This window comes from Hyaena hyaena, unplaced genomic scaffold (genome assembly GCF_003009895.1).
Source record: "Hyaena hyaena isolate Hyena2069 unplaced genomic scaffold, ASM300989v1 scaffold_21, whole genome shotgun sequence".
NCBI classification, from domain to species: Eukaryota; Metazoa; Chordata; class Mammalia; order Carnivora; family Hyaenidae; genus Hyaena; species Hyaena hyaena.
In genome coordinates this window covers 5,024,991-5,090,101 of record NW_024080653.1, presented here as the reverse complement: position 1 = coordinate 5,090,101, position 65,111 = coordinate 5,024,991, and the positions used below count along the sequence as shown (strand labels likewise).

Below are 65,111 nucleotides of genomic sequence, written 5' to 3'. Positions count from 1 at the left end.
CGTGGCCTCAGGCTGGGCACTGGGCGGGTGTGCTTTTGGTAGCCTTCACTCCGGGGGGCTCTGCTCTGACGACGGTGGCGTGTGTTTGCACTAAGAGTACAGTGTTCAGCTCTGACTCTCCTCCCCCTGCAAAGAGACCCCCACTTGGATTGAGATTTGCCAGACGGCCTGCCCGGCATGCCCCTCGGGAGCAGGCCCCTCTTGGGGAGGCTGTTTGCTCGTGAGTTTCAGGTGTCTGTTGGTGGTCACAGCTAAGGGGCGCGTGCCCTAGTGAGAGGCCCAGTCTGCCCACCTGCTGTGATTGACCGAAGAAAAGGCCCCGAAGGGCTGGCAAGAGAATTGAACGTGCCTGGTCTTGCCGGGGCTTGGTCTGCCAGCGGTGAGAGGCACACGGCCCTTGGATTTGTTGCCGTGTCTGTCTCTGGGCTCCGACTTGGAGAGCCCTGGCTGCAGCCGGGCATCCCACAAACTCCGCTGTGGGGGACAGTCCGTCGTGGGGCTCGGAGCAGCGGTCTATGCTCTCTTCTATCTTCATGGGATGGTGAAGGCCGGCAAAGATTCCCCTTCTGGGTCCCCACAGAGAGGACCCCGGCGAATGGCGGCATTTACCGAAGAAACAAGTCCGGGTGGTCGGGTGCTGCCTGCGGGTCCCACATTGCCTTGTACAGCTGGGGCAGTTTGGATGGAGAAAGTCCACTGGAAGAGGGAGGTGGGTGGCCTGCACCTGCTGGGTCCCTCACCGCCAGGCACCGTGTGTGCTTTGGGGATGACTGTGGCACCAGTGTCCCCATCTCAGCTGGCTGTGGGTTTTCCGGCATCAGTCAGCACCTGGCCGCCTGTCCCCGTGGCCGGCGCAGTCCACAGCCTGTGTCGGCAGCCGCATCCCGTCTTGGAGGCGGGCTGTGGGCTGCCGGCTCACCTGGCGCCCGCCGAGGCCACATCTGGTTTCCATTTCTTCCACGAGGCCGTAACCAAACACATGGCCCCCCTTGGAACCACATGCCGTTTGTTTTTAGCGCGTTCTCCGTTTTTCTCGCCCCTGGCCTCCCCCGTAATTGATGGGCTGCCTCGTTGCGGCAGAGCGGGGACCGCGGGGGCCTGCCCCATGCGCACGCCCTGCCGGACTTCTGCCCGTCAGCCGGAGGGGGGTTTTATTGGTTTCTTTGATGTTGCAGAGGCCAGAACGGTGCTGGCTTTCCTTGGAGCCCCGAGTGGGCCCCGGGACAGATGATGGCGGTCCTGCCCTGCTGCGGACACGTGTAACCAGCACCCAGGCCCGGGCACCCCTGGGGAGCAGAGCCCCCGCACGCACAGGTGTGGCGAACAGCAGGAGTGTGGAGCAATGAGGTTGCTGAGGCCCGTGAGGCAATTATCCATTAAAAAGGCTAATTAGGCCATTTATCTCCTATCTGATAGCACCCGAGAGGGTCTGGCTGGGCAGGTCAGATTCTGTAACTTGTTTGGCTCCCTCCTCTGAGTGCGCCATGTCCCCTCTTCTCCTCCCGCCCCCCAGCATCCTCAGCGTGTGTGTCAGAGCCCCCTGGGCACACACTGCCCCCCAGCACCCTGCGGGGCACACTGGCTTCTGCTCTGGGGGGAGGAGCAAGGAGGGCCAGGACTGGGTTTCCGGGCGCAGGCCGCGCAGCGGCCATGCCTGTGGGCACAGGCGGCAGAGGGTGACCGCAGGCTCTGTACCCTCTCCCTTGAGGACTCGCCCCTGCACGCAGGCAAAAAATCGTGCACACTCTGCGACAGATCCCGGCGTACGTGAGGAGGACGTGGCCCCACGCCTGTCCACCTCTCGGTGCGGGCAGCGGGGTCCCGCCTCTGCTCTCCCGGGTCCCGGGGGCTCTCTGCCCGCCTGGTGGGACACGGCATTGGGCGGTGAGGTACCTCTGCCGGCCGAGGTTTCGGGGTGCCCCTTGGGGAGGGAGGGCACTGCCCCCCAGCGTGCGGCCCTGAGCCACCCGGACCTGCCCTCGGAGGCCCCCCTCCAGCTGCTCCCCGTGGGGAGACGGGCCTGCTCCTGGGAGAACCATAACGAGTGAGGCTGGGCCCATCGCGCTCCCTGCACACTAGGAAAGGCGGGGGTGTGGCAGTCACGACGCCCCTGCCGGTCAGGTCCAGGACCGTGCGGTTCGGACACGAGCACTTGCCATGCCGCTCACGGCCATGTCCAGGCAGGTGCTCCGAGGAGCTCTGGGAACCAGTCACCAGAAAGCTCCCTAAAAGCGGGCCTGGCTTTTTCAAGCGCTGTCGGGCAGCCGTTCTGGGGTCCTGGGGTCCTGTGCGAGTCCTGAATTGGGTTCCCCTCCAGTTGACAGGGACTCTGTGTCTGTGATTGGAAAGGTCCCTTTACTTTGGTGCTTGATAGTCTGAAGTGATTACCTTCCACCCTGACCACTGGGTCCCCAGAGAGGGGCTGGTCCTTGCCGGCAATCAGTGTGTACCCCAACTCAGGACGGGGTTCTGGAGGGGAGAGCCAACAAGGGGGCACCCCCAGTCCCCGGTCCTCCAGTGCAGACCTCCTTGGGGCAGTGAGCAGGGCAGCTCTGGAGGCTGTGCCCCCCCCCCCCCCCCGGCCCCCCCCCCCCCCCGCATCCCCGGTTCCAAACATGGAGCCCCGAGCACAGTTCCAGGAGCTCCTGACCGTTCAGCTCACTGAGCCAGAGTTACGGACTCGATGCCTCTGCTGGACGCTGGAAAGGAGAGTCTGACAAGTAGCCATCTGCCGGCCTGTCTCTCTTGGGGCACTCCCAGCCTGCAGTGCCATCGGGAGGGTGTGGGGTCCCTGCCCCCAGGCGGCGCAGTCCTGAGTGTGGCAGGAGGCCGCCCGGGGCAGCTGGTCTCCACCTCCGCCCTGCAGAATGAGGCACCGACACGGGATTTTCCCGGGTCGTTAGTGGTCACTGGTAACCGGGAGCCACGACACTGAGGCTGAGTGACGTGCCCGCTGGTGAAGCCGAGGTGCCTGTCTGCTCACTGGGCCATTTCCTGTGTGTGTGGTCCCAGCAGACCAGAGGCTGCTTTCCAGTCACTGATTCTGAGGGTTCTGTCAGGAGGCATGGCTGGCACACTGTCCCCTACGTAGGGCCCAGTTCTAGGAGAGGAATCGCTGGTTGTTGCTGTGGATGGTGATGGTCAGGCCGGCAGCTGCAGGGGCGGGGTGCCTGCACAGGGCCCCCTGCGGCCCAGACTGCGCCAGGCCGTCCCTGCTCTCGCGGCGGACTCGCCCTTTTCCTGCTGACACAGGACCATCCATGCATGGGCCACTGGGGGCCGGGCTAGCACGGCGGCTTTCTTTGCTCTCCCGTGTTTTTCCTTCCCTCTTGGCTTTTTTTCCTTAGCTCTGTAATCCACTGGACAGACACCTTGATTTATGGCAGTTCCTGTTTGAGCGCGGGCCCCGGGAAGGGGTTAATTGTGTGATGGAGACCAGAACATTTTCACCTGCCCAGGCGACTTCACGAGCTTACTGTTATCGGCTGGTTGGTTCAACTGTAGAGTTTGGAGTCTGCTTCCTGCTGGCTGTTACCCGCGCCCCCACCACCTGGGAGGGCCGGGCCCTGTGCCAGTTTGGTAAGGGCGCTACCCCACGTTGCCGGCCAGCACCCAGGCGTGTGAGTGCACCTCCCTGGGCGGGCACATTGAGTCGGCCTGGGTCATTTCCTCTCCTTCAGGAGAGGCAGGGTCCCATCTGAGCCGGATTGCTGTGACCCCCCCACCCCCCGCCTCACCATCTCGTGCCCCCAAGCCCTGCACAGGCCAGTAGTACAGCTGTGCACGGAAGATGTTAGTCTCCCCTTTTCTGGGCAGCTCGTGTCTGGAGACGGGGAACAGAGGGTGAAATGGCGGGTTTTTTTTAAAGTTTCTTTTCCCAGGGTGTTTAGTTTCTGCCACATTTGCCTGACTTCTTAATGGAGGCAGTTTCCTTACAGGCTGTTTAGACCCCGGTCTGTGGGCCCCACGGTTGCTGCGTGGGTGAGCTGTGGCCCAGGACGGCTGCGGGGGGGACAGGGGGCGCGGTGCTCAGGCAGGGGTGGGGTGCCGCTTCCCAGGCTCTGCATCCTGCTCTCGTCTTCCTTGGATGCTAATTGTCACTGTCCACAGTAAGATATTGACGGAATCGCACATCAGTCTCCCCCGGCATCTGCCGTTTCTGTGCCGGCTGGTAGCAAGGGGTTGAGTTGGGGCAGGGTGGTTGTCCTGAGGAAAGGGGGACCCCCTGGGCGGATGCTGGCGAAGCGTGGGCTCATGCTGCCACCTGGTGGTGACAGCCAACATTACATGGAGTGTTGCTTTTCTGTACCCAGTTAGGTGTAAATTGCATTTTGACATTTTTGTCATGAATACACATGAAAATGACCGTTTTCTGTGCTACTTAGTTGCTAATGATGGAGCAGGGAAAAGATAACCACCTAGGCTCTGCCATTCGGCCAGGAAATGTGATTACAATCTAGGGAAAACGGCCCGGTCCCTGTGCTGATTGGCGGCGTGGCCACGTGGAGACACTGCTGTTAGCTGTGCGGTGCTTACAGGCCAGCACCCGATCGTGGACGAGGCTGAGGACGGCCGAGATAAGCCGAAGCTGCCAAATGAGAAAGATGAGATGGAGCAGGCCCAGATCAAGGGCCCTGTGAACGTGCCCCCGAGGGAAGACGCCAAGGAGAAACAGGAGGAGGTGCAGCTGCACCGCCCTGGCCAAGGTGGGCTGCGTGCGCCGGGACGGTAGGGGAGGGGCCTGCCTAATTCCGGTCCTCTCAGCCTCCCTCCTTCTTTGATTCAGCTGGCTGTTCTTCCCCTGGCCACAGCAGCAGGCCCCTTTTGTAATTTCCTAGGAGTATCCGTGCTCGGGTAGAAGTCCGATCGGTCAGAGGCGGCACTTGCCAGCCGGTGTGCCGCCCTCGGGCACCAGAACTCACTTCACAGCCCCTGGGATGGAGGGCCGGGGACCCCTCCGCTGCCTGCTCCCGACACGTCTGTGTCCTTCTAGGTGTTGCGGTGCCGATGGGCGAGGCCCACCGCCACGAACCCCCTGTCCCTCATGACAAGGTGGTGGTGGACGAAGGTGAAGACCAGGAAGAACGGGAGGAGAATGAGCGTCCGTCCAAGCACGTGGATGAGAAGGCTCTGGGCGGCAAGGCTCAGATGGCACCGCCTCTGCCAGATTCGGGAAGAGAGAGACCCAGAGACGACCAGGGCTTGGAGGCAGCAGGGGGTCTCCCTGAAGACCCCCAGAAGGTTCCAGAAGAAAATGTGCAGCCAGCCATCGAGCCTGTGAAGGAGGACCAGGGGCCAGGCGACAGGGGTCTGCATCCAGGGCCCCAGGCACTGCTCCCTGAGGGGCAGGACGCCCCGGTGGCGGGTGCAGGGGAGAGAGCAGGCGGGATCCCACCCCCAGGCCTGGCTGCAGGGGCTGCGGACGAGCTGCCGGAGAAGAGTCAGCCCGGTGGGTGTCATGGGCTTGTCTTGGCAAAGTCCTCTCCCTCGCGAGGCCCCCGTGCTGTGGGCCCCGGGGGAGGCTGGGGAGGGGCAGCAGGAATGGGTCGCCCTCCCTGTGGTCCCCACGCTCCCGCTCGGCTCCCGGGATCAGCACGCAAATAAGCGAGGGGAGCAGCCCTTCCAGCAGCTGTTGAGGGAAGCGGGCGTCTGCTGGCTCGACAGCTACTGCGGTACCTGTCACACGGCTGTCTGCCGGACCACTAACTGTCAGGTGCCGTGCTGTTCCTGTGTGTCTGGGCGCACACGGGGGACGCGCCGGGAGTGCTTGACAGGTACCACGTTGTTAAGTGCCGTCTGGGCGCTGGTTAGACGGTTCTTGCATGTTAATTGGGGAAGGTAGTTAATGCTGGCTTGCTGCCACGAACCTGCGTGAATGTTAAATATGTTTTTACTACGTCCCTGGTAATCGTCAGGTCGGATATGAACTTGCTGGCAGGGGGAGGGGCCAAGTGGAGGGGGGTTTTAGGAGGCAGCTCCCCCTCCTCGTCCCTTCTCTGCCCCCTCTGCTGCCACTCCCCTCCCCACCCCCCTGCCACTTTCTTCTGAATTCTTTGCAAACCTCCAGAATCTTCATGTGTGCAGGTGGCAAGGCTCCCCTCCCGGTGAAGCTGCCCCCTGAGCCTGGGCCGCAGGCAGAGCTGCGGGAACAGAGGAACGCAGAGGGCCAGGGCGCAGGCCACGCGGGCAGCAAGCTGGAGGGTAAGGCCTTCACTTTCTTGCCGCAACCTCCCTGGGGTCCCGTGACAGCAGCGATGACAGGGAAGGAGCGCAGGTGCCTATCATCCTGGGGGGGGCCTTTCGAGGCGCTCCCCCCCAGCCCATCCCCCCGCCTCGGTACTTCCTGGCATCCTCCTGAGGAAAGACTTGAACTACCCCCTCCCCACCAGCAGCTTTCTCTTGGGCCCCTCCCTGGGCACAGTTTTTATGTCTCTTTCTCCCCTTAAAAGAACATCTGTCGCCGTGTCACATGGTCTTCTGTTCCCGTTTGTAGCTCTTTGAAAGCAGCGATGTTACTTTTCCCACCTCGCATGTAGTGCTGAGTGCTGCCGGGTGTGGGCGAGTTTGTGCGCCCGGATGCTGCTCGTTTTCAGGACGTGCCTTCCCCGTGACCCAGTGGGAGGGCAGGGGGCTGTTACTGCCCCAAGGCTAGGGGCAGGATCCGTGCCGCCTGCAGGGAAGAGTGGCACCTGTCCCCAAACGGGAGCCTGTCGTACTTTTCCCCAGCGGTTCGTCTTCCTCAGAGCTTCGTGCTGGTTTGGGGGTGACCCCCTCCTAGCAGCCCCACCCCGTTGGGCACCTGCTTCTGTGGCCTGGGTGGGGGCAGCCTTCCTGGCTCGTGATCTCCTGGTGACCAGGGGGTCTCTGTGCACATGCCCGCCTGGTTAGAACCCAGAACCCAGCCCTGGCACCACCGACTCTGTCTGAGGCGTGGCCCCAGCGTGTCCGGGGTCTGCGTGGGGATCTCTGCGGAGCCGCGCGGGGGCAGCTCCTGGGGATGGACGCCCGCTGCCCCCGCCCCCCAGCTGCCTCCCTGCGGGTCCTGCGGGGTGAGCCAGCCCGAAGCTTGGGCCTGGGAGTGTCCCAGCCAGGGGCCACGGGGGGCCTGGGGTGTGGGGGCGCGTAGCCCGTTCATACTTGCCTCTTCGTCTTTGGTTTCAGTCTCCTTGTGTTTAGATTCTAGTCCTTATGATCTGTTGCCTAAACCTGTCTGATTCTTTCGATTTTTTTTTCTTTCTGAAAAGAGAATTTTCATGGTTTCCTATTCTGCCTTTCTTCTGTACGCCTCTCAATGGGATGAACAGCTGAAATCAAAAAGATAGTAGCAGGTAGGAATCCGGGGGGGCCGTTCCCGCAGAAAGCCTGCTTGTGGAGGGCGTTCAGGTGCGAGAACAAGATGCCACAGGCAGGCTGTCCGTAGTGGCCCCGCCGGGAGCGTGTGCGGCCAGACCCCAGGAGCCACACACACGGCCTGCCCCCTGGGCGTGGGCCTCCCAGCCCCTTAGTTGGGTTCCTCCTGGCACCCCAACTCATGGCTTTGCACAAACAGCCCGGTCCTAGAGGGTGGTGGGTGCGGTCTGGAAGTGCCGGCTGCTCCCAGCGTCCCCCGAGGATGAGCCCACGTGTCACTCTTGCCGTGTGCATGGCCCCGTGTTCATATATCTGCATGTCTGTTACGTCCCATCTGTGAGCCTGGTCCCAGGGGCCGGGCTCTGCCTGTGGGCACTGCCTGCCGCTACTCTGGGTCACATCTGCCCTGTGTGTCGCTTCTGGCTGGACATGACACCGTGCCACCTCCCTCTTCTTCCAGCACCTGGCCAGGGCTACTCCCCCAAGGGGCCGCACAGGCTGGGGCCCGCCCCTTCAGCGCCTGCCCTGTGGACGGGCGGCGTGTGGAGCTGTCCTTGTACTGTTGACCATGACGTGGCCATGAGCCACGGGCACCCAGGGTGACAGCGAGGTCCCTGGCTCGGGTGGCTGGTCTAGAGCACCCCGTAGGGGCAGTGCTGCGCATTTCCTTCATGTAAGAGGAGGCATGGGGCCTCTCCTCGGTCTGCGGAATGTGGTCTTTCTCGGGCAGGCATCTCCGTGACCTTAGGGTGTCCACGTGGGCACCTGGGGAGCAGAGCTGCTGAGGGGCTTCGCCTTCTGTGTGGTCTGGTCTTCCAGTCCTCCCTGAGGTCTGGCCTCTGGGGAGAAGCCACTGCAGTCCCTGGAGGAGGCCAGCCCTGTGCCATGTGGCAGCTCACAGGCCACCGCGGGGGGGACGGGCCAGCGCATCTGTGTGTGCTCAGCATGTGGGCCCTGGCCAGGGCGTCTGCTGTCACTGCTCACGGAATGTTCTTCTTCATTCTGAACTTTCCCCCCGACCGGCCCCACCTGCTCACATCATCACCCCCAGACTCCCGTGTAGAGACACGTGTGTTGCGGAAGTTACCTAAGCCGTGGCTGTTCTCTGCGAGGAGCTGGCCCAGCACCAAAACAGCCGGACGTGGGCTCCCCTGTGCGCCGGCTGGCGGCTGCTGCGGGCACCGGGCGCTCAGACTCGGGGCCTCTTCCCGGGCCCACGTTCTGTGTTGGCGGAACAGAGAGAGCAGGCGGGCGCTCTTACATGCGCCCGCTGCACTGGCCTCCGCCATTTCAGCCTGGCACCCTCCCCCCGCGGCGCCGGTCAGAGGCCGTGCCGGGAGCCCCGTGCACCGGCAGCTGGCCACTGCTTCAGCAGGTTGCCGTTCTGGTCCCTGCTGGAAGGGAAGAGAATCGTTTGCTTTTTGTTTTTTGGGTTGCTTTTTTAAAATAATTTTTTTAGTGTTTATTTTTGAGAAAGAGAGACAGAGCACAAGCAGGGGAGGGGCAGAGAGAGGGGGAGACAGCATCTGAAGCAGCTCCAGGCTCCGAGCTGTCAGCACAGAGCCAGACGCGGGGCTCAAACTCATGAACTGTGAGATCATGACCTGAGCCGAAGTCGGACGCTCAACTGACCTGAGCCACGCCACCCAGGCACCTCAAATTCTGTGTGTTTCTGAAATTCTCAGCTTGGCAGATGCTTTCTTAGAGTCCTTACCCAGCCCAGAACACCACCATCATTGCCATTGTGGCACAGAACCTTCTCTGGGGCTTCTCTCAGTCTTTATTCCCAGGGAGTGACAATCAGAGCAGCTGGGACCCTGCTGGGCATGTCTAAACCACAGGCCCACGCAAGCCAGCGCGGGGCGTGCCAGGGAGGGGAGGGCCGCACGCCATTCCAGCCTTGTCACACCAGCCCCCGGCTGGCACAGCCCCCCCCCCGGCCCCCGTGCGGCGGGGGCAGCCCCTGAGCGAGCGCTCCCCCCGCAGAAGCCGGCCGGGCGGAGATGCTGGACCACGCCGTCCTGCTGCAGGTGATCAAGGAGCAGCAGGTGCAGCAGAAGCGGCTCCTGGACCAGCAGGAGAAGCTGCTCGCGGTCATCGAGGAGCAGCACAAGGAGATGCGCCAGCAGAGGCAGGACGGCGAGGAGGGCAAGTCGGGGCCGGGCCGGGAAGGGGGCTGTCCCTGAGCGCACGGGCGCGGCCGTGTGGCCAGGTCTCTGGCTCCAGGGCCCAGAGGGCAGTTCTGATTTGTGCGTCACACCACTGTGCTGGCAAGTTCTCCTTTCTGTTCCTGCGTCCGTAGCTTGTCATTTCTTTAGCTGAACTGGTGGCCTCCTTCATTTGCAGCCGAAGTGCCGCCTGAGCCCGGGGTGGCGAAGGAGCAGGAGGCTCCTGGCGAGGAGACCGTGGAGCGGCCCCCCCAGCAGCCTTTGGAACCCGCGCCCGGAGGTCCGGGGCATCCCCCTGCTCCTCCTCAGGGGCACGGCCAGCGCTCCGTGGAGGATCCCGTGGGGGCCGCAGGCAGAGCTCCGGCGGGTCCTCCTGGCGCAGCCGACGCGGAGCCCCGGGCAGCCCTGGCTGAGCAGAGGGAGGGCCAGCAGGGCGCCGGCGCGCAGGAGCGCGAGCCCGTGCCTGGCCCGGCCGGGGTGCCCGGGAGCCCAGAGAAGCCCGTCGCCGGCGAATTCCCAGGGCGGCGTCAGGACGTTCCCGGCGGAGGCTCCCACGAAAGGAGGAAATCCAGAAAAGAGGTGGCGGCCGCTGGTGCCGGCGTCCCGGAGGCAGATGAGCCGGAGGCAGGAGAGATGGGTGCCCCGCGTGTGAAGCTGCAGCCGGTCAGCCGCGACCAGGCGCCTGCAGGCGCGGCCAGCAAGTCTGGAGGAGCAGCCGCTGGGGCCCAGGCCGAGAGCCGGCAGCTGGAGCCCCGGGCTGTCTCTGCGCTGGGTCAGGGTGGGCAGCTGGGCGGCCACCCGGAGGCCAGAAGGGAGGCCGCCGGCGGGGACCGTGCGCCTGCTCGGGGGGAGGACGCTGCCGTCCAAGAACTTGAGCAGAGGCCAAACCCAGACCTCCGGCCCCAACCAGCCATCCCCGGGGCCGAGAAGCCAGACTACGCCAAACCCAACCGAGACCTGAAAGTGCAGGCCGGTTCTGACCTTCGGAGGAGACGGCGGGATGTGGCCTCTGGGCCAGGGGGGGCCCCAGCCACGAAGGACAGGGTCATCATCAGCTTCCACCCCCTCCCGGACGTGCAGGTCAATGATCTCCGCAGCGCCCTAGAGACCCAGCTCCACCAGGCCGCGGGGGGCGCTTTGCGGGTGGTCCATGGCCGCCAGATGAAGCAGCTGGCCGAGGGCCTGGAGGACCCATGAGCGCCTGCTCATGGCCACTGTCCTGGGGTGCTGGTGTCACCCAGCCGTGCCAGGACCACGTGGGCGCCGCGTTCCAGAGGACACACCGTGGGTGGGAGTCCGCAGGGCCGCTCACTGCGGCCTCGTCCCCAGACAGCCTGTGCCTTTGCCGTCCCCCATCTTGTCCAAGTGACTGAGCTCACCGTGGCCTCGGGGAGAAAGCCACTTGCCCAGACTCGGACGCTGCCGCGTCCACCTGGGGCCTCAAGAGGCCGGCGGGGAACCGCCGCCCCGACAGGGACTTGGGGTGTGAGCCCCCAGTCCGCCAGACTCCCAGTTGCTTTACATGTTCGTTGTTCACATGATGTTGAGTGTTGTAGAAACTCCCCAATGCACACCGCCTCCACCCGGCTGCTCGGCGGACACCGCTTCGTGTCTGGGGCGCACTGGGCCCGGGGCCACCCCTGGGGTCGGAAAGCTGCCTGGGCGCACAGCCACCCCTGCCCCTTCGAGGTCTGCTCTGCGCTCCCTGCAGTTTCCCAAACCAGAAAGTTGTTTTAAGCATAACCGATAGTGTGGCGTCTGGTTAGCAGAGCTGTGGCATCGAGGAGCCCGTGGCCAGGGTAGGGCTGCGACAGGCGGTCAGGGAAGAGCACCTACTGACCAAACCTCACAGGTGACACGGGAGCCGGAGCCGGAGCCCACGCAGCCCCCGAGAGACCCTGTAAGCAGGCGGGGCGGCGTTTTGTTTTCAGGGAACAGAAAAGCCGGAGGCCGCCCCCAGAGGCTGGTCAGGGCGCGGGTGTAACTGGCACGTGCGGTGGGCCGTCCACCTTCAAGCCCAGGCCAGCTCTGTCCCACGTGTGCGTGTGTGTGTGCCCCAGACCCTGCCGCCAGGGGCCCCGGTGCAGCCACTCACCGACCACGAGCTGCAGGTGCCCGGGCAGGCGGGAGGCCCACCGCTGCGGGCAGGTCCGGCCGCAGCTTCGTGTGACCTCCCTGCACCTTCAAAATTGGGTCATTTCCTGTGTCCAAGGACCAGAAGCAAATAATAAAAAAGGTGGAGTCTGGATGCCGAGCTGGTTCCTCCTGACCCTGGGGTGGGCGCTGGGGGAGGAGGAAAGCCCCTGACGAAGGGGGAGGGGTCTTGGGTGTTTCCTATCCTTTAGTAGGACTCCAAACCGACCCGGCTTGGTGGGAAAACACCTTTTGGATGTTTCCCTAGGACTGGAACTGTGTTAAGTTTTTAAAGTGGAATTTTATTTCCAAACCTGCTAACCCGCGTGTGTTCTTGACCTGAGTTCGTGTGTTCCTGGAGGTCCTGCTATCCTGCAGCTTCCTCACTGGGGGGGTGGGGGGTGTCCTGCTGCCCTTGGACACTCAGGGTCCTCGTCCCGTCCACACTCTCCCTGCCTCCTGGCTCTCACCTCCACCACCCCCCCCTCCAGTCCACAGCCCTCGGGGGAGAACTTGGGACCTCTGGGCAGGGTCACCTTGCCAGAACTCCAGGGAGCTGGGGGAGGGGGGCAGGGCCACAGACCGCTGGCACCACGCCTGGCAGGGCAATGGGCAGTCTGGCCGGAGCAGCAAGCCGTCCGTGGGCACCCCTTCCCCTTGGGTAGCTGCCTGGGCAGGTGGGGTAGGATCCTGCCTTCAGGGCTTCCCGTTCGAGGGCTGACACCGGTGACCAGTACAGACACACATGAGGAACTGGATGTGATGACGCGGCTGCACCAGACGCCAGTTTCGTTGAATTTCCCTCCGTAAACACGGTCTTCAAGCTGGAGCGAATTCAGTGAAGCCAGAGAGCAAGGAGAAGGCTGAGGAACTTGGAAGGGGTTTTGGTGGGTGGCCCAAAGGGGAGGGACACGTGGGAAGCTTGAGAGCAGAGGTGGGAGACATGGGGGCACGAAGGCACCTGGCAGGATGGTTCTGGAAGGGCCGGGAGCCAGTGGCCAGCAGACACCCGCAAGCCCCACACGAGGGAGGCCGTCGGGACCCCGGATGGTGTACGAGGGTCCGGGGCACACCCTCAAGGCTCAGTGAGGGAGGAACCCGGTGGTGGTGGTGGTGGTAAGGATCACTGGGCCCCCAGGGCGTGTGGGGTCAGTGGAGCACAGACGCCTCCCCCCACCCGTGCGTGGGTGCTGGGGACTCGGGCGTGCCAGTGGCTGGAGGAACTCTTGGAGCACAGTCCCCAAGCATCCAGCAGGTGGCACTCAGGACCCGCGGGATCCTCAGGCCACAGGCACTGGGGAACCCCTGGCTGTGTGTGTGCGTCCCCGTAAGCACTGCGGGGTGAGGTCAAGGGGCTTGGGCTCTGACTCCAGAGGCGGCTACAGAAGGGCAGGCGCCCCATGTGCTGTCACTGCCACTGGATTCCTAAGCCAGACCCTCTCTGGGCTGGCTGGCGCCTCGCCCCCCCAGCCTCTAGAAGGGCAGCCCCTCCTTTCTGCCTGTAAGTCCAGAAAAAGCACCCGAGTTGTCCTCCCTACACCCAGGCTTCTCCTCACGGCATTGCTGCACGCTGGTGGCAGCTACATCTGGTGGCTCCGTTAGCCTCAGACAACGTATTCTGGGTGAAAGTTCTTGGAGCAGTGCGCACCCACAGCCCGCGCACACTGCGTACAACAGGAGAGACCCGGCGTGGTCGGCTATGGTCTGCATTGTTGCTTCACTGCTGCTTATTCTAACCAGAAACCTTACATACACGAGGCAGGAAAACCAAACTCCCCCTCTGCCCATGACGTGCCCTGATGCGTGTGCAGTCCTTTTAGCTCTAAAAGCTTTAGATGTCTTAGACGTCTGCCCCTCGGGGCCATGGGCAGCAGACACAAGTGCAGTGCTGGTTTGTCCATCCTAAAGGCCTCCCCTTGGGGTCTTCTTGGCCTGGAAGATAAAGGATTTGGTTTGAACGGGTTAAGTTAGATGTTACCGCAAAAGGCAGAAGCCACCCTCCCAGGTGCCACCTCCCAGCAAATACTTTATGCAGAGCCTGGTTGTGGGTGCGCGGCAGAGGGCCCAGCTGCTAGGAACTGCCACGGGCTGAGGGGCTGGGTCTGCTCCGTGACCGTGCACTCCCGAAGCCACGCCCACCCTGGACCGGGCGCTGTGCAAACCCCTGCCCCCAACACACCACCCTTGGTCCTCGCAGGGCAGTGGGAGCTTGACAGAAAACACTAAGCAGAGCCGCTGAAATGTTGGCCTGGGGGCGGGGCTCCCCGGGACGGAGCTGGTTTGGAGCACAAGTGCTGTGGGCTCAACAGGACGGGCGGGGACGCACTCGATGCGCGGCCTCATGGTGACAGACACTGGAGCGTCCCAGTCCTCAGCTGCAAGTGCCTGGCGCCCGGGGCCTGCAGGGAAGTCACCTTCTGTGATAAATGGCATGTTAAAACAGCGGAGGGCTCCTGAGGGCAGCATGCACACCGTGGGGACATCTCATGTGACCAAGGCAGAGAAACATAAAGAAGTCACAGGTGGGTGATCAGGTGACTGGAACAGACAACTCCTAACCACAAAGGTGGTACAGAAAATCTGTGCGTAACTAACACGGTTGATCATCTTACACATCAATTCTTCCAACCATTAGTACACGGTGAAGCTTCATCTTGTCCCCTGGGGAGGCCTGTCAAACAGGGAAGCTGCCAAGAAGCAGGAAGCAAGGGACAGGTGCAACCTTGGATGAACGGCCCACATCGGATCTGAGGCTGGTGACCAGGGCAGGATGAGGCCAGGGGGTCTGGGCCATAATCATCACAAGGAAAGGTGCAAGATCTGAGCCCTCTGGGAGCTTCTCCTTGGAGAAGCGGCTAACCCACTCTAGCCGCTCTGCTCAAGATGATCCCAGAACATCAGGAAACGGCCTCGGGTCCCGAGTCCTGCCCAGCTCACCCAACCGCCCCGTGTGCAGCCCAGTTCCCTGCACCGGCAGCTCCTGACGGCAGAGCTGAGAGTTGGCATCATGGCCCAACCCCAGACCCACCCAACGGGGGCACCTTGGGTGGTGATGCCTTGGGCACCAGCCCAGGACACCCATCACAGGGAGCCCTCTCCTCATGCTGTCTGGAACTCCCCGTGGAGGTTCTCTGGGCATGTCTGCGTCTCCGCCAGCCCTCCTTGCTCCGTGTTCTTTACAAAATGTGCAAATACAACACTGTAACTCTACATTTTCATAAAGTGCTGGTGATATTCACAGGACCCCTAGTGGCTCAGCATCTGATCAAATGGGGGTCGGAAAAATGGCTCAGAAAGAGAAGGGACTTGCTGTTGAGTGGTTAGAGTCCAGAACCAAAAAAAAACCCCCAAACCCAGCGGACTGTTCCCAGTGGGGCCCCTTTCCCGGCCAGTGAAAACCAGTCAGGGCAGGGGGGCTGGAGGGCTTATCCGCCTCTGACAAACCCAGGACAGTGGCCTATTGATTCTCCTTCCATCCTCTGCAATATGCCGTCGGGGGGCGGGGGGGGGGGGTCCTGGCAGCACAGCAGCCCTCTCGGTGTGTCCCCGTGGCCCTGCGGTTACAACGGCGCGCACAGTGCACACGCGGGGCCCTAAACACCAAAGAAGCGGAGACAGCAGGTGCCGAGCTGCCTTCCGTTGGAGCCCGGGCTGCGCTTCGTTCGGGCTCGAGGCCCCAGCGACAGCACGGGTCACACGGAGCTTTGGCACACCTGCCCCCGCCGCCACCAGCGTCTTCACGACGAGGCTGGCGTTCCCCTCGCTCGACAGACGGCGGCACACAAGCTCCGCGGCTCCCGGCACCGAACGCGCGGCGCGGGCGCGACGAGAGCGCAGGGGTCCCCCTCCCGGTTCCCCTTCCCAAGGCGGGGCGGCGCCCACCTACCGCGGCGAAGCAGCTCCGCAGGGCCTCGAACTCCTGCACACAGAGGTCCTTCGTCAGGCGGCCGCCCGGGGCCGTGGACGCCTGCACACACCTGCCATAGGCCGCGGCCTGGGAGCGGACGGGGAGAGGCGAGGGTCGCGGCGGGGCCCCCGCGCCGGTCACCCAGGACAGACCCCGCCCGCGCCCCTCCCGGCAGCTCCTCACCTCGGCCCCACAGGCCGCGAGGCGCTCGGGGAAGGCGCGGAGGCGGCCCCGCACGCGCCCCCACACCGCAGCGTTCCCGGACATGAGCGGCCCCTCCCGGCACACACGGGCGCCGCCATCTTAGGCCCGCCCTCTTCCGGCGGCTCGCCAGGCGCGCCTTCCGCCCGTCGCCTTTCCTGCGCTTTCCGTCTGGCCCGGCCACGGCTCCGGCCCGGCCTCGCTTCCGGAACGGCGCCGGGCCTCCCGAGCCCCGCAAGTGGCCCGTGGATTTGTCTGTCTCTGACCTGGGACTTCGAATTGGACCAAACTCCGGTTGTTTGCCGGCAGCGGCTCCAGGCCCCGCCCCCCGCGAGCGATTGGCCAGCCTGGCCAGGCCCGCGCGGGGATTGGAGGGGGTCGGCGGCTGCGGGCGGGGCCGGAAGGTGGCCGGCATCATGGCGGCCACGCCGCAGCTGCGGGACCGCCTGAGCTTCCTGCACCGGGTGAGTGCGGGCGGCCGCGGCCCCCACCCCGGACGCGAGCCGTTCCCCTCCCTGGCCCTGCTCGGCGCCCGCCGCGGCCTCCTCCCAGGCCCGGGGGCGCCCCCACCCCCCTCCGGGCCGCTCCGGGCCGGTCCTCCTCGAACCTTCCCGGCCCTCCCTGGGCCCCTGCGGCCCGTCCCTGTGGCCACTCCAGGCTCGGGGCCGGGTCCCCGACGCGGTGTGGGCGGGCCACGCCCTCCCCACTTCCCGTCTCCCCGGACGGAGCCCGAATGGGAAGGGACGGCCGGGGCTTCAGACGGCAGAGCCGGTCGCTCACGTGCCGGGAGCCCTGAGGGAGGCGGGGGTCGGGCAGTGCCCTGCGGCGGCGCCTTGGGGACTGGGGGTCCTGCCCCCGCACAGGGCCTGCGAGACGGGCCCGGGCCTTCCTAATGGGTGCGTTTCAACCCGGGGCCCTCAGGTCCTTGGGAAGGACGCTCCCGAGCTTAGGAGACCCACGTTCACCACGTCAGCCCCTCGGGGCAGATGCTCCGGGAAACGGCGGTCGGGGCCTGTTGCGGGTGTGGCCGGAGCCGAAGCGGAGTCTGCGGGCGGCCTTGAGCGTCGGCAGGGCAGGCAGGGGTTCGGCGGCCGGGCCGCCCGAGACGCAGCCTCCGCCAAGGCCTCCACGGTTGTGCACGTCTGCCCACCTCCCCTTGGGGTCTTGCTGCACAAATAGCGTGACTTCCAGGACCGTGTTCTTGTGACGTTAGGCCGCTGCCTTTCACACTAGTCTGTAGTGAGCACCCGGCAGAGTCCACGCACCTGTTGGCGTGAGTGACCCTGAGGTTCCCTGTCCGGTCTTTGCACTGAGGCTCAGGCTCTCCAGGCGCCCAGGCGCCACACCCAGGGGGAACGGGGGTTTGGGTTTTATCCCCGTGATGCCTGCTCATGGCGGCAGGCGCTCTCGCTCCCTTTCAGCTCCCGATTCTCCTGAAGGGAACGTCAGACGACGATGTCCCGTGTCCGGGCTACTTGTTTGAGGAGATCGCCAGTATCCTTCCTTGTCACTCACGTGCAGGGGCCTGTCCTGAGGAGCTCCCCTGGCTCCTCTACGTAGGGACAAGTGTGGGTGGGCCCAAAGCCACAGGGCGCAGGAGGCCCCAAGAGCCCTGAGCTCCTGACACCAGGGCCTGGGGTGGGTGTTTGCGGGGAAGACGCGGGAGAAGTCCGCTGGCAGGAAGGCCTGGTTCTCTCCCCGGTCAGCGTGGCCTCGAGTGACCTGGGGTCAGCTCGCTCCTTCCCTAACCCAAGCGCCTACCAGAGATCTCGCACGAGTCCCTGGGCAGCAGCCAGTGCCTCCTGGAGTACCTTCTGAACCGTCTGCACAGCGGCTCTGGCCGAGTGAAGCTCAAGGTGAGTCCCTGAGTGGCCCCCGCAGACCCTCCGCTGGGGGACGGGTCAGGGCCCGAGCTCCTGCCAGTGGGCGGCAAAGCACGAGGAGAGGGTCGCCGCGGGATGCGTGCAGGCTGCCCTCTGGGCCTGTGCTGCCCCGTGCAACTGTCCCCCAGGTGCTGAAGATCCTGCTCCACCTGTGTGGTCACGGCTCCTCGTCGTCCCTGCTCATCCTCAAACGCAACCCTGCCTTCATCCAGGAAGCCGCAGGTATGCGCGCAGAGGGGAGGGCGGCCAAGGCAGGTTGTAGCCAGAGTCCCTTAGTGACAGCCACCGCCGGGCAGAGACGCCCCGCCCACCCGCGGGACCCCAGCAACTGCCTTCACTCTGCCACGTGCTTTCCCTTCCTTCGTGGCGCCGCGCCCTCAATATGGTGGCTTACTTCCATCCGTGTGCCCTGCCACGCCTTGGCAGCCCAGGCCTGTCCTGCCTGTTCTAGTACCTGGCACAGCAGAGGGGCTCTGTCTGCTCCCCAGCACTGCTTCCCAGGGCCAGAGCCGGGGGCACTAAGCTTCTGCTTCAGAAAATCTGCGGGAGCCCCAGGAGAGGGGCTCTGGCCTGCTGGCTCTAGGTCTAGCACAGGTGGGTCTGGCACTGTCCGTGTCTTTGTCCCTCACTGGGACCTGGGGGACGTGACCTGAGACCTCTCCCCCAAGTAAGGCAGGAGGCCTGGTCACAGTCAGTCTCAGGGGTGCAGCGTCCACAGCCCCCACCACACACCCTGAGTGACCGGAAGGGCTCGACCTTCAGGCCAGAACCACGCCTGCCAACCTGTCCCCAAGAGGGCAGCGCCGGGGAGGGGGAGCCAGATGCTCTTGGCCACCACGGTGCCCCTAGGGGACCCTGAGCACTTCCATCCTACCTGCCAGGTGCGGACATACCCCACACCCCAAAACCACTGCTGTCGCTTGGCTGAAGGCAGGGCTGAGTGTGGGCAGGGCACTGCGAGCCCTCACCCCCGTCCTCCACCCCGGGAGGCAGCTGAAGCAGCCCCGGGCGCGGCAGACAGTGCGTCTTGTTGGGACGAGAGTTTCTGCTGCCGCAGGGCCCGTCCCAGTCCGTCGTGCTGCGAGCACCTGCCCCGGGGACTATGCCACAGGCTGTCGGGGAGGTGGGGCAGCGAGCAGAGCTGGTTGTGGGGCGGCACAGCCCGCAGACCGGGTCCTCTGGGGCATCCCACCCCCGTGGTTCCCTTTGTGGATCCACTCCTGGGTGCAGGGGCCGATGTGTGCCCACCCTGGGCCACCTGCTGGGGCGGAAAATGAGATGCATTTGTGACAGGACACAGGTAAGGGGGGGTGTCACTTGATTCCTTCTGGGAAAATCCCATTCGTCACAGCTGAAGTGCTTACGTAGAGAGAGGTTGTATCATCGGGGTCCTGGGAGCCTCTGCGGGGCTTTGATTGGATGAGATCTGCTCGCAGGGCACACGGGCGCTGAGTGGAGAGTGGGTTGAGAGGGTGCGAGGAGGCAGCCAGTGCAGGAACCCTGGTGAGAGGCGGCAGTGGGGTCGGGGAGCGGGGCACCCTCGTTCTGCCCCGTGGGCAGGAGCGACGGGGTGGCTGGGGGCTGGGGGGGTCGGTGGTGTATCTCTGAGTGGCAGTGTGGGGCAGTGGGTCCTGGATGAGGGGCATCTGGGGTCTCCCCAGGCTTGGGGGCGCAGAGGGTGGGGGCCACCTTAGGGACTTTGACTTGGAAGGGCTGTTGCACGGGCACTTGATCAGACCTGTGGTTCAGAAAGTTACCCCTGAGCCTCGGGGTGCCGGCGTCATCTGCCAGGGGTCCATGGGGGGCCCGTGACCAGGGCCGGGGGAGCCTCAAAGCTGCCGCTCACCTGTGCGCCTGCCTCCATCCTGCAGTTTTCTCAGGGCCCCCGGACCCTCTCCACGGAAACAGCTTGTACCAGAAGGTGCGGGCGGCCGCCCAGGTGAGTCCAGGACTCGGGTCAGCCTGGGACAGCCATGATGGACACTGCTTTACCCACCCCCTGGGGCCCTGGCTCCGCCCCTGCTGTGGGGACAGGGGGATGGGGTGGGGCGGAACAGAGCCGACCTCAGCGCGCTGATCGCCCTCTGCCTCCTCGTCTAGGACCTGGGGAGTGCCTTGTTCTCGGACAGCCTGTCCCCCCTGCCTCCCTCCCAGCCTCCCAGGGCCCTGCCTCCAGCAGGTAGGCGACCACCCATCCCTGTCGCTGGGTTTTCACTCTGGGCCGGGTTCGGGGCCCCCCCCCCCCCCCCCCCCCGCCATCCCCCGTGCACAGAGCTGAGCGTGAGCGGCTACGGTGGTGCTGATGTGGGTCCTGCCCGCAGGCATGGGCTCCGAGTCCAGGCCCCAGGGTGCCCTCCAGGGCTTCGGCTACAGCAAGGAACGGGGCCCCACAGGTGAGTGCAGCAGGGGCGCGGGGGTGTGGGGGGAAGGGTCTGGCAGATCTGGCCTGGGAGGCATGGAGGGTGGTGTGGCTGGGGCTGGTGTGCCCTGCCCCCACAGTCTTCCCTGCCTGGGCCTGTGAGAGAATGAGGCAGGGCCTGTCTGTGTAATTAACAGGCGAGAAGCCAGGCAGGGCTGGTTCTGTACATGCACCCAGGCCCTGGGTCCTCAGAGGGCCGAGGGCCGAGGGTGGTGGTCGTGAGGGCGGCGCCGGTCGTGAGTGGACACAGCCTGCCTGGGCGCTGCCTGTTCTGGGCACGGTGCTCAGCACCAGGCTCCGTCGGGCCTGCGAATACACTGAAGCAGCATTCACTGGGGAAGCTTCTGGAAGGAGCTAGGTGCCCTGTGTAGGCTCTGCTCTGTAGTACAGCTGATGTGCTGGCCTCTCGAACTCCTCCGGGGGGGCAGGACTGGAGGCAGCTGGCACCCTCTCTCTCTCTCTCTCTGTCTCTGGCACAGGCTCTGCGGGCGAAGCCTTCCTCTCCACCATCCAGAAGGCTGCAGAGGTGGTGGCCAGCGCTGTGCGCCCTGGGCCCGGGAGCCCCGGCACCCGGAGGCCCCTCCCGCGAGGTGACGCCTACCAGCCTGCCGTGACGCCCGCAGCTGCCCGTGGTGGCCCCGTGGCTCTCCTGGGCACCCGAGGAAGTGGTGAGACTCCCCGGGGCGTCTGGGTGAGCAGGCCCTCCCCCCCCCCCCATAATCTGCAGGAGCGAGGAGGGGAAAGGCAGTGTCCTGTCCGGGGAGGGGCCCCGCCCAGCCTTGCCCAGCCTTGCCCAGCCTTGCCCAGCCTTGCCCAGCCTTGCCCAGCCTTGCCCTGACTCCTTGCACGCTTGCCGTGGCCTCTGTGGTGGCTGTCTCGCTGCACGCAGATCACGTGGCATCTAGAGGCTGTTTTGCCAGCTTCCTGCTCCGGGGAGGAACCCTGCCTTCACAGCGCTAAGGGGGCGGGGCTCCCAGGTCCCATCTCCTCAGGTGCAGGCCGGGGACGTGAGCTGGGCCGTAGCTCAGCTTTGGCCGGTCCAGCCAGGGCGGCAGCGGGGCCGGGGCCAGGAGCAGCCTCCACGGCGCACGCGTTCTAGTGGGGGGACAGAGCGGGGGGGACGACGGCCCCACAGGCCGACCCCAGGGCTGGGCGTGTGGGGGACAGGACGGCAGGTGTCCCGGCGAGCTGCACGCCCGCCTCTAAGAGCAGCATGTCCTGGGGGTTTTCCTGGCCTGAAGGAAGACGGTCGGGGTCTGTGTGACGCAGGCTCGGGCCCTGCCCCTTCTGCTGTGGGCTGGCAGTCCCCGTCCTGACCGTTCGCTGTGAGGGGTGTCCTGCTCTGTCCCCTGTCTCCTCGTGCCTGGTGTTTCTTGGTCCAGATACCCTGGGGAGGGGTGTAGGGGGAGGGTCAGAGCCCCCTCCCCTCCCCGATCTCACCCTCGGTCCTGTTTGTCACAGTCACGAGACCCCAGCCCGGGCAGGCGGGAGGGGGCTGGGACGAGCCAGACAGCGGCTCCAGCTCCCAGAATTCGTCCCGGGAGAGCGGTGACCCAGGCAAGGTCTCCAACTCGGGCAGTCGGTCGGGCAGTGACAGCCCCTCAGCGGCCAGCCAGGCACCCAGCGACCTGGCAGAGCGGTGAGTGGGTGCCGTGGGGCACCCTCCCTGGTCCTCTTTGGGGTCCCACCCTGGGTTGGGGCCTGACCTGGAGGAGTCTCTCTCTGCCCTGACCGCCGTGCTCCCAACAGGGTTGAGGCCATGACCCTGAGTGACTGCCAGCAGGAGCAGAGTCTGGTCCAGACGGTGACGCGGGGGCCACGCCCCTTTCTGAGCCGAGAGGAGGCACAGTGCTTCATCAAAGAGTGAGTCTCCCCCCCCCCCCCCGCTCCTCACTCCCAGCCCCCGCCCCCACCCCCGCCCCCCCTCCTGCTCGTCCCTTCCTGCAGGTGCGGGCTGCTCAACTGTGAGGCGGTCCTGGAGCTGCTGATGCGCCGCCTGGACGGGGCCGGCGAGTGCGTGCAGATGGTGAGGCCGGGGCTGGGGGCGCGGCGAGGGGAGTGGACGGGGCTGGCCAGCAACCTCCTCGCCCCGGGCCTGCCCTAGGAAATGGGGGGAGTGGGCCCACCCCTGGGGTCCCTGCCTTGGGGCCGTAGTCGGGCCACGAGGAGGAAGCGAGCTGTGAGATGGGCCTCCCTGGGGCGCGGGACCGCGCTGACCTTCCGTCTGCCCAGCAGAGGGCGCTGGGCGCCATCGCCTCCCTGGGCCACACCGACCTGCTCTCCCAGGAACACATCCTGCTCCTCACCCGGCCACGGCTGCAGGAGCTCAGCGCGGGCAGCCCTGGACCTGTGACCAACAAGGCCACCAAGGTGGGTAGCATGGGGACCCAGAGGAGACTTGCACACCTGTCCCGCTAGCCTTTCCCAGATGCGCCCCCACCCAGGACGGGCTGTGCCCTTAGCACAGCAGCCGAGGTCCTCGGCTTGTGGCTTCTTCCGGCTCCTGGGACCTCTCCGCTCGCCTGCCCTGCTGCTCTCAGCTCTGCCCTGCACGCAGCTCCCCCTCCCACGTGGCTCAGCACCCGTGTGGCCGCCTGTGAGAAGCCCTCCTTGGTTGCTCAGGTCCATTTATTCTTCTGTTTGCCAGCCGGAGTCCCAGTTCACGAGTCCGTGCTGGGCTCTTGGAGAGCAGAAGCGTTTTCCTTCACGCGAGCCCCTTTCCCCGGAAAGCTGGAACTGTGTGAGGGCCGCCTGGCTCCCTTACTGGGGAGCCTCCGGGCAGCCCCCCTCCAGGCCGGCACCCCCTCAACCAGGCCCCAGTACTTCCACCTGCCCACTGGCATCCCCAGCTTCTGCGCTCCTCTGTGACCACTGAGAATCCAGATCCTGGGTGGCTTGTCTTTAAACTCTCCTTTGTCAAAGAATCGGTGACCTCGCCACAGCGAGGCACCGTGGTGTCTCTGAGGGCATGAAGGCCGGGGGAAGGCCATGTGCGCAGACTTGGGAAGGACCGGAGGGTTTAAGGCATGTTTGTTTCCTCTGCATGTGTGTCAGGCGCTGCCGTGGCGCCCAGCAAGGGACCCCTCTCCCTGAGCTGGCCGGTCACACAGCCAGGTTCGCGGCCGGGGAACGCGTAGGAGCGGGTTCGCGTGTTTGGGTGCACGCAGGGTGGCTGGTGGGGGTGACCGGAAGAGGAGGGTGAGCCGCCTGCGCCTGGGGGGCTGTGTCTCCTGTGCTCCCTGGGGTGCACAGGACCCTCACCCGGCCCCCTCTGCTTCCTCGTCCAGATCCTGAGGCACTTTGAAGCCTCCTGCCGACAGCGGCCCCCCCCCGCCTGGAGGCCGCCAACCGAGCCGGGCCCTGCGTCTGCCCGCGGGGGCCCCGCCGACCTGCTAACCGACGCCGTGCCTTTCTCCGGGAGCCATGCTTTCCTACAGCCGCTGAGTTCCGCCCTCTTTCTGGCCCAGGGCCCTGCGCACCCCCTTCCCCCAGACGGCTCCCCCCTCTCAGTCCCTAGGGAGGCCGAGGCTGGACTGGTGGGCTCCAGAGTGGAGGGGGCCGGATCTGAGTGGAGCCCGCGGGGCACGGGCTCCCCAGAGGGGGCGCCAGAACTTTGCCCAGGGCCCAGCGGCGGCTGCAGGTCCCTGTTTGCTGGCATGGAACTGGTGGCCTGTCCCCGCCTGCTGGGGGCCGGTCCCGCCACGGAAGAGGCCCCCCAGGCCCCCTGGACGTCGTCACAGAGGACGGCAGCAGCAGGAGCGCCTCCCGGCTCAGAACCTTCTGCTTTCCCATTCCTAAACTCGTGACCTTGCCAGCCTGGGCCACGTGGGGAGTCACCGTGGCCCCGGCCTATAAATCCCAGGACGCCGGGACTCTGTGCTGTCCCTTTTGCCCACAGCCCCCATGTCCTACTGAAGAGTGTTTCCTCTTGGGTGGCTGTGGCCGGTCCTGCTCTCCCTCCGGCTGCTTCCCCTCACTCGCAGGGGACGCAGCGCCGGCAGCTGACCAGAGCGAACACGACCACCGCCAGTCAAGCCCCGGGGGTGCGCCCGGAGTGCACGAGCCCACAGCGCCGGGAGGCACCATGCAAAGGGTCCACAGGGGTCAGCTCCCAACCCAAAAGTGGGTTCGCCGTTTTCCTGCTGGATGAGGCAGGCCCCCCATCGTGCACGGGCCCCTCCTGTGGGTGTGGTGGCTGGAGGGACAGCCCCGAGGCCTTGAGGGAGAGCGGGACCCGCGCCGAGCTGGGCCCGTTTCTAGGCAGAGTTAGGAACTGAGCTGCTCGTTCGGGGTGGTGGCTGGGGTCCCCAGGTCTCCGGCCTTGCAGCCGTCTGGAGGCCCGACCTGCAGACACTGTCAGGCCCCTCTCCCTACAGCCAGATGGACTTCAAGGGGGACCAGGTGGCCAGAGGGCGAAGCACGGCCTGCGTGGAGGGGACAGGAGCTCCTAATGAGTGGTCGGGGGCTCCCAGGGTCCTCACAGGCACCGTGCAGAAGGGCCCCTGGCCCCTCTGTGGGGGGTGAGTCAGGAGGAGACCATCCAGGCCATGGCCCTTGCCACCCTTAGAGGAGGGCTTGGGCTACCTCAGTTTCCCCCCATGTCTCCCTTACCCGAGGCTACTCTCTGGACTTGACTTCCTGCAGCAGCAGGCCTGGGAAACGCTGACCTCAGGGCCCCGGACACCCGTGCCTGCCTCTCAGAAACAAGGGGTTTTGTGTGGATTTGGAACCATGGCTTGGCTCTTTGTTTTTGGGCTCAGAGCACTCCCTTTGCAGGGAGAAGCAGCTTCGCAGCCTCATGTCCACGGGGGGTGGGGGTGGGTCGGGGTCAGGCTGTTTGTGCTGCCAGGTCCCGGTGTGACCCAGCTCCCTGCGTTGCCTGCTCCCTGCAGACTGTGTGGGGGCGAAGGTTCTGGTGCCCTGGGGGTGCCATGGTGCCACTCCAGGGATGCAGCCCCAAAACTCCCGAATAAACACGGTCGTTCATGCAAGGCCTCACTGTTGATGTTTTTTCTCTTCTTTGTGTGTATGTCTGTGGGTGTGTTGGTGAAAATAGCATTAGTGAGGGGCACTCTTAGAGAACTTGTCTAAAAGTAGGACAGGTGTTATTTCTTCCTTAAATGTTGGAGAGAACTCCCCAGTGGAAGTATGTGGTCCTTTAATTTTCTTAATTGTAAGGTTTTGACTGTAAAGTTTTTCAAGTAGGTACAGGGCTCTTTGGGTTACCTCTTTCTTCAAGTGACTTTCAGGAATTTATCTTTCAAGGTATTGGTCCATTTCATGGAATTGTCAAATACGGCCATGGAGTATCATATGGCATAGTTTTATTATCCCTATTTCTGTAGGATCTGTAATGATATTCCGCCTTTCATTTCTGATGTTGATAACTTTACCCTTTTTTTTGGTTAGTCTGATTAGAAGTTTGTTAATACTGATTTTTTTCAAAGAACTAAATGTTCAGGTTTCCTTTTTTCCTACCGTTTTATGTTTTGCATTTCCTTGCCGTCTGCTTTTTATTATTCCTACTGTTTGGGGATTATTTTTCTTCTTTTTCTAGTTTCTTTAAGGTGGAAGCTTAGATTATCGACTTGAGAGCTTTATTTTTCTAACATAAAAATGTCAATGCTCTAAGCTTTCCTCTGGACACTGCTTTGATTGCATCCCCTGAATTCTGACAGTTTTGTTTTTATTCAGTCCAGAATGTTTTCTTGTTTTGGTCCCAGGAGCAGAGCGTGGTAACGCATGTCAATTTCAGGATGCCAGACCCAGGGCACCTTCCTAAAGGAAAGCACCAGAAGCATTCACAAAGGAAGCAATGTTCACTGAGAAGCCACTGGCAGACCTGGAATTCGTGTCCAGTCAGAACCCACACCCCCTCCCAGGCTGCAGGAAGAAGTGGCCTTGAAGCTGAAAGCACATCCGGCAGCACCGCAGCTTTGGCCCCGGGACCGGAGAGCAGCGCTCAGGAAAGCTGAACCCAAGCAGCAAAGACAAGAACCCAAACAACACAGACAGCGGGTGGGGGTGGGGGGGTCAAGACCAGCTCCTCCCAGAGAACTACAGCCCTACCCTGCTTCCTTGGTTTATAGATCATCCGATACCTTCCTTCCAACCCCACACGTGCCCCCGTTGGAAGGCTCCCCCAGACCATTCTCTTGGCCACAAAACAGTCCACTTTGGCTGCTGCCAAGATCCTACCATCTACTCCCATTGTCCCATCTTGGAATCTCCGGTTCTTTCCACCAGCTTCACTGCCAATCCCTTTGGTTCCACATCGCCACAAAGACCCTAATGACTGAGGCTGGACACAAAAAGTCACATGCCGTCGTGACCTGCAATGATGCCCAAACAAGGGACAGATACAAGGTCCACACAACATGGATGCATTTCAAAAACATTCTGCTCCGTGAAAGAAGAAAGACGCAAAAGTGCCCGCGTGGTGGAACTGAGCAGAAAGAGGCAGTAAAACTTGGGATCGGGATGTTTCATGTCTTAATTAGGATGGTGGTTGCCTGGATGTATAAATCCAAAGACACAGAACTGTAATATTATGTACACCACAAAGAAACAGCCATGTAATGGGATGGAGGTGTCATCGAATGCTACAGTGGTAATCCTGCAATCTACAAATATCAAGTCAGCACCTTCATGTGCACCTTAAACTTGCACCATGTTATATGCCAATTCAGTTTCAGTAAAGCTGGAGAGAAAAAGTGTTTTAATTATATCTCAAAAAAAAAAAAAAATAGCTCATGGATTGGAAGAACAAATACTGTTAAAATGTCAATACTACCCGAAGGAACCTACATATTCAATACAATCTCTATCAGAATAATACCAGCATTCTTCACAGAGCTAGATCAAACAATCCTAAAACTTGTATGGAACCAGAAAAGACCCCAAATAGCCAAAGCAATCCTGAAATGAAAACCAAAGCTGGTGGCATCACAATCCCAGACCTCTAGATGTGTTACCACACTGTAAACACCAAGACAGTATGGTACTGGCACAAAAATAGACACTTAGATCAATGGAATAGAATAGAGAACCCAGATATGAACCCAAAAATGTATGGCCAACTAATCTTTGACAAAGCATAAAAATATCCAGTGGAATAAAGACAGTCTCTTCAGCAAATGGTGCTGGCAAAACTGGACAGCGACATGCAGAAAAATGAACCTGGACCGCTTTCTTACCCCATACACAAAAATAAAGATGGATGAAAGACCTAAATGTAAGACAGGAACCATCAAAATCCTCGAGGAGAAAGCAGGCAAAAATCTCTTTGAATTTGGCCACAGCAACTTCTTACTCAACATGTCTCTGGAGGCAAGGGAAACAAAAGCAAAAATGAACTATTGGGACCTCATGAAGACAAAAAGCCGCTGCACAGTGAAGGAAACAATCAGCAAAACCAAAAGGCAGGTGACAGAATGGGAGAAAATACTTGCAAATGACATATCATAAAAAGGATTAGTATCCAAAATCTATAAAGAACTTATCAAACTCAACACCTGAAAAGCAAATAATCCAGTGAAGAAATGGGAGAAAGACATGAATAGACACTTCGCCCATGAAAGACCCAAGAAAAGATGTCCAACATCACTCATCATCAGGAAAATAAAAAAACTACAATGAGATACCACCTCACACCTGTCAGAATGGCTAACATTAACAACTCCAGCAACAATACATGTTGGCAAGGAGACAGAGAAAGTGGATCTCTTTTGCACTGCTGGTGGGAGTGCAAACTGGTGCAGCCACTCTGGAAAAATGTATGAAGTTCCTCAAAAAGTTAAAAATAGAACTACCCTATGACCCAGCAATTGCACTACTAGGTATTTATCCAAGGGATACAGGTGTGCTGTTTCAGAGGGGCACATGCACCCCGGTGTTTATAGCAGCACTATGGACAACAGCCAAAGTATGGAAAGAGACCAAATGTCCATCAACAGATGAATGGATAAAGAAGATGTGGTTTCTGTATACAACGGAGTATTACTCCGGAATCAAAAAGGATGAAATCTTGCCATTTGCAACTACGTGGACGGAACTAGAGGGTGTTATGCTAACTGAAATTAAAGAAAGACCAATATATGACTTCACTCATACAAGAAATTTACGATACGAAACAGATGAACATGAGGGAAGGGAAGCAAAAATAATATAAAAACAGGGAAGGGGACAAAACATATGAGGCTCTTAAATACAGAGAACAAACAGGGTTGTTGGAGAGGCTGTGGGCTAGCTGGGGAGGGGCATTAGGAGGACACTTGTTGGGATGAGCCCTGGGTGTTCTACTTGGAGGATGAATCACTGGAATCTACTGAGATCATTATTGCACTAGATGCTAACTAACTTGGATGTAAATTTAAAAATTAATTAAAAATTATATATTATACATAATACATATAATAATACATATGCATATGTTTTATATATATATATATATGTATAATGGGAGGGGAAGTATTTTCTTCTTTTTTAAAAATTTATTTTATTTTCAAGTAGGCTCCACACCCAAGACGGGGCTCAAACTCATGACCTGGAGATCGAGTCATGCTGTACTGACTGAGCCAGCCAGGTGCCGCCAGAATATTTTCTAATTTCCCTTGCAACTTCCTTTTTGTCTACTGGGTTATAAAAGGTGTGTGTTTCTGTTTTACTATTCTAATTCTGGTATAATAACTTGTTTTCTATTACTTCAGTTGTATTGTTCAAGATGTCAAACTTTTGTTGAAGTTTGTTTTATGCCCAGAATATAGTCTCTCTTGGGGAATATCCCGTGTGCACTTGGTCTAGAGAACTTCAGACCAGTATCCTTCATGAACATAGAATGGTTTGTTTGTTTTTAAATCCTCAACAAAATATTGGCAAAATGAATCCAACAATATATAAAAAGGTTAATATGTCACCATAAGTGGGGGTTTTCCCCGGGATGTAAAGTTGGTTCAGTATCTGAAAATCAATCATGTAAATCACCAAATTTACATACTTATGAAGAAAAATCATTTTACACAGAAAATGTAAGAGACAAAACTCAACATTTCATTCATGAAAACTCCTCACAAATGAGAAATATAAAAATTTCTTTCACCTGGTAGAGAGTGCTGCAAAATCCCACAGCTAACATCATACCTAATGGTGTAGGACTGAATGCTTTCTACCCCAAGACTGGGAACAAGGCAGTGATATCCATTCTAACCACTTCTGTTCAGCATCATACTGGAAGCCCTGGCCAGTTCAATAAAATAGGAGAAGGAGGCAAATACCTTGGAAAAGAAATTGTTATTATCCACAGACATTATTGTCTATGTAGAAATTCCCATAAATCTACAAAAATTCCCAAGACTAATGAGTGAGTTTAGCAAGGACACAGGCTACAGGGTAAATTATACTACCAGTTGTATTTTTGTATACTAGAAATAATACTTCATGCTGAAAAATACAAAAGACTGATGAAACATATCAATTATTAGGCCAAAATAAATAGAGAGGTATACTATGCTCATGGATTGGAAAGCTTAATATTATTAAGATGTCAGTTCCCCCCCAAATTGATCTATGGATTTAACATATCCTCATCAAAATTCCAGGTGGATTTTACATGGTGATTTTACATGATTATTACGTGGTAATAAGCTGATACTAAATATTATAGAAGAAGCCAAAATAAATTGAATAGTCAAGGCAATTTTGAAAAAGAAGAACAAAGAGGACTCCCACCACGAGATTCAAAGATTTATTGTGGAGCAGTACTCATCAAGACAGTGTGGTATTGGTGAAAGTTCAGACACCGATCAATGGGCCAGTATAGACAGCTCAGAAATAGACACACACATGGGGCGCCTGGGTGGCTCAGTCGGTTAGGTGTCTGACTTCGGCTCAGGTCATGATCTCACAGTTCGTGGGTTTGAGAACCGCATTGGGCTCTGTGCTGACAGCTCAGAGCCTGGAGCCTGTTTCAGATTCTGTGTCTCCCTCTCTCTCTGACCCTCCCCTGCTCACGCTGTCTCTTTCTCTCTCTCTCTCAGAAATAAATAAGAAATATTAAAAAAAAAAAAAAAGAAAGAAAGAGACACACACAAATATAGTCAATTGGTCTTCCACAAAAATGTCGAGGTAATTCAATGAAGAGAAGATAGCTTTTCAACAGATGGTACTGGGATAATTCAACATCCATGTACAAAAAAAAAGAAAAAAATTGTCATCCCACATCTTACACAAAATCTCAGTTGAACCATAGACCTAGACATGAAACCTAATACTGTAAGACTTCTAGAAGAAATAAGAGACAATATTCTGTCCTCAGGTCAGGCCATGGTTTCTACAATATACAAAAAACACAAACCATAAAGTTTAAGAACCTCTCTTTGAATGGCTCAGTTAAGAGAACAGAAAGACAAGCTGCAACCCATTTATTTCATGAAGGACTTATTATCAAGAACATGTAAAGAATGCTCAAAACTCATAAGACAAACAACTCAATTTACAAAGTGGGCAAAAGATTTGAACAGACCTTTCACCAAAGAAAGTACATAAATACACGGCAAATAAGCCTATGAACAGATTCTCGACATCAGTAGGGACATGGGATCCCACTACACACCTAAGTGATCAGTACTTAAGTAATTTTAATCACTTCTTAAAAACGAGAACACCAGGGGCGCCTGACCGGCTCAGTCGGTTGAGCATACGACTTCGGCTCAGGTCATGATCTCGTGTTCCTGGGCCCGTGTTGGGCTGTCGCTCAGAGCCTGGAGCCTGCTTAGGATTCTGTTTCGCCCTGTCTCTTTGCTCTTGCTCTGTCTGTCTCTCTCTCAAAAAATAAAATGTTTAAAAAAACAAAAAAAAAAACAAGAACACTAACCAAATGCTAAGGGTGCTGGGGGGGGGGGGGCGGGCAACCAGAGCTCTCCTAAACTGCTGGTATGAGCACAAAATGGTACAACTTCTGCGAAAAATAGTCTGGCAGTTTCTTATAAAGTTGAACACATGCCTACCATATGTATACCTATATACATGTATAGGTATAAATACATACCTAAGTATTTGCCCAAATGACACGAAAACTTGTGTTCACAGAAAAACTTGAAAGTAGATGTTTACAATAGTTTCGTTCGTAATTACCCCAAGCTGGACGCTCCCCACGTCCCTCAACTGATGACTGAGAAAGCATGCTTCACCGCACGGTGGAATACTAGTCAGCAATGAAGAGGGATGTGGCTGGATCTCACAGTGCCGAGTAGAAGAAGCCAGACCCAAAGGCTACCTTCTGTAGGGTTCCATTTCTGTGGCACTCTGGAAAAGACAAAACAATAGTGACAGAGAACAGATTAGTGGTGGGCTAGTTAGGGGGTGGCTGGCTTCAGAGGCAGCCCCTGGGGGTTTTGTGGATGGATGAATGTTCTGTATCTTGGTGGCGGGGGCGGCCATGGTGTTAACACAGCTACGTGCATCTGTCAAAACTCATAGAACTGCAGCCCCCAAAGCATGAATTTCATTGTATATAAATGTATGTTTTTAAAAATAAAACAGCATTTACTTTTTAAGAAGTGACGTGAAGACCAGCAATGTGCAGTGTTCTGTGTTAAGGGGAAAGATAACTGTTTTTTTTTTTTTTTTAATTTTTTTTTATTTATTTCTAGGAGAGAGAGAGAGAGACAGCGTGAGCAGGGGAGGGTCAGAGAGAGAGGGAGTCACAGACCGAAACAGGCTCCAGGCTCTGAGCTGGCAGTCAGCACAGAGCCCGACGCGGGGCTCGAACCCACGAACCGCGAGATCATGACCCAAGCGAAAGTCGGACGCTCAACCGACTAAGCCACCCAGGCGCCCCAAAAGATAACTGTTTTTAAAAATGTTTTTCGGGGCGCCTGGGTGGCTTAGTCGGTTGAGCGTCCGACTTTCGCTTGGGTCATGATCTCGCGGTCTGTGGGTTCGAGCCCCGCGTCGGGCTCTGTGCTGACTGCCAGCTCAGAGCCTGGAGCCTGTTTCGGTCTGTGACTCCCTCTCTCTCTGACCCTCCCCTGCTCACGCTGTCTCTCTCTCTCTCTCCTAGAAATAAATAAAAATATAAAAAAAAATGTTTTTCATTTATTTCTGAGAGAGAGAGAGAGAGACAGTGTGAGCAGGGGAAGCTCAGACAGAGAGGGAGACACAGAATCTGAAACAGGCTCCAGGCCCCGGGCTGTCAGCACAGAGCCCAACACAGGGCTTGAACCCACGAACTGTGTGATCATGACCTGAACCAAAGTCGGACGCTTAACCGACTGAGTCCCCCAGGTGCCCCAAGATAACTTTTATTGCAGAGGCCAGAGGCCTGGTGGAGAGGGCACCCGCGGGGGAAGTCGGGGGGGGGGGGCAGGACTGGGGCTTTCCTGGTGAAGGACCACAGACAGGTGAAGGGGTGCCAGGTGCCTGGGGATTCCTCCTGCAGGGCAGGGAAGGCAGTGGGTGCCTGGCTTGGGACACAGGGCACCACTGAGGGAAGGACTTAGGGTTACAGGTAGAAACGACTCCCACGCAGAGACCACAGGGGTTAGGGGTGGGGGTGACCAAAACTTGGGAGAAGGAGGCAAAAACAAACACCTGAGTGAAAGAAGGGAGGGGACAGGGGCGCCTGGGTGGCTTAGTCGGTTGAGCGTCCGACTTTCACTTAGGTCATGATCTCACGGTTCGTGGGTTCGAGCCCCGCGTCGGGCTCTGTGCTGACTGCCAGCTCGGAGCCTGGAGCCTGTTTCGGTCTGTGACTCCCTCTCTCTCTGACCCTCCCCTGCTCACGCTGTCTCTCTCTCTCTCTCTTCTAGAAATAAATAAAACATTAAAAAAAAAAAAAGAAAGAAGTGAGGGGACAGTCAAGACAAAACATGCGCCACCGGAAGTCTTGAGAGACGAAGGGAGGTGGGCCTCGGGTGCGGGGCAGTGACCAGGGCGGCCTAGGACAGGGCTGCCTGAGGGAGGGAGCCCCGGGCCTCTGCGAGGTCTGGGCCCTAAGTGGAGTTTTGCCGGGAGGGGGTGCAGAGGGACCCACGTGTCCAAGAGCAGTAGCGGGGAGGGAGCCCGGGCCGGCGTGGGAGCCCGGGGCCGGCGTGGGAACCTGGACCCCGTGGGAGCCCGGGGCTGCTGGGAGGCCAGCGTAGGCCAGGCCGACCGGGTCCCTCCGAAAGAGAGGCCCCGAGCGCCACGCCGCCCGCCCCGCCCTCGGCCCTCTCTTTCCCCGCCCCTTCTCCTTGAGGCTCCGCCCATACCAGCAGAGGTCCCGCCTCCTCTAGCTGCGTCCAATCGGCGGCCCGCTGCCACAAGCGGGGGGCGGGGGGATGAGCCGCCCCTCGAGGCTCCTCCCACGCCTGAACATCCCGAAGGACAGCCAGGCGCCCAATGGGCTCCCGGGATGGACAGAGTGCGCAGCCGGACGGCCAATCCGGAGGCGGCGCGGGCAGGAAAGGCGGGCCTCGGTGACGGACGGGGAGGAGGTGCCAGGCTGGTTGCTGGTTGCTAGCTGCCGCCGCGCAGCCTGCGGCCCGGTCGCTTCATTGTCACCTGGGCCCCGGAGCCAGGGCCAGGGCCAGGGCGCGAGGTCGTCAGCCTGAAGCCTGGGCCCCGGGCGTCCCACGTCGGAGGGCCTCGCACAGCCTCCGCGGGCCGCCCTCACGGGCTCCGGCCCAGGCCCGGCTCGCGCAGGTGAGGGGGTCCCCGCGCAGGTGAGGGGGCTCAGCTCGTGTAGGTGAGGACGGCCGCGCAGATGAGAGGGGTTCGCGCGGATGAGGAAGTTCGGGGCCCGTGCAGGTGAAGTCTTCCCCCCTCCCTGTGCAGGTGTGTCGGGGTGGTGTGCGGGGGCGGGGGCTGCACGGGTGAATGGGGTCCGATCAGCGGCCTCAGGTCCCACCGCCTTGAGCCAGATCTTTGGGAGACTGGGAGCTGCCCGGTGGAGAAGCTGCCAAGGGTCCTGGGTCAGCCCGTCTTGCGGAGTCTGGGCAGAGGCTCTGGGCACCCACCCTGGGCTGCTGGGGAGACATCTCTGTATGCAAGGTGAGGTCTGGCCTGGAGGTTTCCACGGAGAGGCTGCGTTTACCCTCCCAGAACCCCGCGTGTGGCTGCTCCTCCTGTGGCTGGGAAAGCTGGCCAGCCTGGGTCCAGCTGGGCGTGGCCAGTGCCCTGGGGAGAGGAGGGTGTTACATTTCACCCACACAACCGGAAATGCCTAACTGAGGACACCGACCTGGTGAATGGCAGGGACAGCTCTGTGCTCCACTCCAGAGAAGAGAGGCACTGGCACCTGGCCATGGCCCCCCCCCCCCACGTGTGTGAGGGGAGTGGGGGGCGGAAGGAGGCCTCAGCACTGACCATGGGTGGTGGTGCTGTGTGCCTGCCGGCCCACCAGGGTCCTCGGTGGCAGGGCCGGCTGCCTCTTTCCTCTGTGGTACTGGTCCATGCTCATCCACTCCTGATGCTTGAGAGCCTGCCACGCGCCACGTGCCAGGGCTACGTGGTCCCTGTCCTCGTGGAGCTAATGTTCTTGCCAGGGGGTCGGACAGTGCAGACCAGCCCGCGTGGCCAGGTGAAGAAAACTAAAGCAGGATGGGGGAGCAAGGTGATGGACCGGTGGCCCTCTGAGTGAAGGGAGTGCCTCGTGACATCCCAGGGAAGAGGCTCCCGGCAGAGGGACCAGCAGGTGCAGAGGCTTGTGATGCGAACGGGCTGGCCCAGTTTGAGGAGCGGCAGGAAGGCTGGTTTGGCTGAAGCAGAGCGAGGGGTGGCAGTGAGGAGGTCACAGAGAGAGCAGGGTCAGATCTGAGGGGTGTTGGGCATTTAGACTTTATTCTCTGTGCCAGGAGGACCCTCAGAAGGTTTTCGGGAGGGACACAGTGTGATCTGAGACCTGGTGGAGAAAGATCAGTTCTGGCCACTGTGTGGGGAGGGGCTGGGCTTGTCCAGGTTCAAGGAGAGGGGTCTCAGCCTGGGGTTGTGGAGGGAAAGGACGCGTGGGCAGAGGGCTGGGCTGCTGGCGGAGCAGGTGTGGCGCTGAAGGGGAAGATGTCAGGATGAGGTCTAATTCCTTGGCCTGAGTCAGTTACAAAACATGACCCCTGGGGAGGGGCAGCTAGAGGTGGAAGTCAGGGCTCTGTTTTGGTCTCTGGGGCTGGTCTTGAGTCAGGAATTAGGGAACAGAGCGGGCAGGAGCCGGCAGCCTCTGTTTGAAGCCAGGAGGTCAGGCGTGGTCCCCCAGGTGAGAGGGTGGGGAGAGGAGAGGCCGGGGTTGAGCCCTGAGCCCGGGGACCCTCCGACTTCAGGGGTGGGAAGAGGGAGGGGCAGCAAGGGAGGCTGTAAAGTGTGGCTGGTGCCAGGAGCGGTGGGGGGAGGGGATCTGGAAGCAAGAGGGCAGATCCACATCCCAGAAGCTCGCGGGTTCCTGGAATTTCCGAGGAAACGGAGGGGGTTCCGTGGCCAGACAAGCTGTGGACCCTGGGTTGGGCAACATCAATCACACCAAGTCCTGGTTTGAACGTGCCGAGTGTTTACATAGCCGTCAGGACAACCCCAGGGAGAGGCACTTTTTCAGTACCCATTTTCCAGATGAAGGAGGTGAGGCTCAGACTGGTGGAGTAGCCTTCTTGGGCTAGGGGGTGGGGCAGACGCCGCCTCAGGCCACCCTCAGGCAGGGTCCCGACAGAGCGGTGGCACTGAGGCCTGGAGCCCTGCTCTGCCACGTGCCTTCTTTTCCTGACAAAGGAACCCCCACCGCCCAGCGAGGAGGGTGGCCGGGTGGCAGCAGGCTCCCTGAGGCCTGCCTGAGGGTGGTGTCCCAGGAGGCCTGGTTCCTCAGAAGGCGTCCCCCTGCATCTCTTCTTGCCTGCTCAGGGCCTCGCAGCCTCCATGAAGGGCTCCCGGGCCGCCAGCGCCCCCTCCGGCCGCCCCGAGGGCAGCCCAGAAGGCGTGGAGCTGAGCCTGACTGGCCTCCCTCCGCCTGTGTCCTGGCGCCCCAGCAGCGCCTCGGCCTCGGCCGCCAAGCCCATCGCCCGCTCCTTCTCCGCAGTCTCGGGCAGTGAGCCAAGGAGGAAGGCACTGGTGAGTGCTGGGGCCACCGGTGTCCAGGGCCAGCGGGGACTCCAGCTCGCAGATCAGAGCCATCGGCCTGAGAGGTCAAGGCCAGGGTCGGCCACGGGTCTGAGGCAGAACCGAAATCCTGTGGGCACCAGCCTCTCGGCCCCTTCTGCCCCACCAGCATTTGGATTTGAGTCCTCAAGAAGCGGGCTGACCTGGGGGTGGGGGATAAGCTCCCGGAGGCCTGAGGGAAGCCGGGTGGGCAGGCCCGGGGTGAACTGGTGAGTGTCTGAAACCTTCACCACGAGGGTGGTTGTTTCTTCCTTTGCACAGGAGGCCACGGCGCCCGGAGGTTCCCGATCCATCAACAACCTTTGCAGATCTAACAGCACCACGCAAGTCCACCAGCCGCCTGCCAGCGAGGCGTGCGCCGGCCCCCTCAGGTGACCCCTCTGCCTCAGGTGACCCCCAGCACACTCCCCTCCCGCCTCGGTCAGCCCTTCTTCCAGCCTCACAGCTTGGGCGCAGGCTGGGTGGAGGGTGGGGCCTGACGTGACCTGCACTCAGGCCAGCGCTGCGCCGGGCCCGTCATGTCTGCGAGTAGAGACGGGGACCCCCAGCCAGCGCCCCCATGCCTGCTTCTTGCCCTCTGTCCCCGCCGCACTTCTCCCGTGGGTGTCCCGGTGGCCGCGGCCCAGGGTGTGAGCATCTCTCAGGCACCGTTGTCACACTATGACTATGAAACGGAATTCCCTCCCGGTCCCCCGGAGACGTGCCTGTCTGCGTCCTGGACCAGCCTCCCCAGACGAGTGACTGTCCCTGCTTGGCCTCCTGTCTCCCACACAGGCCAGCCGAGGACCCCCAGTTCCTGACACTCTTTGAGGGAAGCCCTGGTGGGAAAAAGAGGCTGGCTGGTCTGAGCAAGGCCCCCGGTGAGAGGGGGGCCACGTGGAATGTCCTGGTAAGGGCCAGGGGCGGAGTCCACGTGTCCCTTCCAGAGTGACGCCTGGTTCTTGGCGGGGGCTGCACCTGTGGGAGGGGCGGCAGCGGGGGGGGGGCTCGGTGTTAGCTCTCCGTCCTGTGCGACGCGGTGGGGCACCAGCCTGGGGACGAGGCCAGCGGCCCGTGTAGCACATCACGGTCTGAGGTGGCGATTGTGTCACCGACAGGATGACCACCCCAGGGCCTTCGCCTCGCCGCCCGACTCTGGGAGCCCTGGCACCCCCGGCGCGCCGCTGGGCCCCCGGAGGAGAGAGTGCACCGTCCCGCTGGCCCCCAGTTTCACTGCCAACAACAGGTGGGAGCCGCAGCAGGTGCCGCACGGGGAGCCCAGGCGCTGAGGCGCTGGGGGCCGGCTCTCCCGTTCGTGGCCCTGCGTGCTTCGGAACGAGTGACTGAATGCGGGAGTGAGTGGCTGGCTTTCTCTTCCCCGGGGGCCCAGGGAGGGAGGCCGCAGGGTGGCGCCTGGCACCGGGGGCTCTACTGGCCAGGGTTGCTCGCGCGGGGCTCCCGTAGGCCTCCCTCCGCCCTCTCGTCTGCAGGGCCGCCTGCCTCTCGAGGCCCCGATATGCCCAGCTTAGCTCTTGAAGAGGGCAGGTTAAGGCTCAAGGGAGGTTCTTGGGCCTCCAGGAGGGTGGACAGGCTGCCTCGGGCCGGACCTGCCCACTGGTGCGAGAGCTGGCCGGCGTGCGGCCGCGGTGGTCACTTGTCAGCAGCACCACCCACGGCAGGACAGAGGCAAGCGCGTGCGGAGCAACGGCCAGGAGCGTGGGGTCTGCAGAGGGCTGCGCAGGCTGTGGCCTTGGCTGGCGGGGCCGGGCCGGCGATTGTCAGGATGGGCGGGGCCTGGGGGAGCACAGCCGCCCTCGGCTACACAGCTGGTCCCCCTCGCTCTTGGCCTCGGGGGCACCCGTGGGCAGAGGGACAAGGACATACATGTGCTCCGTGCAAGAAAGAGCTTCCCAGCGCAGAGGGCCATGCATCAGAGGGGCTGTCTTGGCGCAGAGTTCTCCTTGATCCTTCATCTGAGTCAGCACAGGAACAATTCTTGCTTGTGATGCAATAATTTAAGTTAACATTTAATTTTGGGGGCGCCTGGGTGGCTCAGGTCATGCTCTCATGGTTGTGGGATGAGCCCTCTGCTGGGCTCCGTGCTGAGTGTGGAGCCGGCTTGGGATTCTCTCTCTCTCCCCCACCCTGCCCCTCCCCTGTTCACACACATGCCCGCTCTCTCTCTCTCTAAAACAACAAAAAATTTTTTAAAAATTTCTGTCCGTGACACATGCACTCAGCTAAAAAGCAGAGCAGTAGGGGCACCTGGGCAGCTCAGTCAGTTACGCGTCTGACCTTGGCTCAGGTTATGATTTCCCAGTTTGTGGGTTCGAGCCCCATGTCGGACTCTGTGCTGACAGCTCGGAGCCTGGAGCTGCTTCGGATTCTGTGTCTCCCTCTCTCTCTGCCCCTTCCCCACTTGCACTCTGTCTCTCAAAAATAAATAAAGATTAAAAAATTAAAAAAATTTTTTTAAAGCTGAGCAGCGCTACATACTTAATAAAAGGAAAAAAACCAAATCTGCTCCCCCTTCCCCCCCCCCCCCCCCCCCCGCAACTGAGTCCTGCTTCTTGGAACCAGCTACTTTCTTTCTTTCTTACTAAAAAATAAATGTTTGTTTATTTTGAGAGAGGGAGCACACGTGGAGGGAGGGGCAGAGAGAGAGAGAATCCCAGGCAGGCTCTGCCCACCTCGGGGGCACTGGATCGCCCGCCCTCGGGACTGTGACCTGAGCCGAAATCCCGAGTGGGATGCTTAACCAAGCGAACCACCAGGTGCCTCTGGAAGCAGCTACTTTGAAGCAGTTTCTTCTAGTATTTTCTAGAAAACGGTTATGACAACATCCCAGTGTTGCTTGTTGTGGACTGTTTCCGACCTGGCACGTAATCCACGTGGCAGGAGGGCTTTGCTTCCCTGTGGCCGCCTGGCACACCCTCCGACTGTCCCTCCTGCTGCCCGAGCCGAGTCCGTCAGCTCTGCGTCCTGAGCCGCTTCCGCGCAGGGGCCGCGGCTGGTTCCGCCTGCTCCGAGTTCCGAGTTCACAACTTTTTCTCTTTCTTTATTATTATTTATTTGCTGTGGGACTTGGGGCAGGTTACTTAACCTCCCTAGGCCCCAGGATGCTCATTCATACGAGAGGGTCGCAGTTGTGCCTGCCGCGCAGGGTCAGGAGGGTTTGCTGGCTGAGATGGGTGCCTCTTAGGGCAGCGCCACGCACCTGTCTTTCCCGGAGTTAGGAACGATCTCTCGCTTTTCCCTACCTGCTTGTCATGTCCCAGCCCTGACCAGAGAACGCTGGACTCGCCTCTGCACGGGGAGGCCAGCAGGGGCCCTTCCTGTCCCCGGAGCCTGGCTTGTCTCTGGGTCTGAGCCGGCCCCACCCCACCCCAGGGTCGCCTCCACCTCCTCTGTGAGCACAGGCTCCTCCGGACCCCGGAGCGAGGGTTCTCAACAGGGAAAGGTTTCATGGCCGTGCGTGTGTGTCTAAAAATGCCTTGACCCTGGAGCCAACCCAGGGTGTGGCTGGCAGAGCCCCACATCAGAGAACATTCCCGACGTCCTGAAGTGGTGGTGCCGGCCGCAGGGACCGCTGCTGGGGAGTCCTGTGTCGCCCTGATTCCCCGCCTTTTGCCGGGGTCCGTGCTCTCTCCGGAAGCCCTCTGGGTGGTCCCTCCCCTCCCTGCGTGGACTCGGTGGCACCGGCCGGCCGCCGGGTTCTCCCCGCTTGCCTGCTGTCCTCGGGCCCTTCCGCGTGGACGGTCGTGCTGTTGGGTGGCGGCGAAGGCCCTCTTGCGTTGCCCTGGGCTCCTTTGTTCTCTTTCTTTGCCGCTCTCCCCGGGACTGTGGCTGCTGAGCGCATCCGACTGCGGGCACTGCTCCTGTCTCCTCGGCCTTCCGCTCTGTCCCCTATGGCCCTTCGTCTGCCTGCCTTCGGGCTCATGGCGCCTGGTTCTCCCTCTCACGTCTGACAACAGCGGGGAGCGGTGGCCGGGCCGCCTGCGCCAGCTCGGGGGCTGGCTGCCCTCTCGTCCCGCCTCCGCGCCCGGGGACGCCTGGTGCCGGCTGTGCTGGGACTACCGAAGTTGGCAAACCCTCCGAGTCAGAGCTTTTCCTGCCGAGAGTGGCTGATCGTGGCCGGGCAGTCACCACGGATTCTTTGGGACGTCCTCGCTCTGCTGACCCTTGTCTCCACCACATCCTGTTTGTTGGCCTCTCGCGTGCGCAAACGTCTGGAACACCGGCTCTGCCAGCATTTGGGGGGCGGCTAAGAGTTGCCTGGTAGCTCACTTTGGGGTGCCTGGGCGGGGGCACCTGCTGTCCTGGGGTCTACACGTGTTAGTGTCTGGGCTGCTCCGTGTCTCCGGGGAGGGGTTCTCTGGTCTCCTGCCCCAGGGCTAGAGTCCTGCTCGCCACTGCTGTGGCCCGGTGATGTCCTGCTCAGTGCACAGACTGTTCCTCCTGGCGGGCTGGCCTCTTGTCCAGACCACAGGGATGGGCTTGGTGCCTGGGTGCTGGGGTCAGGGAGGGACCTTTGGAAGAGCCAGGTGCCCCCACTTCCCGCACATCCCTGGGGTTCCGGGGAGCAGGGCTTCTCCCCCGTCCCTCCACGTGTCGCTGACCACTGGCCCTTCTCATCCTGCTAAAACTTTGTGGTTGTGTCTTCGCGGCAGCCTCCTCCTGCATCCCCTTCGCCCCTGTGTGTTTGTACCACGTGTATCCCTCCTGGTGGGTTTGAGGGGCGGAGAGAGCCGTGTCTGCCTCCTGGCACGTTTCTCTGACAGAGAGGCCCATTCTCCGTTGACCGATGGTCTGTGGCCTTCTCTCCGCAGCAGGTGTCCCCGCTGTCAGCGGGCACCTCGGGTCCTGCTCCGTGGGATCCCCTGGGTGGAGAGCTCTCCTGGGTCCTGAGAAGGCCCCTCCTGTCGGTGTGGTGGCCGTGGAGAGTGGCCCCAGGGACGCCCGGACAGTGCCACGGTGAGCGCGACTCGGGCCATGCCGCCTACCGGAGCCTGACGCCACCCTGTCTTCTGGCAGGAGCAACAAGGGCGCGGTGGGCAACCGTGTCACCACCATGCTGCACAACCGCTACAGCCCCTCGGAGAAGGCGCCGCCGCCCAAGAGCTCCAACCACGCGGCCCCCTCCCTCAAGTAAGGCGGGGGGCACGGGGTGGGGGCGGCGGCTGATGTGCGCGGAACATGGCAGGACCCCGGACGCCCCGAGCTGCCTCCCTTGCCAGCCGAGGGCAGCAGGGCAGAGAGACACCAGACCCCAGTGGGCAATTCCCCTCGGTGTGGGGTCCCCGCCGAGGAAGCCGCAGCCTCTCGCCGAGTCTCCGGCCCCCTGGCTGAGGCCAGGGCAGCCCCGTGCATGTCACCCCCATCTGCCCTGCCTGGCACACTCGGAGTCAAGGGCTGCCGTCGGGTGTCTTGGGTCACCGTCTGGCTCTGGGATCTTGTGGCTCTGGAGACTTCTTTGCTTTTTCCTTTTTTTAAATCATTTTTTAAAGTGTATTTATTTACAGAGAGGGCGCACGCACGTGGGCATGCGCACATATGTACAGCGTGGGAGGGAGGAACAGAGAGGGAGAGACAGAGAGAAAGAATCCCAGGTAGACTCCACACTTCAGCGCAGAGCCTCAAACTCATGAACCATGAGATTATGACCTGAGCCAAGATCAAGAGTCAGATGCCTACCTGCGTGAGCCTCAGGTGCCCCCGACCTCTTTGCTTTTTTTAATGCAAAGAGCCCAATAGCCTCCCACGCGCTGTGTGGGAGGCAGGTGCCCCTGGGGACCAACTAGTGTGTTGGAACCGGGGAGCGGCCATGCCCACTCCCGATGTCCTGTGGGTGTGTCCTTCCAGGCCCGAACCCCTGGGACGGACCCTCTTCTCGCAGGCAGAGCCACCTGCTGGGGCCGTGAGGGGGCCTGGGCAGGGCCAGTGAGCCTTTTCTGCTCTTCTGTTAGCAACATCCTCAAGGCGGCCACCGGTGAGGGGGACAGCAGCAGCTCTGGGAAGCCACACAAGAATTTCTCCAGCAGCAACCCTGTGGCCCAGAACAACACGGGGGGGCCCCCAGGCCCGTTCAGACGGAAGGAGGTGACAGAGGAGGAGGCCGAGAGGTGATCGTGGGCTGGGGGCCAGGGGGGAGCCTGAAGCTCACTTAGTAGAAATTTCCACTTAAGAATTGTTTTAAAATATGGAGGCTGATAGAACCTCGTACCGTACAAACCCATTTATACCACATGTCAAGAAGAGGCAGATCTGGAACCACAGTTGCTCGGGGCCCATGGCCGCAGAAGGCCGTCTTCCTGGGGGTGACAGAAATGCTCTAAAACTGGGTCACACCGGCAGTCGTATGATCCTGCAAATTTATGAACAGTCATTGAACCGTATACTTAAAGTGGATAGGTTTTATGGTATGTAAATCGTACATCACTGAAACCATTTATTAGAAAAGCATTAAGTGGAAGAAAGACATAAAACTAAAAACACCCCGAACAGCCTCATGGCCACATCCCCTGAAACTCGCCCTGGGGGGCGCTGAGGGTGGGCTGCAGCCAGATCTTCCGCCGGGGCCCCAGGTCCACGGTGTCGCTCCCGGTCAGGGACCTTGTGCTGGTCAGAGTGTGGACTTTGGGGGGCCCTGGAGGTGGGTGAGTGGCGCTGGCAGCCTGGTGCTTCCCGTCTGGCTGTGTGTCAGCAAACAGGCCCCTTTGTGCGCCGGTCCCGAAGCCATCTGTGTCCTGGATGCTCCGTTAGGGCTTGTGCTGAATAAATTGGCAAGTGGTCCCGAGAGCCGAGGTTAAGGCTTTTTAGAGTTTACTCAGCTTTACCGAGTCGAAGTGATTAATGTCGATGTACAATAAGATGCATCCATTTTAGATGTATTGTTGGCTGCATTCAGGCACGTGTTGAAGCTCTGTGGTCTGCAGGTCTGTCACCCCTTGGACTCCCCGCAGGCCTTTTATCCGGCTTCACCAGACCTGACCCTGGCCACACGGATCTGTTCCCTTAGGGCTTTGCCTTTTCTAGAATACTCTACGGCCCGAGCACTCAGCCCGTGACTTATCATGCCCAGCCGGGTCTCTGGTTTGTTGCTTTTTGTCGGTGAATAGCGCCCACTGTCAGGACGGCAGCCCGCACCCACAGCCGGTGTGCTGGGCGCGGTGCCAGGCCTGGGGATCGAGCACAGAGTCCATGGGGATCGAGCACAGAGTCCACGGATGGCGTCTTCATTTCCGCAGGGCCGTGCAGCTGCAGGCTTCCCTGCCTGCCCCGACCGTTGGGGGGACCCCCGGAGGAGCGGCCATCACTCATCACTCACCCAGTTTCGCGGGTGCTGCACCCGCAGGTTTATCCACCAGGTGAACCAGGCTGCCGTCACCATCCAGCGCTGGTACCGCCAGCAGCGGCAGCGGCGCCAAGCCAGAGCTGCCCGCCAAGGGCACCCGCCCGCATTGAGGCGAGAGGTCAGTGGGGGGTGTGAGCTGTATGGGCGAGAATCCCAGGGGTCCCAACTGTGTATAGTGGGGTTTCTGGGACCCGTGGGCCCACACTCCATCTGGGGGCTCCCTTCCTCCATGCCCTGAGTCGGGGCTTCTGCTCCGAGATGCAGAGCTGCCTCCCCACCCAAAGGAGCCGCTGGCCACAGGGAGGGAGGCTTGTCTTCCCTGGGGCAGAGAAGGGCAGGTTGTGGGGGGCCGGGGGGTCCCGTGGGAACACAGGTCTGGATCGAGCAAGCCAGCTATGGCTTCCACAGGAGCAGCGGCAGCAGCTGGGAGACGGGAGCCCCCTGAGCCTGCACCAGCAGAAGGAGGCGGCCAGGAGGAAGGTCCGGGAGGAGAAGGCGCGCCAGGCCAGGCGAGCGGCCATTCAGGTACCTGCGTGCCGCTCAGTGCCGAGTCAGCTGACAGCTGCCAGGTCCACCCCTGTACCTGAGAGCAAGGCTGTGCTCCTGGGGGACCCCCGCCTGCTGCCTTCCCTGGCCCTCCTCCCCCCAAGCCCCTGGACGCTGGGCCTCAGGGCAGCCTGGCGGAAGGAGGGCTGGGCGCCTGGCTCGTCCTGGGCGAGGCTCCTCAAGGTGCCCCCCATGGCAGGAGCTGCAGCAGAAGCGAGCCCAGGAGTCAGGCGCCCCTGAGCTCGGGCTGCTGAAGGAGGCGCGGGAGCCGGAGAAGCCCCAGCCTGCCCGGGAGCCGCCCCTGAGGCCCGGCAGCTCTGCTCAGGCCCACCAGACCCACAAGGCCAATAACGCCAAAGCCGGTGAGCTCACCCGAGACCTAGCCCGCCTCTGCTTCCCAGCTGTAAGCACTCTCAAGGTCATCGCCCTGCCTGGCGCCCCCCCTCCCACCCCCACAGGGCTATGGCAGGAAGGAGGCATGGCCTCTGCTGCCGTCCCCTGGCCCCCACGCCATTACCCATTTGGCCACTTCCACCATGGAGGCGGAGGCTCGGCTGTGCAGTCCCCCCCCCCCCCCCCCCCCGCTCCCTCTGCTTTCTTCACTCCCACCCCTCTTGTTCTGAAGCTGGACACGGTGACCCTAAAGACCAGGGAGGCCAAGGGTTCTGGGGTGGATTTTGCACCAGTTTCCCTGACCCTTTACCCCAGAGGCCAGGGATCCTGAATGTTCCCTCTGCCCCACATGAAGTCTGCCGTGGCCCCGCTGTCACGAGTTCTCCCTTCCCCTGTGCGCGGTGTCTTCTCAAGGGCCCTTCCAGATTTGCTGCCCCCAGGTGGGGTGACGCCCCCTTGGGCCAACGCTCTGCTCTGTCATGCAGGAGTTGGCTTCCGTACCGCAGGCGCAGAGGACCCCCGCCAGCCGGCCTCCAACCCCTCCCCAGAGCCCCGGCAGTTTCCAGAGAACAAGCCTCAGGTTTCCGTCCATACAGCCCTTCCCGTCCGCCCTCTCCGGCCTCAGCCTGGGTGGCCCGAGCCTGCGCCTGAATGGCTGTGGGGTCACTCGTGCCAGGAAGGGCTGCCCAGAATGGGTATTGTTGCGGGGAGGGGGTCTCACGGATTGCTCTGGAACCCCGCTGGGCTGTCACAGAAACCCTGGGGTGGGGCCCCCATGTGCATGCCCACGGAAGGGAGCAGGAGGCTCAGAGGTTAGGTGGGGGCCGAAGCCACTGGGCTGAGGGGCAAGGAGGCCAGGCCACCCTCGTTTTCCTGGCGGTGGGTCGGGGTGTGCCTGATCCACGTGGCTAAGTGGCCGTGAGCCTATGGGGAGGAGGCCTCCCCTCTCCAGCCCCCACGGTTCTCTGGGGGGGTCTCGGCCTCTGATGGCCTCAGTGGCTGTCCCTCCTGCCTGTCCACTGCAGGATGCCAGCTCCCAGGACGTGGCCAGTGAGGATCTGGAGGTGGTGGGCCCTGCCCAGGGCAAGGCCCAGTCCAGGGCCACCCTGGATGAGCTGCTGGCCACACTAAGGCTGCTGGAGGAGGAGCCCGAGCCGCTGCCCAACCCCAGGGCCTATCACAGGGACAAATCCTCCTGGACCAATGAGGTGACCACAGGCTGCGTCCTCCCTTGGCCCAGCCCTGGGTGCCGGTGCCATCTACACGGGAGACGGGGGCGGGGTGGGGGCCACGGGAGCCCACTGGGCCTCTGCTGGCTCCAGTCAGGCCCTAACAAGGGCAGGTGGGGCTCGTTGAACCGCCCTCTCATTGGAGGGCTTGCTGAGGTTTAGGGTGCTCAGAACAGCGGGGGGTGGGGGACGGGTGCGGCTGCTCCACCAGCGCCCCTAGGCCACGCCCTGCAAGCATCTAGGCAGCCCGAGAGGCCCTACCTTCCAGACCGGGTCCCACCGCCTTCCCAGCCCCTGTCCCTGCACTCGATCCACCCCTGAGGCTGTGCCCCCTCCCCTGCAGGAGGATGATGCCAGCCCCCTGACGGCAGACAACCTGGAGAGGTTCCGGAAGCTCGGCACGTGCGCCAGTCCCCCCGAAGACGGGACTCTGCTCTCGGAGGCCAAGCTGCAGAGTATCATGAGCTTTCTGCACGAGATGGAGAAGTCAGGGCAGGACCGGCCGGCCTCAGCCCCCCAGGTGCGGGGGGGTCCCCAGGGAGGGACGCCAGGTTACCACCCGGCTGGCTGTCACCTGACGCACGCCACCTTCCCAGGGGCTGGTGCCGGACGAGGGGCGCCTGGAGCCCACGTCCACGGTGAGCTCTTCTGTGATGCGGCTGAAGCTGGAGGTGGAGGAGAAGAAGCAGGCGGTGGGGCTGCTGCAGAAAGCGCTGGTAACGTCCTGCCGTGTCCCCGCCCCGGGCCGTCACTGCATCAGCACCGGGCAAATCCTCACACACCCCGTGGGGCCATTGCTGCTTTGCCCCGCTCCCCAGCTGGGTGTGTCCCCTCCCACACAGGTGCAGCAGCGGGACCTCACTGTCCGGCGGGTCAAGGAGACGGAGAAGGAGCTGGGCCGGCAGCTGCGGCAGCAGAGGGACCACTACGAAGCCACCATCCAGCGGCACCTGTCCTTCATCGACCAGGTGCCGCCTCCCAGGCAGTAGGGCGCCAGGGAAGAGGGACCGGGACCCGCAGGGCTCAGGGGTTCGTTGGGTTCCAGACTGGCTCGGGCCTCACGGACACTTCTAGACCACGGGGCCTCCTGGCAGGCCTGCTGCTCCCTGGTGTAGACTCGGCAGCATCTTCCCCGCGGGGCTGCTTGACGGCCCGGTCCAGGGTGTCACTGGGTGCTCCCCCATGGCCACAGCCCCCAGTCACACCCCTTGTCCACATGTGCGCCTGTGGTCTCAGCCCCAGAGACCCCCGGTGGGAGAGGAGGGGAGGTCCCCGTCTCAGGGCAGCCACCTTAGCCCCAGCCCTTGACCCGCCACAGCTGATTGAGGACAAGAAGGCCCTGGCGGAGAGGTGCGAGGCCGTGGTGGTGGAGCTGAAGCAGGGCGACCAGAGGCGCAGGGACAGGGAGGCCCAGGTGCAGGAGCAGCACGAGCTGGTGAGCCCCTCAGGCGGGAGGCCGTGGCTGGAGTGGCGGCTCTGCGGCCCCCTCCCTGCGGCCCCGAGGAGAGTAGGGCAGCCTCGGCGGTTTGCAAACAGGATCGCTGGGCCCACCGTGGAGCCTCAAGCCCCCGGACCCCCGTGTCCCCCACCCCTGGGACCAGGTGCCTCCCTGCACTGGAGCTGTGCTGGGTGCTAGACCCCGGGGTGGGGGCCGATCACCCTCCTGTCGCACACGTGGTGGTGGGGCTGACAGGCGCCACCGCCTGGCTGCAGCCCTGGCCGTGTGGGAGCCTGAACTGCCCCAGCCCTGAGCGCCTGGGCAGAGGGACCTCCCCTAGTTTTCCTGGCTCTGCCATCCGAGGACCGTGCCCTGCCTCAGCCTGCTTTACTGGTGGTACTGGGCTGCCTCCCCTCCCCTGCCCGGTGCCACTTCCCACCGTGTAGGCCGCGGTGGTCCCCAGGCCGAGAGCTGACTCGAGGGAGGGGACCAGGGTTGGGGGCCTTCTGTCACACAGAAGGCGGGACTCGGGAGTACCCCAGTAAGGCCTCTGCAGGCCGATTACTTCCCCCCATCTCAAGCCTCCAGCCCGGACCCTGCCTCGGCCTCCAGGGAAGCCAGAATAGTAGCGCCAGTGTGCGCAGGGCCGGGGTGGGGGTGGGTGGCTGAGGGCCGGGGTCTCCGTTGATTTCCTGTTTCTTCCCTTGCAGGAGATTAAGAAACTCAAAGAACTAATGAGCGCCACCGAGAAAGTCCGCAGAGAGAAGTGGATCAATGAGAAAACCCGAAAAATCAAGGAGATTACGGTCCGAGGTGGGGACCAGCCACACTCCTCGGTGGTCAGAGGCTGACAGGCCACACGGCCCAGGGGGAGTCACGGGGGTCTTTGAGCAGGAACAGCAGTTTTGGATATACTCAGTAGAGACGGCCTTCCTGGGCAGCTACAAGGCCTCAGGTGCCGCGGTCCAGGCGGCTTCGAGGCCGGGAGGAGGCAGGGAGGGGGCTGGCCACTGGCTGAGGACCTGGGACAAAGGGTGGGTCCGAGAGGAAGGGCCTTGCCTTCCCCTCTGCTGCCTGAACTCTTCCTTTCCGCGGGCTCGAGCCGGGTGGGCGCATGAGGGGCATGCGGGGTTCCCTGCTACCTGCTTAGAGGGTGGGTCTGAGGGCTGACGGGGCACCCAGCTGTGCCCGCCACGCCTGGCCCTTCTGCCCCAGGACACTCTCTTTCCCAGTGACTGTCATCTCCAAGGCGAGAGCCCTGGGGCCAGAGCTGTGCGGAGGGGAGCGGGGGGAGAGGGGGATGGTGGTGGGCCCAAGTGGACTCAGCTGTGCCTGGAGCCTCTGGGGGGGGGTGGGAGTGGGGTCCTGTGGCTGGACTGCAGTTCTGGTGTCCCGGTGGGCGAGAACTGGGGGTCCCCTACAGCGCTGGGGGCAAGAGTCAGGCTGCAGCAGCAGAGCGGGCAGGGGTCGGGGGTCCTCTGCGGCCCCGGCACTGTGGCGCCCCCCCTCCAGGCCTGGAGCCCGAGATCCAGAAGCTGATCGCCCAGCACAAGCAGGAGGTGAAGAAGCTCAAGAGCCTGCACGAGGCGGAGCTGCTGCAGGTGGAGGCGCGCGAGGCCCAGCGCTACGGGCGCCAGGTGGAGGAGCTGCGGGAGCACCTGCAGCAGGAGAAGGAGGCGCTGGGCAGGCAGGAGCGGGAGCGCGCCCAGCAGCGGTGCGTGCGCGCGACTGCGCCAGAGACGGGGGAGGGGGGGGGAGGCACGGAGGCGGGCGGGCAGCGGTGCGAACGTGCCCGGCCGAGCCCGTCCGGTCCCTCAGCTTCGAGGAGCACGTGGAGCAGGAGCAGCGGGCCCTGCAGCAGCAGCGACGGCGGCTCTACAGCGAGGTGGCCGAGGAAAAGGAGCGGCTGGGCCAGCAGGCAGCCAGGTGCCCGGGGAGGGGAGGGCCGGGCGCCGCCCCGCCCCGCCCCCAGCCCGCGCTGACCGGACCTGTCGCGGGCCCACAGGCAGCGGGCGGAGCTGGAGGAGCGGAGACAGCAGCTGGAGGAGAGCAGCGCCGCCGAGGGCCGGGCGCTCAGGGCCGAGTTTGAGAAGGGGCGAGAGGAGCAGGAGCGCCGGCACCAGGTGTGCGCCCGTGACCCCAGCCCCCACTCCCGTCTCCCATCCCTCTCTCCTTACCCGCGTACCCCACCCCGTCCCCCCCGCCCTCTGGTGTCCCCTGCACCCCCACCCTCCGGCCGCTGCTGGGCGATGGGGGCACCATGTCGGCGTCACCGTCCGGCCTCACCCTGCCTGCCAGAGTGGCCGCCACTTGGAGCGCTGGGCGGAGCCTGCAGACCCTCTCCCCTGCTCCCCTGCACACCCTCAGTCCAGCTCATACCGCGGCAGGGGCTCCACGCCTGCTCTCACCGCGTTGCCCACCCCCCAGATGGAGATGAAGGCCCTGAAGGACCAGCTGGAGGTCGAGCGACAGACGTGGGCGGCCAGCTGCGCCCAGAAGGAGGTGCGGAGCGGGAAGCGCCTCATTCCTTCCTGCCCAGCCCCCCAGACATCAAAGCAGGCGGCATGCGGTTCTGCTTCCGTGGCCTCCCCAAGGGCGAGGTTCCCGGTGTCACCGTGGGGCAGCTCAGGGGTCGGGGGCAGTGTGTTTGTGTGCTAACACTGGAGTGTGAGGCCCGGCGGCCAGGTCAGGCCAGGTCAACGGCGGAGGAGGCCGTTTCTCGCCCCTCCCTTCCTCCCGCTGGCGCTCTCAGGGTTCACGCTCGGCCAGCGAGCAAACCGGGACACTTAGCAGGCTGTCTCCCTCCTTAGCTTCCAGTGCCTTCCACAGGCATGGACTGCATCGCCAGGCTCGCCCGTTCAGGAAAGAGGCCGTGGTGGACAGGTGCACAGGGCCACACACGAGGCGATGGCCCATTGGCCTAGTGACAGGCAGCCCCCTGTGTGCCCCGTAGCTATGCACAGTGGCGGCTGTATTTGTTGGTCACATCTGCAGATGTGGGCAGCTGGGTGACGGGCTTGTGCTGCGAAGCCTGGCATGGTTTCGAGTGGCCTTCCTAAGGCCTGGCCCGGCTGGGCCTTCACTCGCCAGGCGGGAGGTGAACGCGGCTCTCAGAGCCAGGACCCGGGCCCTCCTTGAGCCTGGCGGGGCTGGCAGCAGACTGGGCCGCACTGCCCACGCTCCCCCGTGTCCCCTGGCTGTGGCCCAGGGTCCAAAGATCCCCCGGGAGAGCTGTCGAGGGGGGCGGGGTCTGCCACCCCACGCGCGCCGTGTCGCCAGCCCCCACCGAGCCCCGTGCGCCCCCAGGAGGCCTGGCTGCTGAACCGGGAACGCGAGCTGAGGGAGGAAATCCGGAGAGGCCGCGACGAGGAGATCGAGCTGGTCATCCACCGGCTGGAGGCGGACATGACGCGCGCCAGGGAGGAGAGCGAGCGGGCCGCCGAGAGCCGGTGAGGCCTTGTCCCGCCGGCCCCCCGCCGCGGCCCTGCGTCCCCGGAGCCCCCTGACCCTGCCGGCCCCCCAGCCTCAGGCGCATCCGGGACAAGTACGAGACGGAGCTCTCGGAGCTGGAGCAGTCGGAGCGGAAGCTGCAGGAACGCTGCGCGGAGCTGAAGGGGCGCCTCGGGGAGGCCGAGGGGGAGAACCTGCGCCTGCAGGGCCTGGTGCGGCGGAAGGAGAAGGAGCTGGCCGAGGTGGCGGCGGTGAGCGCGGCGGGGGGCGGGGGGGGGGCGGTGAGGGGGGGTGCTGAGCGGGGCAGTGGGGCGGGGGTGGGCGGTGAGCGGGGCCGGCCGGGGGCGGGAGGCGCGGCCCCAGCACCTGCGGGTCCCCGCTCAGGCCCCCCCGTGCTGGCCCAGGTGAAGGAGCAGCTGGCCAGTGAGCGCAGCAGCCTGGCCGAGGTGCTCCGCCAGGAGTTCGCCGAGCGGCTGGCAGCCTCGGAGGAGGACGCGCGGCGGGCCAGGGCCCAGCTGGAGCAGCTCACGCGGGAGAAGCAGGCGGAGCTGGAGGAGGTGCACGGGAGGTGGGCTGTGGGCCGGCCGGGGTCCTTGGGGAGCATGGGGCGTGGGGGGAGGAGGGGGCCCGAGCTGGGGTCCTTGGGGAGCACGGGGGAGGGGGTCTGTGGGACGGAGCCCAGAGCTCCAAACGACAGGGAATGCGGGACCTGGGACCTGAGAAAGGAAAGCAGGGTGCACGTCTGCTTCTCTTTGCAGCTGACGCAGAGCGGGTCAGCAGGTGCTGTGCACAGTCTCCGTGTGAGACTTGGCCCCAGGCCCCGTTGTCCTGGCTTCCCAGCATCATAGCAGGACCAGGGTCCGCTTCTGCCCCAGGAGGGCGGCCTCCAGGGAGGATGGGGTCAAGCAGCAGCTGACGTGTGGGAGGAGTCCCGGCCCTGGGGGGTTAGCAGCAGGCAGCTCCCCCAGCCCAGCAGGGCCCCTCAGTCCTTCCAGAGAGGGGGACCTGGGGCGGCTCCCTCCAGGGTTCCCACTGAGCCCGTCCTGTGGGCAGTGGCCTGGGGCCAGCCGTGGGGGTCACAGCCCCAGGCGTCAACCCCTCCCGGCCGGGTGGCCACGCTCAGCTGTGTGCCACCCCGGGGTCTGGCCGGGGTGCCCAGCCTAAGCCCACTGCGCGCTCCCCCGCAGGGTGAAGGCAGCCCTGGCAAAGAAGGAGGAGGCCGTGCGCAGCCTCTGGAAGCAGCATGAGGTGGGTCCCCGAGGCCGGGCCAGGGGCGGGGTGGGGGGGGTGGCGGGGGGGGGGGTTGCCAGGGCCTGACCGCAGGTGGGCTGCGTGTCTCAGGCTGCAGTGAAGCGGGCTGACCACCTGGAGGAGCTGTTGGAGCAGCGCAAGCGGCCGTTGCCCAGCGCCAAGTGACGGAGCACAGCCGGGATGGGATGGTGGGCCCTTCCCTCCCTCTGCCCCAGGGTCAGGTCGTCCTGAGGTTAGAGCCCTGTAGCTGCATTTTGATAGTAAAGAGATGTTTTTAATAACTTGGTGTGACCCTGCCTGCCTCTCTTTCCTGTGCTGGGGCAGGGGTGCTGGGGGCTAGGCGTGGGGGGTCCCCAGCTCTGCTCTCAGCCCTACTCCCTGTGCTCCCCACCCAGCCCCGTGGCCCCTGGGGTTGGGTGCCAGCCCCCCGAGCACAGGGAATGGGCTCTCAGGCTCGCCAGCTGGCCTGCTGGGCTCCCAGAAGGAGCTCGGAGGCTCTTCCCCTGCCCTCTCCGGATGCCCCAGCTGCCACTGTGCTCGCCCCATGGCAGAGAGCCTCTCACTCTGCCCCCCACTTGGAGACACCGCCTAGAGGTGCGCGGTCTGGAGCCCTTGAGGGGTGGGCACAGGACGGGCCCTGCCCAGGAGGAGGGTGAGGCTGCCCCAGAGGTCGGGGCGGGGCCACGGAGAGGCCTCCGGCGGTCCCTCCTGCTCACCCAGGGTGGCCTGCACGTGGGTTGTGGCAGGGCCGCCCCCGGAGAGGGCTGAGGCAGCCCGCAGGGTGGACCCTCCCGTCACTGCTGTTCCCTGCTCTGGGGTGCGTCCACCCTTGGCCCCCTCGTCTGCACAGAAGAGCCTTTTCCCTCTTTGGTGCCAGAGCTGGGCGCAGCAGGGAGACCGCCCGGGCCGCTCTGGCCTGACCCCGGCCGGGGCGGGAGCGTCTGCTCGGCCCATCCACGTCCCCTCCTCACGGGGCTGCCTTGTCCTGTGAGATGCCGGATGGGAAGAAGGTGGCCGTCCGGCGTGTGTGACGGGGGCACCCTGTCTGGGGCTTGAGGGGAGGAGGGGCCGCCTTGGTCTCCCGCAGAGCCACTGGCCCACTTCCTTCCCACGGGGCGGTGTTGCCCTGGAGCTGACCCTCTGCCTGCAGTTCTAAGGGTCAGGCGAGCCTGACACATCCTCTCAAGTCCCTGGAAGGGGGGATGGCTGGGCCCCGGGGGGAGGGGCTCCTCGAGGGGAGGGGCGGCAGGCACCAGCTCAGACCCCTCCCTGGGCTACAGCTGCAGCCAGAAGGAGCTGGTCACTTGCTGCCCTCTGGCCAGCTATCAGGAGCGGGGGCGGGGGTGAGGGGCACACAAGGGAAGGATGGTTCGGACCTCCCCCCCATCCCCTGAAAAAGATACTTTTGTCTGAAGCTGTTATTAGGAGTTGCCAGGGGGAAGCGGCTGTAAATTACTAAACTGTATGTTTTTGCAGGTGAGCTCTTCAGCAGGTGGGAAGACAGGGAGGGGTCCAGAGAGGGGAGTAGGCGGGAAACCTGTGCAGAAGGGCAGAGGTGATGCCCAGGCAGGACCGGGCTCCACCCAGCAATAGCTCCGCGAAGCCCGCTGTGGGCAGAATGGTGGGGATGCCCCGAGTTCCGACACAGTCCCTTCCCTGGCTGACTGTGGGTTATGGGGGTAGCTGGGGGGTAGATCTCTGCCCCGCCCCACCAGGACCCTCTCCCCAGGGCCCACTCCACTCGTGGATCTCTGACAATGTGCTTCTCACCCACGATCCTTTTTGGAGACAAGTGACAGCACAAACAAATCCTCGAAGTTCCTGTTGGATTTGTGCCAGGCAGAACCATGAGCAAAACAGACCAACAGCCTGCCCTGTGGGGTGTGCCCTGCAGCAGGGGGCAGGCCAGGGGCGAGGGCCTTGACCTTTCAGAATTCCTCTACTTCTCTCCTCCTTTAAATTGGACCTTCTTTTCTTTCTCTGACTTCTCAGGAAGTGTTCTTAGATCACTGATGGTCATCCTTTCTCTTTGGAGCCGATGCAGCAAGCGCTGTATTTTCCTCCAAGCAAGATGAGATTTTGGTTTGTTGTAGTTTCATGATTCTTAGGTTCAAAATATTTTTTCTGTGACCTGTGGGTTGTTTAGCACTGCATTGCTTTGCTTTTCGGGTTTGCTTTCTCACTTGACTTACTCATGGTCAGAAAATGTGTTCTTTGTTATTTCAAGTCTCTGATTCGATTGAGACTTGCTTTATGGCCAGCGTTTGGCCAATTTTGGTAGATGATCTATGTGTTGATTTAAAGAGAATGCAGTTATGGGATGCAGAGTTGATCTTTATTATTTGGTTTGAGTTCACTTATTGTGTTTCTAGTCTTCTATGTCCTTACTGCTTTCTTTCCTTCTTGCTCTATCCAATCCCCAAGAGGAATGGTAAAATCTGCCATTATGAATTGTGTGTCACCTCTTTCTCATTTTAGTTGGCTCGTTTTTGCTTTAGGAATTCTGAGGCTGTGTTAGTGGGCGCATACACATTTAGAGCTGTGTGTTCTCCTGGTGAACTGACCCTTCACCTTTATGAAATGGCCTCTTTGTCTAGCAGTGCTTCTTGCCTACAGTCTCTGTCATTGGACAGTGACACCACCTTTCTCACCATACTGTCTGCATGGTTTATCTCTGTGGTTCTTTGTACTTTCAGGCTTTCCATGGCCTTCCAGGTAATAACAGCTTGAAACCAGCCACAAATAATATGCAAATAATTGGGCATGGCCAGAGCTGCATTTGGCCCCTGATCCAGAGGGATTTCTTCTGCTGTGGGGGGAGTGAGGGAAGGGATTGGGCTAGTTGAGGCTGGATTCCAGTTTCTGTAAGAACTGGCTTGGTTCTCCTGTCCTCACTCCTCACTTCTAGCCCCTTAGGGCCCTCAGCAAAGCCCCTCCTCCTCCCTGGCAGATACGAAACACCCAGGAGGCCACCAGATGCCCTCCTCAGCTGCTCAACCTCTTGGCCACTCTTACTAACTGGCAGATGTCTCACAGGAAACCTGTGCCAATATCAGGCTCAAAACCTGTCTTCCCTGGAATCTCGGACCCCATGTCCTTGAAGCTTTTCTTGCTCACAACAACCATAATAATTAAACGTTGTAGTACATCAGGGGACGGTGAGTGCTGTGGGGAAAGATACCAGGGCAAGCAGACGAGGAATGCGTGGGGAGGGCGAGTGTGATGTGCAATAGGTGGGTAAGGACTGACTTCTTTGGGATGTAACATTTGAGGAAATATTGAAGGAGACGACGGAGTAAGTCACGCAGATGTAAGTCCAGGGAAGGGCATGCCAGGCCCAAGAGCAGCTGTGCAGAGGGAGCAGTGAGGAGGCCAGTGTGGCTGAAGTGGGGACTGGGGGGGTCTGAAGTCAGGGAGAGCACCGGCAGCCAGAGCACGTGGGCGTTCCAAGGACTTGGCTTGACCCGGGAGCTTCTAAAGGGTTTTCTGAGTGGAGTGACGGATCTGACTTCTTCTTCTTCTTCTTCTTCTTCTTCTTTTTTTTTTTTTTTAAGTAAGCACCATGCCCAACACACGGCTTGAACTCACAACCCTGAGATCAAGAGTCTCCTGCTCTATCGACCAAGCCAGCCGGGAGCCCCAGATCTGACTTGTATTTTTAAAGGTCCTCTCTGCTGCTGTGCTGAGAACCAGCTGTCAGGTGGCGGGTGGGCGGCTTGTTGGGGGCTGTGTCTGGGCTTTCTGAGGGCAGAGCCTGTGGGATTCCCACGAAGGTGGGTAAGGGAGGAGTATGGGATACGTAAGTTAGGCCCTCGCTCCTGCCATAGCCAGGTGAGGGTGCTCCCCAGAGGCACCTTCCCTCCTGGGGTGGTCCGGCCACCTTTGGCCCCTCCTTTCTAGAGGGTGTGGGAGTCCCACAGAGACTGGAAGAGAGAACCCACTTCCTATAAACCGCATCATAAGCCACACATGCCCCTGTGTTCACCCCCTACACGTGGACAGGGGAGGCCGGGCAGGGGACCCAGGGCTCTCCCAGGGGCCAGTCCCCAGGATGGGGGGGTGCAGCCATTACCCTCTGTGTGCGGATCTCAAAGCTTCTGGCCTGAGCAGCCTCAGGAATCAGGCAGCACAAACAGGAAGGTACAGGTGGCGGGTCTTTGGGGAGGGTGAATCAGAGCTCACCTTCGGGCTCTAAGTTTGAGGTGCCTTTTTCCCATGAAACGGGGTATCAGGAAGCCAAGATGGACACAGGAGTCAGGAGCACGGGAGAGATATGGGACAGGAGCCCTGGCTGCCAGATGGTACTTAAACCATAGGACAGGAGCATCCCCCCTTCCCAGAGAGTAAGCATGGGGGGGGGGGGCAAGGCCTTGAGGGGGTGGGGCATCCCTTCTGCAGGAAGAGGCTGGGGAGAAGGAAGGAGACAGGCAGAGACTGACGTACAGTGCACAACACAGGACACAGTCCAGGGCCCCCTTGGGGCCCTGGGGTCTCAGGTGTCCCCGCTCTGTGTTCACGTGGCTGCTGTGTGAACCCAGGGCAGCCTAGCAGAGTGCAGCTGGGCTGGGGAAGGGGGTCCTGCAGGGGTCTGGGCCCAGAGAGCACAGTGCTGGGAGAGGCAAGGGCTGCCGTGGAACCCCCTACGCAGAAGGGGCAGGGGCTGGACCCGTCCCCTGGCCCGGCCTCCCATCTTCCCCCCCACGCCCCACACACCTGCCCCATCCCCCAGCTCTCACCTAGACCCGTGGCCCCCTCCCAGCTCACACACTGCCCCCCAAGAAACACTCAGGCTGCACTGTTCATTTAATGACATTTTTCTTCCATTTCCCTGGCACATGCCGCGTCTGCCCCCACGGCCTCCTTGATCGGACACACAAACCCCCCACGATGCGCCGTAGGGTAGCTTTCCCTGGCCCAGGGCTGGGCGTGGCACTACTTCTTCTTTGGAAGTTTCTCCTTTTTGATCAATTCAGAAAATTCTAGAATAGGAAACAGATTTCTAGTAAATAATCCTCTGCCTTGTGCCCCTCAAGCCCTGCAGACCCAATGGGGAGACATGCCCCCTTTTATGAGGGGAGGTCTTGGGGGAAGGGACCCTGCATCCAGCCCTCCTGGGTCCCGGGGGGCAGGATCGACCCCCACTGTTGCCGTGTGCCCTGTGTCCCCACCCTGGTCCCTTTGGGGGTTTATGATAGACTAGGTCTTTGTGGGGACCCTCAGCAATTCTGTTTAGAGCTCCTGAGATCATCCTGCTTTCTCAGTGGGGAAACTGAGGCACAGAGAGGCTGGGGCCCTGAGTCCCAAGCCCCTCTGTTAATTCTAGGGGAGGATTTGCCGGCCCAGAGAGGTGCGGGTGGGCTCACAGCTGGCAGGGGGTCTGGAGGTCTGTCCCTCTGGGGCTCTGAGCCTTGCGCGGCTGTTCTCAGGGCCGCCTTGCTGCCCCCTGGCCCCGGGGCCAGCAGCTGGGGGTGTGGGGGTGGGCAGGACTGCACGATGACCAGACCCCGAGGCAGCCACGGAGAGCCTCAGGCCCCAGTCCCTATCTTCAAACCTCCGCGCCCACTGCAGACCCCCCCCCGTCCGTCCACTGCACCACGGCCCCGGCTACGCCCTGGCTGACCTTCCCCACAGCCGTCTCAGCCCACCGCTCCCCCCCGTGCTCCCCTCCGCCCAGCGAAGAGCCCCCCCTGCTCAGCATCCCCGACGGGCGGCTTCCCGTCTGTGGAGGGTGATGGTGCCTCCCAAGGAGGGGCTGTACCCTTGTGCCTGGAGGTGGGGCACCCTACTCAGGCTGGTACCCAGACGGGTGCTTCGCGACGTGGGGTCCTGAGGGCCACCTGTGCCCTTTCGTCTGTGCCGACCCACCTTCGAAGTCGATCCTGCCGTCCCCGTCCGTGTCGGCCGCCTGGATCACGGCCTCTGCCTCCTCGTCTGTCAGCGGGGCGGTGGGCCCGCTGCTGGGGATGGTGGACAGGATGTACCTGGGGCCGGGGGGGGGGGGGCTCGGGTCAGAGCCCGGGGCGGGGGGGGTCTGACCGATGCCCGATGGTTTGCAAGGTGCTCACTCCCCCCTGTACAGGTGGGAAAACTGAGGCCCGGCTGGAGTGTGGTCTCTGGGCTTGGCCCCAGTGCTGTGGACCCGGGCTGCTTCTGGCCGGCCCCACCTCCCACAAGGCCAGCTGGGGCCCCGTGGGGGGGTTCCGGGTCCTGCGCGGGGGTGGATGTGGTGACCGGGGACTGGACACGGGGCCCGAGGCTCAGTACCCTACCCCCGACCGCGGGCCAGTACTTGATCTCGTTCCACTCGATGAAGCCACTCTTGTCCTTGTCCAGAGTCTGGAAGGCCTGGCGGATGGCGCTCTCCAGCTGCCCCGAGGCCTGGAATTTCTGCATGTACTCCAAGAACCTGAGGTAGTTGAAGGAGCCTGGGACGGCCGGGCGCAGGTCACGCGGAGCCCAGAGGGAGGCTTCTGCGGGGGGTGGGGACTGCGCGTCCCGCCTTCCCCCCGCACCCCCCCCGTGTGGCCAGGGCTGCTCAGCCCAGGGAAGGGGAGGCAGATGGACTCCTGTGTCCACTGCTTCCTTGGCCGGGGCGGGGCCAGGCCCGGGGCGGGGGCGAGGGGTGTGCTGTACCGTGATGCCTCATGTCCGTGGGCAGCAGCTCTATGTCCTTGTCCGACAGGGACGTGCCCATGGCCAAGGCCATCTTCTTCATCTGAGAGGAGTAGTCCTCGTCCATCCCGGCCCTGCAGTGGGCAGGGAGCAGCTCGGTGGGTGCACACGGGCTGGGCGGGGGTGCTCTGCTCAGACCAGAGCTGACACAGTCCCTGCCGGGCGCCAGCTCCTGCCTCCTGAGTAGGGACCCCCCGGCTGCCCTTGACCACAGAGGCCCTTGGGCCCCCAGGCCTTGCAGAGACTCCTATGTCCTGGCCCTGGAGGAAGGTGTGGCTGAGTCCCCACCCCTTGCTAGCCAGCCCCCTCGGGGCACCACATCCATTTCACCGAAGAGGCTGAGGCCTGCGTCTGGTAAGTGACGATCACAAGGTCCTTCGCTCTGCTCAGAAGATGTGGTGGCTGCCCTCTGACCCCTTGGCGCCATCAGGGAACTTCCCTCTGTCCCTCCAGGCCCATCTCAAAGCTGCCTCCTCTAGGAAGCCTTCTTGGTTACCTAAAGCCCCACCTCCTTCCATCAGGACTCAGGGCCCGCGGCCCGGCCTCACTCCTCTGCCCCCAGCCCGGCACCTTGTCACCCTGGCTGGCACCTGACCACCCACAGTGAGGTGTGCTGAGTGCGGGCCAGCCTCCAGATGCCTGTAGACTGAGACACGCCCAGATGTTCTGAGCAGGGGGGGGGCACGGCCCGCGGAGGAATGCGTGTCGCTGTTCTCAGGTCACGGAGAGCCTGTGTCAAGCGGGAGCCACCAAGGCAGGCCAGGACTCTGGCCAGGCGGGCGGGGGTCTGGTCATAGGCTGAGGGGCCAGCAGGTGGGGACCAGGCTGTCCTGTGGTCTAGGCGGTGCCTTGTGACCTGCTGGGCTCTCGGGTTGCCGTCCCTGGGGGGAGGTTGGGTTCTGGGGCTTGTGGCAAAACAGCTATTTCAGAGGCTCCTTGGCCCTCTCAAAAGTTCACGGGGTGGCAGAACGTTCTGGAACATACTCCCATGGCCAGGAAGGGCAGCCCAGCGGGCAGTGTGTCCTGAGTGGGGTTGGGCAGTGACTGGAGAAGTCTCTACTTTCTTCCCAACAGAGAAGCCACCGGTCAAAGGTTGCAACTCGGCCCTGGCAGCGGGGGGAGCGGGAGTGCTGGACACGGCCCCCCGGCCACCTCCTTCCTGATCCCAGGCGTGCCCCACAGCCGTTCCGGGCCTCAGGCTCCTCATCCGTGAAGTGGGGAGACCCTTGCCTGCCCTGCCCCTTCTCAGGGTCATGTGAGGAGCCAGGAGGGAAGGGAGATGCTGAGGAAAGGGCTTTGGGCCTGGAGCCGAGCCCCCCCGAGCGTCGGCTCTAATAGCCAACTTCTGCGACCGGCCCGGAAGGCAGGTGGGGGTGGTCCACTGCGGTCGGGGCAGGCCCGGGCCACAGAACCGCACAGGACAGGCCCCACCACCCCACATCCTGGGCTGAGACCCCGATTCCCCTTCTCCCATCCCAGAATTTCAGAGTTCCATTCTGGAGGGAAGGGGTGCCCTGTCTGCCACTTGGGGCCCCGCCAGAGCCAGGGTCACCCGCTTTACGAAGGAGGGGCTCGGCCAAATTCTAGGCCTGGTCTGGCCGAGCCCGGGGCTGGCACCCTGTCTACGGAGCCTGGTGGGTGCCCTGGGCCATGTCCGTTCACCACCCGCCCCACCCCACTGCTCTCAGGGGTACCCGCACAGGAAGGCAGGGGAGCCAGAGATCAGAGCCAGAGGGGGGACGGGGCCTGGGGCCTCAGGCTGCTGGTGGTGTATTTATAGCCCTGACCCAAGGCCTGGGGTGGAGTCTCCCTCACCCCCAGAGGGGAGCTGACGTCTCCTGCCGGAGCTGGGGGCGGTGGGGGCTGCAGGGCGCCACACGCAGCCAGCCCTTTGGTGCCCCGGACCCCCCACCCCGCCTCCCAAGCTGCTCCCAGGGCCTGGAAATGCACCCACTTCATCCTTTCCTCCAGCAGGATCCCCCTCCCTCCCACCTCACTGACTTCCACAGCCAAAGCAGGGCGGGGGCTTTAAAGCCCGGCTAAGAGCCCCCCAGGCCCCCTGGGGCGTTGCTGTGCCCTGACCACCCTCTCAAGGATGGAAGGGCCGCCCTGGGGACCACCCGTGGAGCCCTCCTGGGGGCTGTGCTCTGCATCTGGAGCCTGCCACAGACCGGAGAAAAAGTGCGGATGGGCTGGGGGGGGGTGTTGGTAGTGGAAGAGCCGGGGGTCCCCTCCTACGGGACCTGGGACTCAGGGAGGGCTGGGGGCGTAGGATAACTGAGGCAAGGGGGGTGCCTCAGACAAGGACTGGGTCCTAGGGAGGGCTGGGGGATGAGGGGGATGGAAGTAGGGCCCCTCAGATGGGGACTGGGTCCCAGGGGATCCAGAGCTGGCTTAGCCTGCCTGCCAGAGTCAGCGGGTCTGTGGGCCTTGGGCCCTCGCCCCTGCCAGGCTCCCTGACCCCCCACTCAGCACCTGGGCCCTGAGGTGAGTGAGCGGGCCTCAGCCTCCCCACGCCGCTCCCCAGTACTGGTGCTTTCTTGGAGGCCACACCAGCACGTGTGCACACGTGCCCACCCCCGCAGACCCAGGCGCACACAGCCGCCTTTAGGCTGGGGCTCCCTTGAGGCTGCCCCTCCCCTTCCTCCTCCTTTGCCTGCCCCCCCCGAGACCCCCCTGGGCTTCCCTCAGCCCCCTGGCTCTCCCCTTGTCCTGTGGGTGAAGATGAGGCCCCCAGCTTCTGCCATGCAGCTTGGGAGGCTCCGCCTGGGCCCGGAGCCCATGCCACCCCTCCCCGGGCAGGGCTCACCTCTGCCTGGCTTCCCTCGAGGGCTCTGGGGCTGCAGGTCAGGCTGGGGGTGCTGAGAGCTGCGGGGGCCCCAGCTTTTATACCTGCAACCCCTGGGCCTGTTTACGGTTTGGGCTGCACCTGTCCCCCCTCCTTGCCCCTCCCGGGCACTCCAGCCTGGCACTGGCCTCCCCCAGGGGCTCGCTGGCACTTGGCACGTCCACACTGGGCCGGGCAGACTGTCAGCAGCGCCTGGTCTCCCGAAGGCCGGGGTGGGGGTGGGGAGAGCAGGCAGCAAACGGAGTCTCTGTTGTGTTAGGTCCCACCCACCCTGCCTGCTGGCCTCGTAGGGCTGAGGGGAGAGGGGCGGTCTAGGAGATGGCTGGCCGGGCCCGCCAGGGTCACCCAGGGCGTGCAGGCTGGCCAGCATGTCTGAGAAGCCACCAGAAGCCACTGGACAATGGGCTGGGACCTCCTCCGGTGAGTACCCAGGCCGGGCAGCTGTCCTTTGTGCATGGGCCACGTAGGGGGCCATGGAGCCATGTCAGGGCTGGCCACAAGGTGAGGCGGGGACAGGGAGGTCTCAGGCCATGCCGCCTCCCACCAGGGCTGTGGGACCTCAGGCAGGGCTGGCCAGTCTCCCTGGGCAAGGCCCTCGAGGACCGTCCCCGGGTTGAGAGCGCGGAGACGAGAGACAGATATACCCCGGGAACCTTCCCGGCTGTGGCCTGCCTGGAGACACCTTACGTCCTCGGTTTTCTGGGCCCGCGTGCTTCACAGACAGTGCGCTGCCCCAGGAAGGCCCGTGCGGAACTTCGGCTTCAGCCCCTTCCCAGCCCCAAGCGCAGCCGTCCTCTGTGTGGGCTTCCCTGGCCCCGTGCGCAGCGTGGACGCAGCTCTGAGATCTGCCTTCTCTGTGAGTCGCTCACACGTGTTACTCTGTGTAACAGCTTCACGTGAGGCCAGCAAGCTGATGATGTTCCAGAAACTTCTTTCCCTGGCCCTGCTGGTGGACCCTGGACAGATGCCGGCATTTTGTCATAGAGGCACTATTTCCATGCGGGTCTCTGTCCAGGGGGGGTCCCCTCCTTGGCTATGGTTACAAGAGCGGGATGATTGGGACAAACGGTGGACGATCCAACGTTCTTGCCCCGAACATTCCCGGCACGCCTGTCCGCTCCGTGCCCGTGTGGGATGCACGCCTGCACGTGTGTATGGACCCCAAGGTCTTGTCCCCAGCTGGCAGCACTGACGTCCCCTCAATGTCCACGTCCATACGGTGACACGCTGTTGGGCACAAAAGGAATGAAATGCTGGCCTGCGCCACAGTGGGGACAAACCCTCACACCTCTGCTGAGGGACAGGAGCCGGTCACAGGGGACCAGAGGGGGTGATTCCATTTGTCTAGAATATCCAGAATTGGCAAATCCGTAGAGACAGACAGCAGGTTGGGGCTGCCGAGGGATGGAGGGGTGGGAAGTGAGGGATTACATAGAACGGGTATGGGCTTTTATTTTGGAGTGGGGAGAATGTTCTAGAACTGGTTGCAGAACATTGTGAATGGGCTGGACGCCACTGAATCGTTTGTGTTAAAATGGTTTATTTTATGTTAATTGAATTTTATCTCGATTAAAAAATGGAAACATATGTGGTGCCTGGGTAGCTCAGGTGGTTAAACGTCCAGCTTCAGCTCAGGTCATGATCCGGTGCTTCTTGGTTTGAGCCCCGTGTCAGGCTCTGTCCTGACAGCCCGGAGCCTGGAAACGTGCTTCTGATTCTGTGTCTCCCTCTCTCTCTGCCCCTCCCCCACTCATGCTCTGTCTCTCTCACCCTCTCTGAAAAATAAACATAAAAATATTTAATGTAGAAAGGGAAACAATGCTTTTTTAATTAAAATTTTTTTTAATGTTTTATTTATTTTTAGGAGAGAGAGAGAGAGACAACGTGAGCAGCGGAGGGTCAGAGAGAGAGGGAGACACAGAATCTGAAACAGGCTCCAGGCTCTGAGCTGTCAGCACAGAGCCCGACATGGGGCTCGAACCCACGAACCGCGAGATCATGACCTAAGCGAAAGTCATACGCTTAACTGACTAAGCCACCCAGGCGCCCCAATGCTTTTTAAAAAAAAAAAAATTATTTATTTATCAAGGGAGGGAGACCTTGAGATCAGGAGCTGAACTGAAATCAAGAGTCGGACGCTTAACCGACTGAGCCTCCCAGGTGCCCTGAAACAATGCTTTTAATGAAGCATAACTCAAAGAGAAAACGCAACAAATAAGCACCACTGAAGGGTCTCACAGGTGGATGGCCCAGTGCTGAGCCCTGCTCCACTTGCCCCTGCATTTTCCAGAAGGCCGGGGCTGTGTCCGCCTCCGCCTGGGTCGCAGGTGAGGGAGGGGTGGGGAGCCTGGGGTGCGTTCCCGGGTGGGGAGCGGGTGGACGGGCCCCTGGATCTGGCACCTGCCCCGAGCGGACAGGTGACCGGCCCCTGGACAGCCCCTCTGCTTTCATTTCTGTCCAGAGTCAGGCCACACCTCCTTGCCCGCAGCCCCGGGCCGCTCTCTGGGCTAAGCTGGCCTCGAGGGGGTAACGGGGGCCACCTCCCAGCTCTGGGCACAGCCGGCACTGTCGCCTCCTGCCTGGAACCACTGCTGGGGGGAGGGGCTGGCCTGCTCTGCCCCTCCCCCGCAGAGCCCTCGGCAGCCAGCCCTGCCCCACGCCCTGGAAGTATAAGGGGAATTAGCCCTTCTTTTCCAGGCAGCCCTTTACCTGTCCCCTCCCCCCCCCCAGGTTGTGGCCACGTCCTGGTGCAGCAGGAAGGGGTGGGCCAGGAAGCGGGTCTGGGCTGTGGGTGCGGTGAGTCCCCTAGGGGTGAAATCCTGGCAGACAGGTTGTCCCTGGGACCCTACAGTGCCCACTGTGGTGCCCTTCACTCGGGGTTGGGCGCCGAACCCCAGCAACCTTGTGTGCAGAAATGCTAATGTGTCTCTATTATAGGAGGGACTCTACGATGCCCTCCTGTGCCCTTGGCCTTGCCCCTGTCTGCACCTCCGTAGTGGGATGAGGGTGCCTCCGAAGAGATGTGTCCACGCCCTAACCCTGGGACCCGGCAATGGGATCTTGTTTGGAAACAGAGTCCTTGTGGACATGCCCAAGTTAGGACGGGGTCCATCTAGGTTGGGATGGGCCCTAAATCCACTGACTCGTTCCTTATGAGAACAAGAGACACCCAGAGGCGGGGAGGAGGCCACGTGACGATGGAGGCAGAGATTGGAGTGACATGTCAAGTGATATGACAGGTCAAGGGACCCTTGGGCCACCAGGAGCTAGAAGAAGACGAAGACGCTTCCCCTTGACCTTCAGAGTATGGGCCTGCCCCTCTGGCCCCCCGGAGTTGTGACAGAGCCACTTCTGCTGTTTTAAGCCCCCCCAGCTCATGATCATTTGTCAGGGCAGCCCCAGGACACTTACCAAGCCCCCCTCCCCTGGACCCTCTCATGCTCTCCCACCCCAGCCCTGTCCCTTACACTCTCCCCAAGCCTCAGGCGAGGGGACCCAGATAGAATGGGGAGCAAGCTCCCTCCCTTCATTTAGGGGCCTAGAAAAGGACCTGCGTGTCCCCAGAGGGGCACAAAAGAGGCTGCCCCCTCCCCCGGGCTGGCCAGACCAGGGGCTCATCTGGGGTGTGGACTGAAGGGGTACCAGGCAGACAGTCCCGGGCTTCCCTCTGCCTCAGGCCCCGGTGGCTCTGGTTCTGCTCCCGAATGAATCAAGACTGGGGTATGTGGCTCACGGCGGGTTTCCTCGTTGATTCTGACTCGTTAGGGTATCGCGTTA

General features: G+C 61.9%; 5 protein-coding genes across 14 annotated transcripts in view; 3 read left to right on the top strand and 2 right to left on the bottom strand.

Moving 5' to 3' along the window:
* SLC38A10 (solute carrier family 38 member 10) overlaps positions 1–11,766 on the top strand; it is a 41,079-nt gene extending 29,313 nt beyond the window's left edge. For 2 of the 3 annotated variants that reach the window (XM_039226378.1, XM_039226380.1), the window contains 6 exons: positions 4,539–4,706; positions 4,994–5,449; positions 6,085–6,201; positions 7,305–7,328; positions 9,337–9,498; positions 9,697–11,766. In XM_039226378.1, coding sequence (XP_039082309.1) covers positions 4,539–4,706; positions 4,994–5,449; positions 6,085–6,201; positions 7,305–7,328; positions 9,337–9,498; positions 9,697–10,715 — 1,946 coding nt within the window. In that variant the 3' untranslated portion in view covers positions 10,716–11,766. The remainder of the gene's footprint in view (positions 1–4,538; positions 4,707–4,993; positions 5,450–6,084; positions 6,202–7,304; positions 7,329–9,336; positions 9,499–9,696) is intronic. The other variant, XM_039226379.1, reaches the window with a different exon arrangement.
* Positions 11,767–12,409: 643 nt separating this feature from the next.
* Positions 12,410–16,039, bottom strand: NDUFAF8 (NADH:ubiquinone oxidoreductase complex assembly factor 8). Of its 4 annotated transcripts, none has more exons than XM_039226383.1 (4): positions 15,742–16,038; positions 15,534–15,645; positions 13,978–14,050; positions 12,410–13,583 (listed from the first exon to the last, which is right to left on the bottom strand). In XM_039226383.1, exons 1-4 carry the CDS (start codon positions 15,823–15,825, stop codon positions 13,397–13,399), a joined length of 456 nt encoding a protein of 151 aa, XP_039082314.1. In that variant the 5' UTR covers positions 15,826–16,038; the 3' UTR covers positions 12,410–13,396. The 4 variants fall into 4 exon arrangements, with proteins under 4 accessions (XP_039082314.1, XP_039082315.1, XP_039082317.1 ...); XM_039226385.1 differs by having other exon boundaries at positions 13,495–13,583; positions 15,538–15,645; positions 15,742–16,039; XM_039226384.1 differs by lacking the exon at positions 13,978–14,050 and having other exon boundaries at positions 13,399–13,583.
* A 74-nt stretch (positions 16,040–16,113) lies between these two features.
* Positions 16,114–25,059, top strand: TEPSIN (TEPSIN adaptor related protein complex 4 accessory protein). Its single transcript, XM_039226382.1, has 13 exons — positions 16,114–16,223; positions 17,181–17,253; positions 17,524–17,615; positions 17,771–17,864; positions 19,514–19,581; positions 19,743–19,821; positions 19,964–20,035; positions 20,541–20,729; positions 21,523–21,700; positions 21,811–21,924; positions 22,009–22,087; positions 22,297–22,431; positions 23,349–25,059. The coding sequence occupies exons 1-13, from the start codon at positions 16,176–16,178 to the stop codon at positions 23,865–23,867; spliced, it is 1,740 nt and encodes a 579-aa protein (XP_039082313.1). The 5' UTR covers positions 16,114–16,175; the 3' UTR covers positions 23,868–25,059.
* An 8,552-nt stretch (positions 25,060–33,611) lies between these two features.
* CEP131 (centrosomal protein 131) lies at positions 33,612–52,095 on the top strand. 2 transcript variants are annotated; one of them, XM_039226544.1, is made up of 26 exons: positions 33,612–33,741; positions 35,920–36,126; positions 36,436–36,545; positions 36,949–37,063; positions 37,272–37,399; positions 41,188–41,301; positions 42,120–42,275; positions 43,508–43,625; positions 43,916–44,032; positions 44,253–44,415; positions 44,932–45,026; positions 45,472–45,654; positions 46,019–46,195; positions 46,272–46,391; positions 46,518–46,643; positions 46,994–47,110; positions 47,824–47,926; positions 48,626–48,827; positions 48,932–49,039; positions 49,119–49,236; positions 49,541–49,615; positions 50,420–50,562; positions 50,637–50,814; positions 50,968–51,120; positions 51,751–51,811; positions 51,905–52,095. In XM_039226544.1, exons 2-25 carry the CDS (start codon positions 35,935–35,937, stop codon positions 51,808–51,810), a joined length of 3,171 nt encoding a protein of 1,056 aa, XP_039082475.1. In that variant the 5' UTR covers positions 33,612–33,741; positions 35,920–35,934; the 3' UTR covers position 51,811; positions 51,905–52,095. The 2 variants fall into 2 exon arrangements, with proteins under 2 accessions (XP_039082475.1, XP_039082474.1); XM_039226543.1 differs by having other exon boundaries at positions 33,613–33,741; positions 50,968–51,131.
* Positions 52,096–56,642: 4,547 nt separating this feature from the next.
* On the bottom strand, positions 56,643–59,298 carry PVALEF (parvalbumin like EF-hand containing). 4 transcript variants are annotated; one of them, XM_039226210.1, is made up of 5 exons: positions 58,983–59,298; positions 58,448–58,560; positions 58,104–58,239; positions 57,680–57,795; positions 56,643–56,793 (listed from the first exon to the last, which is right to left on the bottom strand). In XM_039226210.1, exons 2-5 carry the CDS (start codon positions 58,551–58,553, stop codon positions 56,747–56,749), a joined length of 405 nt encoding a protein of 134 aa, XP_039082141.1. In that variant the 5' UTR covers positions 58,554–58,560; positions 58,983–59,298; the 3' UTR covers positions 56,643–56,746. The 4 variants fall into 4 exon arrangements, with proteins under 4 accessions (XP_039082141.1, XP_039082142.1, XP_039082143.1 ...); XM_039226211.1 differs by having other exon boundaries at positions 58,995–59,298; XM_039226212.1 differs by lacking the exon at positions 58,983–59,298 and having other exon boundaries at positions 57,680–57,771; positions 58,448–58,655.
* Positions 59,299–65,111: the final 5,813 nt, after the last annotated feature.

What these genes read in the sequence shown, in the direction of transcription:
- NDUFAF8 (XM_039226383.1), bottom strand. Translation starts at nt 15,825, where the DNA reads ATGTCCGGGAACGCTGCGGTGTGGGGGCGCGTGCGGGGCCGCCTCCGC. An exon ending in GAGCTGCTTCGCCGCGGTAG is followed by an intron (nt 14,051 to 15,533) that starts GTGGGCGCCGCC and finishes ACTTCCCTGCAG; the next exon opens with GCCCCGGGCGCCAGGCACTT. An exon ending in ACCATGAGGCCGCGCATCGA is followed by an intron (nt 13,584 to 13,977) that starts GTGCGTCCCCGC and finishes TTTATCTTCCAG; the next exon opens with GCCAAGAAGACCCCAAGGGG.
- TEPSIN (XM_039226382.1), top strand. Translation starts at nt 16,176, where the DNA reads ATGGCGGCCACGCCGCAGCTGCGGGACCGCCTGAGCTTCCTGCACCGG. An exon ending in GCCTGAGCTTCCTGCACCGG is followed by an intron (nt 16,224 to 17,180) that starts GTGAGTGCGGGC and finishes GCTCCCTTTCAG; the next exon opens with CTCCCGATTCTCCTGAAGGG. An exon ending in CTTGTTTGAGGAGATCGCCA is followed by an intron (nt 17,254 to 17,523) that starts GTATCCTTCCTT and finishes AGCGCCTACCAG; the next exon opens with AGATCTCGCACGAGTCCCTG.
- CEP131 (XM_039226543.1), top strand. Translation starts at nt 35,935, where the DNA reads ATGAAGGGCTCCCGGGCCGCCAGCGCCCCCTCCGGCCGCCCCGAGGGC. An exon ending in GGGCCACGTGGAATGTCCTG is followed by an intron (nt 37,064 to 37,271) that starts GTAAGGGCCAGG and finishes TGTCACCGACAG; the next exon opens with GATGACCACCCCAGGGCCTT. An exon ending in GAGCGGGCCGCCGAGAGCCG is followed by an intron (nt 50,563 to 50,636) that starts GTGAGGCCTTGT and finishes CCGGCCCCCCAG; the next exon opens with CCTCAGGCGCATCCGGGACA.
- PVALEF (XM_039226210.1), bottom strand. Translation starts at nt 58,553, where the DNA reads ATGGACGAGGACTACTCCTCTCAGATGAAGAAGATGGCCTTGGCCATG. An exon ending in ATCGAGTGGAACGAGATCAA is followed by an intron (nt 57,796 to 58,103) that starts GTACTGGCCCGC and finishes CCCCGGCCCCAG; the next exon opens with GTACATCCTGTCCACCATCC. An exon ending in CGGCAGGATCGACTTCGAAG is followed by an intron (nt 56,794 to 57,679) that starts GTGGGTCGGCAC and finishes TTCCTATTCTAG; the next exon opens with AATTTTCTGAATTGATCAAA.